The 72,089-nt window shown below is 43.8% G+C and overlaps 1 protein-coding gene across 1 annotated transcript; it reads right to left on the bottom strand.

Annotated features, from left to right (window-relative positions):
- Positions 1 to 26,584: 26,584 nt before the first annotated feature.
- LOC135523886 (transcription factor Sox-9-A-like) lies at positions 26,585 to 30,535 on the bottom strand. Its single transcript, XM_064950889.1, is given in 4 exon segments — positions 26,585 to 28,692; positions 28,695 to 28,910; positions 29,239 to 29,489; positions 29,728 to 30,535. Coding segments are annotated over 4 exon segments (1,473 nt in total). The 5' UTR covers positions 30,168 to 30,535; the 3' UTR covers positions 26,585 to 28,126.
- Positions 30,536 to 72,089: the final 41,554 nt, after the last annotated feature.

The raw sequence follows: 72,089 nt of genomic DNA, 5'->3' as shown, positions 1-72,089 counted from the left end.
ATGTCAGAGCAAATATCCAAGCCATGAGGTCGAAGGAATTGTCCGTAGAGATAACGAGACAGGATTGTGTCGAGGCACCGATCTGGGGAAGGGTACGAAAACATGACTGCAGCATTGAAAGTCCCCAAGGGCGCAGTGGCCTTTATAATTTTTAAATGGAAGAAGTTTGGAACCACCAAGACTCTTCATAGAGTTGGCCGCCCGGCCAAAATGAGCAATAGGGGGAGAAGGGCTTTGATCAGGGAGGTGACCAATAACCTGATGGTCACTCTGACAGAACTCCAGAGTTCCTCTGTAGAGATGGGAGAACCTTCCATAAGGACAACCATCTCTGCAGCACTCCACCAATCAGGCCTTTAGACTGGCCAGATTGAAGCTACTCTTCAGTAAAAGGCACATGACAGCCCGCTTGGAGTTTGCCTAAAGTCATCTAAAGGACTCTCAGACCAAACAAAAAGAACCTAGTTGACAATAGAGCCTCCCACAATGCAGGCGATGACAGCAGGATGAAGATGGTGAAGAGCAACTGCAGAATCTAGTGTTTTTCTAAAGTTCATGCAGTCGACATGAATGTGCAAGTCGGACAATTTTTTATCCCCATGATGCAACACATTTTGAAAGGTGGCGAGCAACGATTGTTACCGACTTGGCAAAAGTGATCTGCTCGAACGCGCCCATCGAGATGAGCAGATGCACACACAGTATCTACACAGGTCCACGGGTGCGCTTCACGCAGCTACAATGCGTTTGCTTTGGTAACAAAACAGCAGAGAAGTTTATCCTTGCGCTTCAACGCTCGTGGTTGTAGGAAATTGACCCACTACTACTGTTTACGTTGTGCATCTTCGTCATCTCGTTGATTTCCCCCCCTCCCCCCTCAGGTGCACATTTAGATTTTTGCCCTAGCACTACACAGCTGATTCAAATCATCAAAGCTTGATGATGAGGTGGTTATTTGAATCAGCTGTGTAGTGCTGGAGGCAACAAACTAAATGTGCACCTGAGGGGGGGGGAACCCTGAGTCCTTCTATTTTCATACAACTTAAACTAAATAAAAACTAGTAAATTGGATCTGAAAATGAACTAAAACTTAACCAAATTTCAAATAAAATCTTAGAACTAATAGAAATAGAAACTAATGTAAAGACTAAACTATAATAACCTTGAAGTGCTCTTTTTGAGGCACAGCGAGTCAGAAAAAGAGTGTGTGAGAGAGAGAGCAAGAAAAGGGGATGGTTCTGAAGTGAGAGCACCCATTGAGAGAGGGCTTTCCTATTTTCAAATCCTTTTCGGACCTTTGCTAGATCTGGAGAGGGTGCGACGGAGGGAGTGCGTGTCACTGTGTTTCCATCGTTACCTCGTTAGCTCAGTGGCAAGCGGGGATTATGGGAAGTCTCACGGTGTCCCTTGGACACAAAAGCATGACTTAATCCAGCAGTAAAAACTGAGCATGCTGCAGAACCTCAGGCCAGGTCCCAGTCAGAGAGAAGCTGCTGCCAAGAGCCCCCAGAGTGGGGAGAAGGACGCAGGGTAAACAATGGTAGCAAGGTGTGTGTGTGTGCGCGCGTCTGGTCGGCTGTGTGTCTGTGCAGGTGTCTAATTGGGCTAGCCTGGGAAAGAAGAGGTCTGGGTGGTCGAAGACTTCCAATAGCTAACACCCACACCCTGTCCTATCTTAATCCCCCATCCCATCCCACCCCACCCTTCCCCTATATGTTCTAACTCCGGTCTGAGGCCTGGCCGGGGGCCTAGTCCATGTGAGAAAGCTGTAGTTTACAGCTAGCGCTTGGCAACATTGTGGTGGGGACCAACAGACCATTACATAGAAATCAACCCAATTATTTTCCGTGGTTAGATCCGGCTTCGGTTAACCCCCTCTGTAAAGCGGATCCATGCAAAACCAGGGCGGCAGCATCCAAAACCATTGAGGTCATGGAAGGAAGCTGACGCACAACAAGAGCAAGGATCACTCCATACTCTTTTAGCTATTAGTGGGGCATGATCCCACATACTGTACAGACTGTATGTGTGACAGCACTCATAATGTTGTGTAAACACACGTGCACACACAGGCAAATCAATTCTACCCCTACTCTTCCTAAATGGTTTACGCAAGACCCGTAAATGTGGACATGCAGCAGCAGTAAGGCTGGCAGACAATAAAAAATGATTGAGAAGATAGGAGCAGCAAAGAGAAACAAACAAATAAAGCTAAACTACCATGAATCCTGACAAGGGAGAAATGTGCAACAGATGTCCTGTTTCTGAGTCCAAATGGCTGTCCAGATGACTTTATCCAATTGTCCCAGAGGGAACAGCTGAAAGCACATGGCTTACAGACTCATCTCTCCTGCCCCTGTCTCTGGGAGACCATTGCTACGTTCTAACAGTGCGTTGAGTTATCGAGCCGAGAACTGCCCAGTGGACAGACATGTGAGCTCACACACACCCATGCTCGCACGCATAGAGTACATGCACATGCTTACACCCCAAGATACGTACGCACACACACGATATACCACACACACTCACATTTTGCACATCGACACAGTCACACACAGTCTACAGTCGTCTTATTAATTCATAGCAGGCAGTGAGAGGAACTCTTCATAACATGTGGGATGGCAGATCCTGGCCTGCTTATGTTATAAAGTTGAGGTGTTTCCATAAAGGGACTTCCCAGGAGCTAGCTTAGTGTTGGAGGTAGGCCCTGTCCTCCCGGCGAACAGCAGGATCAGTATCTAATCATAATACTTACAGTACTGCACAGCACTGGACTCACATTGCTACCACACACCTGAGGGAAAAGTGTAGCGGTTTCTTTTGATGGGTTTCATTTGAAATCGTGGTCAGAGGAATTTGAGTGTGGGTTTGGCGGGTATGTGGTGGACAGCCCCATAAAATGGTCCATGAGAATTCACAAGGTGACAAAACCCATAGAGTGACATAATTTGATGTGGGATTCGGGGAGCTATCCGGATTGGATGGTACTTTGATCCTACCTCATAATCCTGACCTTCCTTTCTCTACCTCACAGTCACTTCATCAGAGCAGTAGAGTTTGTTATAGTAGCTTACTAAATTGAGCCATAAACTCTCCTTAAAAGGACCGGACCCTTCATCTCAATTTCTGCCTAAAATGACCAAATCTAACTGCATGTAGCTCAGGACCTGAAGCATCTCAAGGATATGCATACTATTGATACTATTTGAATGGATACACTTTGAAGTTTGTGGAGATGTGAAATTAATGTAGGAGAATATAACACGTTAGATCTGGTAAAAGATAAAACAAACCATGTAGATTTCTGTGTAAATAGACACACCCAAAAGTAATTGTTTGTCATGAGAGGGCCATAAACAATACCTAGTGATGCTTATACTGTAGTAATGCCGCCAGAAGGATTCAAATGTTGTCTTTCAGGTAAAACAGGTTTTATAAATTACTGTGGTGTAGTTACCTTTGAGGACACAAGCTCAAGTACACAGTGTAAATAAAATGTAAAAAATGTGAAAATATGAACAATCATATATAATTTTTTCATGTTCAACAAAGGCAGGGGAATAGGGCTCGAAATTATTGAAATGCTTTCTAAATATAGTAACAATCAAATTATGAATGACTTACTATGAAATGTCACCTTTCTTGTAACTATCAAATACTTTAAAGACAGTACAAAATTGACACCCGTTTATAGTATAACTGATGACAGAGCATTTTCTGCCAAATGTCCTCTGAGCTACACACAGACGCCAGTCAAGTGCCTGCTGTCACACTACAACATCAGCTTTAATCACAAGGTGATTTCGTCCGCCTGTGACAAAGAGAAAGTGATCTTGTTTCAGTTTGTTTCACAGTGAGACGAGACAGTGTTTGATGAGTCTCCCCTTTTATATGTCGCGAGGTTCACAGCCAAGGAAGTTCAATTCTTTGCCTGGAAAGGCCAGAAAATGTGATGTGTCGCTCCCTATATGCAAATGAGGTGTCAGATTTAACATCCTGCATTCTCAGATGAGGACAGAGAACGGAATGCGAAACGGGACAACCAGAGTTGTCACAAAGTGCAGAGCAATTGATGTTGCACTGTACACAAAATGATTCAGAACAAAATATTTTAAAATGTTTCAGAACCGCTCAATAAGTGATTGAAATTTTTAGCTATTGAATTTTTAAATATTGTCCCATGTACATTGGGTCGTGTGCCAGCTGTGGGGGTGAGGGTAGAAATGAAATATTCCCAACCCAAGAAAAACTGTCATGCTACAGTTAATTCCGTGACATACAATAATCTTGCAAATTTTGGACGAGACTGACTTTATGACCAAAATGATCCTATTTACACTTTGTGGTCCATTAGGACACTAGAAAAAAAAATCGGACTCCTATCGATGTGATTCAGTGTATTTGCATACTGACACACGGATGTATCCGTAAGTTCAGCCTCTTCCTTTATACCTTTCAAAAACACAGTGTTCCACAAGACCAGACAATGGTTTCTAAACAGTGCAATTAGGATTGATAAATCTGTTGGCAAATAAAGAGATTTCCCATAATTAAAATGACTCATTGGCAGTATCAAAGCTCCAACTAAACTGTGTTGGCAAATTGCCTCTCTGAAACCTTATCGTCCATTGGAGCGTGAATCTGCGTATTAACATCCTGTTGGCTGGTCCAGATACTGATCTATCCGGCTGAGACGCTAAAGCTAGCAGCTGGTCAGCTGGAGCAAAGAGTTAAAAGCTTTCAGGGCAAAGGACATGGGCCATACATGGGCCATACCTGGGCCATACATGGGCCATACCTGGGCCATACATGGGCCATACCTGGGGGCCATGGCTAATGTAAGCCTATACGTTGGGGAGTGAAAGCTTATTCTACTCTACTAATTTTCTGTGCCTAAGGTAAACGTTAAACCTTCAGCTTACTTTGGAGTGATTTTTTTTTACCTGATTTTTCTTACTTGACATATTACCTCTTTATAGGGCTAAGTGGCTAACTGGAAATTCCCCTCCTCAAGGCTCTGGGATCTTTCTTTTTTTTTATGGAGTCGACCTGCAGTGATTATTATTAGATTATTACGCACAGGTCTGTTGTAAAAAAAAATATCTTTCCACTGTTCTGTTCTGTTCTGTTCCGTTCTGTTCTGGACAGAGTAGTTCATCCATGTGAGGACCCCTAGTCCCTACCTAGTCCTTCCCAGGCCAGGCAACTCCAGCCTAGCTGACCAGCCCCGGCCAAGACACTTCATGAATGGACGCCTTACGCAAGAGGCCCTGGGGACAGGACATTTTGCATTCCTTCCCTGCTTTAAAAACCCTCAGTCTATAGTATCGGAGAGCAATTCACCCAACACAATTACTGTAAATAGGCCATTTGGCCCACAGCAAGGTCTCACTTACACCTATGTGTGGTGAAACGAGGCACAGGAGAGTCAGGGTGGGGTAGATGGGCGCCGGGCTAGGGGGAAAGACAGAGTCGGAGGAGAGGAGGAGTTAATTCCACAAAACACTGTAATTAGAGAGGTGTATTGCACCGAGGATCATGTGGGATTTGTATTTATTTCCACGCGCTTTCACTTCATAGAGATTTTCGGGGAAAACTTGGAAATGTCCGTTGGCGGGGTGAAGTCCAGTTCCTCTTAAGGAAAGCCCAGAGGGATTCAGTTTACACTTCCACAACACCACCTACGGAATTCTGTTAATCTCAGCATCACTCCTCCTCCCCTCCAACTTGCCGATGGGGGGAGCTGGGAACGAGGCCGGATGGTGTATCCAGTTATCAAAGACTCCACCACTGTCCAGAATCTTTGTTTTTATTGGTCAAGGGGCTTTGGGGCGGAAGTATTTGTTCTAAGCAGTGAGTTGGGAGGGGATGAAGCTGTTGTTTTATTAGCTTTGGGAGTATTCTTGTTTGTCATAAAGAGGGCAGCCCATGGATGTCTGTAATGTTATATGGGGTGGGGATTGGGGATGTAAGGTTTGAGGCAGAGGTGGTGTATAGGATTTATTTAGTTAATATCGACTGTATGAGCCTTATAATCCAGGTGATACAAACCATACACCCTTTAGAGCAGTGTGGCTTGCAATCACATCTCCGTTTAATCTCCCAGGTCGGTTCCTCCCCATCAGAGGAGGGCAGTGCCATTAGCCAACTTAATAGCTGAGTTATGACCAGGCAGTCAAGACCGTGTGTGTGTGTGTGTGTGTGTGTGTGTGTGTGTGTGTGTGTGTGTGTGTGTGTGTGTGTGTGTGCGCGTGTGTGTAGGAGTGTGCAGGAGTGTGTATGTGTATCTAAGGTTAACATGTCTGGAGCGGTGACCAGGGCCCATATGGAAGTGATCAGACGCTGGCTCTGGCAGGGGGCACACTGAGCTGGCGGGAGGGGGTAGGGGGCCACCATCACCCCCTCCCCAAATATTACATCTACAACTGTCAGCATGTCCTCTGAAAGTCAGTGATGCAGACTCAAGTAGATGGAAAGAGAGCCAAGGCTGGGAGAGAGGGAGAGAGGGAGTTGGGTAGTTGGGGGAGAGGGGAGAGGGGAGGAGGGAGTGGGGTAGTCAGTGGAGAGGGTATGGGGATTGTGTAGAGAGGTGATTGCACCAAGGGAGAGGGAAAAGAGGGGGAGGGGAAAGGGGACCAAGGAGAGTTGGGAGTGGGAAAGGGGAGGAAGTGGAGATGGCAGGAGGGAGGGGTTGTGTGCAGTATAGGCCCAGGGTATAGGCTGGCGAGGGCAAAGAGGAAGATAAAGGGGAAGGCGAAGAGAGGGATGAGGGGGAGAAAGAAGACCAGAGAAAGGAAAGAGAGGGAGGGACGATGAGGAAGAGGAAACTGCTCTACCTCGCCACGGTTCACCATGGTTTGTGATCGGGGGTCAGCAGATTGACCGGTAATCAGGTTCTGGGGCTGGATGTGAACCCTCATCATCACGGCTGACTGAGTACACCCTAATTCACCGTCCTGAGGGTCGGTGGACTGCACAATTACAGCCAGCACCACTCACTATAATCAAGTTCTCATCGCTATCAAGACAACATCACCAGTCCACAGCACTGCGCAATCACCATCACCACAATAACGCTGGAACAATCATCTGATGGATAGATGGATGGTTTGGTTGGTTGGTGATGCCATCAGGATGTTATCATGGTGTATGGTAAATGACAGGATGTTTGTAATGATGTAATCACAATGACCTTGGGGCATAGGTCAGAGATCTTGACCCTCAGGATTTCACATGTGTTTGGTGAAAACACAAACACAGGTGTACAGGTCATGTACAAGTTTAAACAGTATGTCTGTGTTGTTTTTGTTTTAGGTAACAGGGCACTGCCCATAGTGGCCTGTGTCAATGGTCTCTTCTCTGATGGAGATTGAATGAAGGTCAACTGTGGGACCTTAGAAACCCCATTTCTTGATGAGAGCTTGCTAGCTATTAAGTGTTTTGTGTGCAGTTCTTTGAGTGTAAGATAATGTATATTTGGGTTATTTCTTGAATGTAAGAACATATTATATGTTTGGAATAGTCCCACATTGTACATGAACTAAGATTACAGCCAGGATGATAGATCGAGAGATGCTGCCCACACAGAGAGAGAATGTCAAACAAGTGATTGAAGGACCAGTGGAGAGTTTAATGGACAGATGAGTGGCTGGGAAAGATGGATAGAGACAGAGAGACAATGAAGGATGGAGAGGATGAACGGAGGAGAGGAAGGAGGTCTGACGTTGATAAATGGCCCTCTCAACATGCCGTAGCGTGCGGATATGCGACTGAAGGCCCTGCCTCCTCCGTGACCCCCAGTGTTCAAACTATGACAAGCTCCCAGGGCTCAGTGGTGGGGCCACCATCGGGCCCCTGGTACCTCTGCTACAAGAAGACCAAGGGACCCAACACATCCATGCAGTATATTCTATTCTATTGTACTGTTTTTTAGTCAATGCAACTCTGAGCAATGTCAAACTAATATTTATATATTTCTTAATTCCATTATTTTACTTTTAGATTGGTGTGTATTTGTTGTGAATCGTTTTTAGATACTTCTGCACTGTTAGATAATAGTGCACTGTTGGAGCTAGGAACACAAGCATTTCGCTACACCTGCAATAACATCTGCTAAATGTGTGTATGTGACCAATACAATTGTGTTTTATTTTATTTTATTTGACATGTACGATTAATGACTCATGCTGAATTTGACAGCTCTGATTGCTTAAAGTTTGATTGATTGTCTGGTTGATTGCGTGACGTATCGCTATATCGGCTCACGTTTCCTTGACACTCTTCAGTGATCCAGTTATAGAAACTGTTACGTGTATTTTGTAGGTGTGTGTATGCCTGTGTATTTGTGTAAGTGTTGCGCGCTACTGGTACAAATAACATTTTTTTTAAAACTTTCAAGTAAACCTAAATCTCTCTCTCTCAAAAAAAAAGACCACCTCACAGACCAGATGCAGTGTGCTGTGCTGTCTGTGTGTGACAGAGACAGATGTGTCTCAGCGTGCTACTGTCTCCCAGCACAGCATCAGACAAGGCTGCAGGCTTGGGCCTTCCACCTGCCAATCAAACTACAGCCAGGAAGCCATCTCTGCCAATAGCCTGGTTAACCTACACTCACTCCAAATTGAATTCCTTAACAGTGTGGACCTGACATGGAAATGATCCCTGAAATAGATCTGCCATGGAAATGTTTCTACTTCTTCAACTCGTTGGTGTCTTCGTGTAAGTGTGTGCTCTGGTTCTCCACAAAAACCTGCACGAGGTTTATCAGGTTCACAATTCACGTATGACTGAAGGCTCGATCAGTCAGTGGCATGTAGCCAATGTGACATGATTTACTTCATTGTGATTAGTTCCAGCTGCTGCCTGTGAGTGTGGGATGGGGTTTTGCGTATATATTCCGTGTTCAGCAGATTATTTTTATTCATGTACAGGTCGGTGTGCTCTGGGAGGACGAGAGTGGGGATGATGTGGAAAAAGTACCCAATTGTCATACTTGAGTAAAAGTAAAGATACCTTAGTAGAAAATGACTCAAGTTAAAGTTAATGTCTCCCAGTAAAATACTACTTGGGTAAAAGTCTAAAAGTCTTCGGTTTTAAATATACCTAAGTATCAAAAGTAAATGTAATTGCTAAAAGATACTTAAATATGAAAAGTATAACTAATTTCACAATCCTTATATAAATTGAAATGGCATAATTATTTTATTTTATTTACTGATAGCCAGGGGCACACTCCAACACACAGACATAATTTACAAACAAAACATTTGTGTTTAGTGAGTCCGCCAGATCAGAGGCAGTAGGGATGACCAGGGATATTATCTTGATGTGTAAATTGGACTGCTTTCCTGTCTTGCATCTGCTAAGCATTCAAAACGGTAAGGGAAAATGTATGAAGTAAAAAGTACATTATTTTCTTTAGTAATGTAGTGGTGTAACAGTAAAAGTTGTCAAAAATATAAGTAGTACAGTACAGATACCACCAAAAAACGACTTAAGTAGTACTTTAAAGTATTTTTACTGAAGTACTGTACACCACTAGGTGTGGCCTAATCCAAATCCCATTAACAAGTTTGTAAGTGTGCTGGACGCGCGAGTGCTCATCTCGCTCCAGATCCGCCCTCCTTCTCCCAGCAGCATGCCATGCTCAGCTGTACGCACTTCGTAAATTATTATTGGAAAGCTGATATTGAATCTCATTGGATAGCTCGTTGTTTGAGTGACAGCACTGAAGATAATGGTTCATATGTGCGGAGCGCTCAGATTATCTGTTGTCGTCGAATGTTTGCGGCGATCTCACGATCACGGCTGCTGCTTGCCTTGCTACAGAGAATCAAATTAAGCACTATGCTCCACAGCTGTTTAGAACTTGTATTTTGTTGTTTTTAGTTGTGTTGATATGTATGTGTTGTTAAACAAGATGGCTTAGCGGCTACAACCTTCTCCCTGTCACACTAATACAGCATGTCTGGCACTCATCTTTTCCCATTGAATGCAATCTATTGACATAAACGTCAATCTAGCGACACTCTTCTTTTACCATTGAATGCAATGTATTAACATAAGTGTAAATTGGTTGATGCTCCTCTTTTCTCCTTGACTGCAATGTATTTACATAAGCTTCAAGTAGCTGACGCTCATCTTTTCCCATTGGCACAGCAAAGCCTGCTGGGAACATGGCTAATTGACAGAAGCTTCAATTGGCTGATGCCTAACTTTTTGAAAAATTGTGACGGAATTACGTTTTCCTATGATATCATGTTGGGATGGTGTGTGTGTTCCTGTGCGTGTGCTTCCCTGTGTGTGTGTTTCTGTGTCTGTTACCGTACGTGTCTGTATCTGACGATTATAAGGGAGCCCCTTAGACTCGTGAAATTGAATCAAGACGTCAGGCCTACAGCTACTGGCCACCCTGTGCACTGGCACCTGTCACTCACAATGACAAATGAGCACTTGATTACATCATTGGCACCATCATTGCCCCCCCCCATGGGAGCATGGAGAGTGATTGGGGGGAGTTAGGTACTCTGAGGGGCTGTGGAGGGGCGTTGGTGGGAGGAGGGGGAGACAGGGGGATCCCACCCCATCATGCAGCGGAGGGGATGAGAGCTTTGATTTCCACTCAAGGGCACCAAAGGTTTCCGGACAGGGGGAGTTGAGGTCTGAATTCCCCTACCCCCTCATCCTACCCCCCATTCCCCATGTCCTTAACACTCTACTCTGTGTTTTGTCCGCTGACCTGTTGCTAGCCATGTACGAGAGGCATTTAATGAGTTAATAAATTAATTGACAAATTGTCTGTATTGGATTCTATATCGGAGTTGTTCTGAGACCTACAGTAAAACAGTCTTTCCTGTAGATTATAAATATCTCCTTGGTCTGTAGAAAGCTAAGTAGTGAGGGAAGTGTTCCTCACACGTTGCAGGAGGAGGGGGTAGAAACAGCAGGATACAGTTAATGACAACGAGATAAGATTGCAACAGTCTGTCTTGTCTTTTTTCCTCCCGGCAGCCCCTCCTTCCACCCCAAGCAGGGATGGGAGATATTATTCCTGTGGGGGACCTCTCCTCTTCCATTCTGTCTCTCACTTTCTCCTCCCTCTCAAACTGTCCTTCTCCCACTCACTCCCAGTGTTTCTCTTTCTGTTCCTACATGTTGTTCTACTTATCTGTCTGCCTGGCCATCTTTCCATCTGGACGTGGTCTGGTAAAGTAACTGTGTGATTGTGACCGTGTCCTCAAACTCTTCTCTCTGCCACCACCGTCATCCATTTCTCTCTGTGCTGGGTGAACTCTACGAGAGGAGAGGAAGGCAGAGAGGAATCTGGTGACCAACTGTTACTGCTGCGGTGCCTGCCTGCCTGCCTGGCGGAGCCGCAATTGTTGAGGTAAAATTACAAACAGTACCAGGAGGGCTGAGGTCAGCAATGTGAGCCTACAGGGGTAGAGGAAGAGGTTAGAGGAGAAGAAGAGGGAGATGGTAGAGGAGAAGGAGAGGGAAAGGGGTAGAGGAGAAGGAGAAAGGGTAGAGGAGTGGAAGAGAGGATAAGGATAGAGACATATTGAGAAAGGGAGAGAGAGGGAGAGAGAATAGACAGAGTGGGAAGATGAGGGGGATAGGTTTGATGCACAGAGGATAGAGTGGATAGAGGGGCAAGGAGGGGAAGAACAAGAGTAAGCAGACAGACAGACATTATTTGGCACCATACAGATGTAGGATTTTAATTTGATACAGTTTGCTACAGCAGAAAATTATCCTGTAGCAATAGGAAATGTGAATTACTATCTGGATTATAACTAATAGACATTTTTCTGTCGGGCCTGATAGTTTGTGACCGACCACCTGGATTTGGTCTTATGTAACATTTGAAATTGTTTTTCAATTGGATAAAAGCAGAGACACAGAGCTACAAAATGGTATATCATACACTGCATTTGAGGAACAATGGAAAAGTAATTCTGCTTTGAAAATGGATAAACTTGTAACCCCACTTTTGAGAAAATGGCCTTTGAATGTTTTGGTACACCTGCTGGAGAGCTCTCCTTTATCTACACCCATTTAGCATTGTTCACACCCTCTTAAGCCAGCCCCACCCATCTCTTTAAGGATTCACATGTGAGGTAATGTGCTAAACAGTGAGCAGTGTGGTAAATATTAAGGCTATAAGTGGGAAAAGTAGTAGCCTACGATAAGGAAAATTTCCAGGAACACAGAAAGTGTCTAGATAAAAATATTAGATGAATATTAGATGACGTTTACCCAGACACACTTGTCTAAATTGATCGGTCATGTGAAATAAATGATATAATGGGAAAGTGAAATGGTTACTTGTACATATACAGTATGTAAGTACAATATCAATAACGATATCAGTGATAGACGAGGTAGTTATATGCATACAATCAGGTGTAAAGTGGCTGAGAAGCAGGATACATTTTTATTATAGTAGCAGCAACATATGGCGTGTGTGTTAGGAGAGAGTCATTTGAATAGAGGCACTGCAGGTAGTGCTGATGACTGGGAACTTGCCCCCAATGATGAACTGGTCCATGCAAACCACGCATGAACAAGGGAATCTATATTTGGAGAGCCTGTTTCTGTCCTTCCCTTGACTTTGGTGCAGGGCATGTGATGTCCATAGGCTCTTCGTCGCACAACTTCCTGATCATCTGAAAAATATATGTTTGTCTAGCTGTGTCCAGTCCAGGTGGTGCTTGTACAAGCAGACCATCTGTGGGAGGAAGGATGTCAGCGTTGCACAGCAGCTGAAACCTGGTCCCGACTGAGTCCGAACACTCCTTGGTGACAACAACACCAGGCTCCAGAGCATTGAAGCTGTAAAACAGGAAATAACAATTAATAGCAATCAATTCAACCTCCCAAGTTTAGATAAGAAGTACGAGTCAGGTGTCCAGGTCTGTCCTGGGCTTAGTGCTTGAGATGTGGGCCCGCAACTTTCCCTACAGATTCCTGAAGAAAGACAGCCCTACGACACATACCTCTGGAAAATGCAGAAATAATGTGAGACCAATAAAAGTGGTGTCAATCATGTTGGAGGTCAATTAAATAATCAAAACGTGTTGTTTATGCTTTACATATGAAGTGTTGCATTGATTCCTTGTAGAGATGCCACACCGCTGATTTTGTCTCATGGGATGGCAGCAGCTTTCAACCAAAGTGTTTGTGTCCTGGGTGGCGTCCTGGTAACACTATTGCATTATCCTCTGCGTAGTTGCTGTTGAAATCCACAACTCACTGCAAGTCCTGATGCTTCAGGGGTAACCTGCCTTGCCTGGGCCAGCTCTCTTTTTGATGAGGGGCACTAGACCAATCTCTCTTTATGAATAGTGGAGGAGAGTCCGGCGTGTTCTACTGATGCTGAAAGACAAATTCAAGATACAAACATTTTGCCATTATTATACAATAGATAGCCGTAATCGCCGTCAGTCACACCTGGCTAACTTGATGGGTCATGTAATCATCTGGCGAAGTGGAGTCTTTTGTTTAGACTTGCTCGCTAAAAAATGAACCATAATCCTAATCCATAGAGTACTAGAAATACAAATCGATTCTCATAGCGAGCTAAAGTTAACCAAATAGGTTCATTTGGCATTTGCATGCGCATTACTACACAGATCATACACGTAATGTTAGCTAGCGAGCCAGCCATCTAAGGTCAGCTAGCTAGCTAACAGTAAGCTTTAACTTGGGGTCTTTCATTTAGACATGTCGCTAGCTAGCAAAACAATGAACCATAATCCCAATCCATAGAGTATTAGCAATACAAACCGATTGTCATAGCTAGCTAAAGTTAACTAAATAGGTTCAATGTTAGCTAGCGAACATTAGGCTATAACTAGCAACTCAAAATGGTATTGTGAGATTACATTACTACACACAGATCATACACGTAATGTAAGCTAGCAAGCTAGCCATCTAGCGTCAGCTCGCTAGCTAACAGTATGCTTTAACTTGCAATGAAAACAATTTTGACAAAATTAGAAACGTATAATATATGAAAATGTAGCTAGACTCTTACCCGTATAGATGGATGAATGCTTCACAGCAGACTGCAACCCCTTTCATAAAATAAGATGCCCTGTGTCATTTCTGTTTTGTTTGTACAGCTTGCTTGGACCATTGTGTCAAGTCACTCTGGTTCACACTGACAGTGTGTAATGCCATAAGAATCATCAGATCTTTCTCCCTCTCTGTCACAGATGCCATGGTTGCCCTTAGTTTGAAGATGTAATACGGTTATATTCATCTCCTTATATCATAGTCTGCTTCTACCAGACATTCCACTGATTTCAAAACTCGGTCAACTTCTTCCGCGGCAACAAATCAAATCAAATGTTATTTGTCACATGCGCCGAATTCAACATTTGTAGACGTTACAGTGAAATGCTTACTTAAAAGCCCTTAGCCAACAATGCATTTAACAGAATATATATATAATAAAAAATAAAAGTAACAAATAATTAAAGAGCAGCAGTAAAATAACAATAGCGAGGCTATATATAGGTGGTACCGGTACAGAGTCCATGTGTGGGGGCACCGGTTAGTCGAGGTAATTGAGGTAATATGTACATTTAGGTAGAGTTATTAAAGTAACTTTGCATAGATAATAACAGAGGGTAGCAGCAGCGAAAAATGGGGGGGAGTCTCATGGCTTGGGGGTAGAAGCTGTTTAGAAGCCTATTGTACCTTGACCTGGCGCTCTGGTACCAATTACCATGTGGTAGCAGAGAGAACAGTCTATGACTAGGGTGGCTGGAGCATTTAACAATTTTATAGGGCCTTCCTCTGACACCGCCTGGTATAGAGATCCTGGACGGTAGGAAGCTTGACCCCAGTGATGTACTGGGCCATACACATAACCCTCTGTAGTGCCTTGTGGTCGGAGGCTGAGCAGTTGCCATACCAGGCAGTGATGAACCCATTCAGGATGCTCTCGATGGTGCAGCTGTAGAACCAACAACCCTGTTAAATGCTGTTTCTTCCCCATCACTGTCATCAGAAGACTCTCTACAATGTCTTCTTCAATTAAAATGTTTTAACCTAACTCAGGGATTTCCTCATTGTCTGATTCATTTTCAGAGTCAGAGAGAGTCAACATGGCACGATTGTCTTCCAGAAAGTGGTCCATTACAGATTTTTCCCAATAACCTTTGTCGATAGCACCTGATATGTTATTGAGAGCAGTAGCATAACATTTGCAGTTCTCTATGTTATAGATTTGGAAAAAACTGCAGTAGAAAGGATGATCTACGCATAATGAGCAGCTCATTTTATAGACAGAAGATGCTACATGGCAGACCAATCAAACTCATCTCTCGGCATGTCCAGCCCACTCATTATCTCAGCCAATCATGGCTAGCAGGAAATGTCCTGTCTTTTTCTGTGGCTAAACCAACGAGGCTTGTAATTTAAAGTTAAATTGTTTCAGAAGGCATTTCTGCCCAAAAATATATTTTGATACATTAAAAAAACAAAACATTCAAAATACTCTCCCGTGAAGTCGTGACTTGTGACATACGCCTAGTTGCTTGAAACAAGTCACATTTTTCGTTAGGGCAAATAAAGTCTGACATTTTAAAGTGGAAATTACAAACTGTAGAAGCCTTTTTTAACCTTGAGTACACTACACATTTGCATTTCCTGCCGTGCAGGAACATTCTCAGAAGCACAGTAGTGATTAAACGAAGGTCCAACATCTGTAGGCTACATTTGTCTAGCTTGCCTGCTCTATCCACACTGGTTCAAATCAAAAATCCAATTTTATTTGTCACATGCGCAGAGTACAACAGTGAAATGCTTACTTACAAGCCTTTAACCAACAATGCAGTTAAGAAAAATAAGTGTTAAAAATAAGAGCAACAATAAAATAACAGTAGCAAGACCATATACAGAGGTTAGTGGTACAGAGTCAATGTACGGGGGCACTGGTTAGTCGAGGTAATTGAGGTAATAATGTACATATACTGTAGGTGGTTTGAAGTCAACCACCGTCCCAGTGGAACCTTAGCACAGGCCTATGCTAAGGTTCAGCACTTTCCCAGGCCCTCAGATTGTTCTAGTGTTTGTAGGCCACTTTCACCTGGTCATTGAGGGCCACCGCCGTATGGTCTCTCCAGTCCTGATGAATTCCAACCATTAACCTTGGCCACACAACCAATACACGGTGGACTTGGCACAGTCTTTACTGGCTGAAGACAGGCAGCATGTAGGACATTCTAATAGTAGAGTTCAGTGGCTTTTTTGCTGGAACATGATGCAATGTTGTGAAAAACTTCCACAGGCCAGTATAAAAAGTATGAGCCAAAAGAAATGAGCTGTTAAACATAACCTGAGGATATGATTGAAATGAAGCCTCCGTCTGTCTGTCTGTCTGTCTGTCTGTCTGTCTGTCTGTCTGTCTGTCTGTCTGTCTGTCTGTCTGTCTGTCTGTCTGTCTGTCTCTCTCTCTCTCTCTCTCTCTTTCTCAGACTCTACTAGAAGTTATTGCTCTTCATTCCTCAATTTAAAAAACAGAGCCGTCCGCTTACCCCACATTGGCAGAACCTAACAAGCACTGTTTCTCACACATCTCTTTTCTATTTTATCCTGCAGTCCCTGGCTCTCTCCGGGCCAAAATGTAGAGCAGTGGGACCGTCTTCTCCACTGTGACAGGTCCCTTTTGTGAGACTGAGACAGTGAAGTCGAACCAGAGGAATGCTCAACTCCCCAGGCATCACATCACTCTAGTAATATCAAGTTTTGAAATAACATCATAAATGTATTTAGGAATCGTTTTTTGGTGCATCATAGCTTTTGTGGCCATTAGAAACTCTCACTTCTCTGAATTGATTTATGCTATATTAGTGCTATTATTCTGTTATTAATCATTGCAGAGTAATATGCTTACACTAAAGTCTGGATTGAACAAGAGAGACATTCCTCTATAATCTCACCATTGGTGCCATTTCCTGAAACTACAGCAAATAACAATCAAATGCACATTTCAAAGATGACAGAGTCCTGCATGCTTTGGCTAATATCTTGTCTACATGGATTGGAGTGAGTCCTGAAGACATGTTGGCCTGCTAACCAGTATTCCAGTCACTCTCTGACATATCCTTACTCACTCAAAACGACCTTAACTAATTACCCGAGAATAACCCTTGCACGATTCAGAGCCCTGGACCGCTGTTGTATGATAGCGATGCCGGTTATACGCTCCTTTGAAGGGATGGCATGTGCTAGTTTGATTGGTGCGGTTGCGGTTTGATCGGTGCGGCTTGATCGATGTGTGAACAACTCATTGGCTAAACGCTACCAGATACCATAGATGCTATAACAAAGTTTAGATACCATCACCAACCCCATCCCCCACCACACGCATACACTTCTCTGATAGGGCCCCCCTGTGCAGTGCAGTACACCAGGTGGTGAGCAGAACCAACAGATGTAGTACTGAACTAGAGGCTACATCTGGCTAACCAGAGCCACACAGACTGGGTTCAACCATAGTGATGTATCGGAGCTGTCAGAGTCCAAACCCCGGCCCATCTATTAGGGCAGCGTCATGGGTTCATGTGGCAACTGAGTTTGTGTGTGACTGTCTGTTAGTGCATGTGTGGATGTGTGTATAAAGGGGGAAGGGTGTTGGAGGATGTTGTAGGTGGGTGGGTGGAGTGTTGGTAGAAGAGAAACAGCTCATGCCATGCAAAAAAAATGTAAGTAAAATAAATAGATTAGGAATGAATAGCAATACGTGTTCAAATTTGGCAAGAGAGAGTGATAGAGAAAAAGAAAGCGACAGCAAGAGAGGGAGCGATAACGCACGTGTGTGTGTGTGTGTGTGTGTGTGTGTGTGTGTGTGTGTGTGTGTGTGTGTGTGTGTGTGTGTGTGTGTGTGTGTGTGTGTGTGTGTGTGTGTGTGTGTGTGTGTGTGTGTGTACCGTTCCTCTTCATAAACCCCAGTCCTAGGAGATGGAGTGCACTGCCAGGTCGCTGCTTTGACTGTCTTCTGGGAAATGCTGGGTCACTGTGAAATAACTCAGGGATATTTACCATTGACCATTTGTCTTAACCCCAAACGCACATAAAAACTCCAGCGCCTGTCATGGTGTTAGACCCTCGCCCAAATATTCAGAGCCCCAGGAGCCCCCCTTCAACCCTCCTCTCACCCTCCTCTCTCGCTGAACCATCGCTCCATAAAGCTATCTTCTGACTAACCTCTGAACTGTCTTTCTGGACGTGGAACTAGGACCAAAGACAGAAGTTGACCGTCAAATCTAAAAAGTGAATTTCTCTCTCAAGTTGTCTGAATGCCATTTATACAGAGAAACAGGGAGGTGGGTTTAGAACTTCCAGGTACAGTTGCTAGCTAACTTCCTGGTACAGTAGCTAGCTAACTTCTTGGTGCAGTAGCCAGGTACCCCCCTCCCTTGCCCCACCAAATACTGCTTACTTAAGCAATGATGGTATACCCCCAATAGAGCTCTCCCCCCAGGTTTGCCACATCCATGGTCCCCTGCATTACTCCAGGGCTCTCTAAACAAGCCTATCCTTGCCCACCACCATGCTAAAGTCTCCCTATGGATCAGTTACAGGGGGGGCTCAGCCATTCTCTATGTCTATTTACTCAGCCAAAGGTGTTATTGCTGCCCATGCAGACCAAATGATAGCATGCATTTAAACATAATCATACTTAGGTGCCTATAATCTGAGGCTGTTTGAGGAGATTGGTGGTAATGGGATATGGAGATGGGAGAAGGTAGCTGGCGGCTGTTGATTGGGCCTGCTGTCAATTTGGGGATGGGCATGCTTGTTTTTACAGAGATGAGAGTGTGGTGTCATTTTAAGCTGTTGGACCACATTCAGACCGTGACCCGACTGCAGTCTACAGGCAATGGGCCTTACTCAGACGAGGCACCAGGTTGGTCCACACTTTTAAAGAGAGATAATATATTAGAGATCACCCTTTACTGGCCCTTTGTGGTGGGTTCCAACAAGGGTGGATGCAGTCCAGGAATTTAAGAACCAATAGAGCACCACTGGCTCTCACCAACCGAGAAGGTGGAAACACAGTTGAGAATGTTGGCTCTGTGGCAAGCAGGGATGTTCAGAGCCACATTGTATGCACCAAAGCCATCCTAAGAAACAAGAGAGAAAAGATGAAGATACTATAAATACTCCCACTTGTGTAAGAGCCCAGACAAACAGGACTAGCACCTGACGGACCTCACAATATCCAGGCTAGGGACCATATAGGCTACTGTTTCTGGCTCGTGTGGGCGTCTGTTGCCAGGGGAGACCAATGTTCCTCTCCATCGGCCTCTGTGTGAAGTGTAGTAAAAAAAGAAAGTCCTGTCTCGCCGGTCCATGCTGATGTACAGTTTCCTCTGTGTCCAGGCACTGCTTTCGGGAGGCTAGGCAGTTTGAAAGGAGAGGAAATGGGGGGGGGGGGGGGCACGAAGGGGTCAAGTCGTCTCGTTTGTGCTGGTCCCTAGGAACAATGACAGTGGGCTGCTGTAGTGAGGGGGCAGTGGGGTGAATGTACCCGAGACAAAGGGGTTCGATGTGAAGATGACCGTGTGTGTGTGTGTGGGGGGGGGCATGGATGTTGCCAGAAGCAGCAAGGAGTTGGAGAATGTGAAGAGAACTGGACGGAATCATACAGTAAGTAATGCAGCCCAAGAGCACCATAAAGTCAATGTGATTTTCATACAGTGGGCTTTGCACAACAACATAAGCAAACAAGTTTGCCCTGGGGGTTGTTACTGAATTAGCAAATGCTACTTACCATTGTTTTTAATGACTCCTGACTTGGGTATGGTATTGTGTTTTTTTATGTTCAAGCAGCAAGGAGGCCATGGAATACTGATTGTTTATTTGATTAGGTCATTTTCTTGTTTAGTAAACTTTCTCACACATAAACACACACTAATACACCTTTCACAGACACACACACTCATGTAAACACACACAATCACTCGCTCTTCAATACATTTACTTTATTAATTCCCCTCCCCCGTTTCGGGTTGGTATTTCTCCCACACAAAACCAAATCACATCTATTTGTGCATTCTAAAGCAGTCCATTGTCCGAGGGTTGGAAGTTGCCAGGTTCTCTTTTGGTGTAGTATTTTACATTTAAAAAGGACCACCCATTGGGCTCGGAGGGGACAAATTCCCATCGAGACTGTCTGTTCAGAATATTAATGGGCTTCTTCTGGGGAAAACTGCCCACTGATTGAGCCACTCCAAATCCAGTGTCCCTGCTTCCGGCCTCTGTGGAGTGTGTGTATATGCCAGGCCTGGGGTCTGGTCCTCACCCAGTCAATTGTGTGCGTCGCACACAGCTAGAGCATAACTCCGACATGTGGTTATTTTAGGACTTCGCACAGTCATATAAAGACAGAGGAGGTTTGTGTGTCCATGTGCCAGTTAAATGCTGCACAAGCCTATTGACACTTAATCGTAATGGATAGCGTTTAAGATGGCATTTTCTCGGTCTCAAAACACTTTTACATTGTATGGGGGTAACTAACCCAATCCATCACCAATAGGTGCATTGGGATGCTTTCAGATCCAGCCAGAGATCCTATAGTGAACAGGAACTGTTTTAGTCCCTCAGTCAACAGTATCAAGGCTATAGGGTGTCTTATGGCAATCAGTAACAGGCCTAAATTTAGACCTGTCCCTCAGAGCAGCTGACAAGACAGACTGCCTATATGATTAGTTCCACTCCACAGTGGGGCAGGGCAAGCTCTAGTGGGGGCCCCAAGTGAGATTTGGTTGGGGCGCCCCCACCTAGCAGCAAAACATTAGTGTGTCAACCCCCTTGACAGTAGAGAGAAATTGAAGTTCATTTCCTGCAATTCTACACATTGCCATGGGGCAGAGAGAAAACATACTTTAAGCCATGTTATTGATATTTGCATGAGAATTACTAACAAAATCTATGGGGACCTTCTCTGGTCAGAAATAAGCGATAGGTCTACACAGACAAGGTAGCTCAATGAAGACAACCCAATAAATATATAAAGTGACATTTGGCAGGCGCTACTTCTGGGTGGCCCTGGGAATGAAACCCACAACCCTGGCGATGCAAGTATCCCACCCGAGCCGAGACTAACATGGCTCACCTACCAGACTACGGCGGTTCCTGTTTAATGAGGTGGAACACCTCAACCAGTACAAGACAGGTTTGTGACACTCAACATATTGATTGGGTCATGAGCAAGACATTGGACCAGGCAACACTTTAAATCAAATACACAATTTTATTAAAATATATATTTTTTACATGTTGTAACTGAAACTATCTGGCCATAGTCTGTTTTAACGTCGCCATTATAAATAACAGGCAGTGATACATACCCAGATGGTGGCTTGCACACTACTCAGACAACTATAATACCTAGGATTACAATCACATTAGCGTCACTTTAAGAGCAATAAATGATCAGATTATTAATAGTTACAAACACCCAGTGAAGCCACCATCACCACGGTGCTCTCCCATATACAGTGCCTTGCGAAAGTATTCGGCCCCCTTGAACTTTGCGACCTTTTGCCACATTTCAGGCTTCAAACATAAAGATATAAAACTGTATTTTTTTGTGAAGAATCAACAACAAGTGGAAGGACATTTATTGGAAATTTCAAACTTTTTTAACAAATCAGAAAACTGAAAAATTGGGCGTGCAAAAGTATTCAGCCCCCTTAAGTTAATACTTTGTAGTGCCACCTTTTGCTGTAAGTCACTTGGGGTATGTCTCTATCAGTTTTGCACATCGAGAGACTGACATTTTTTCCCATTCCTCCTTGCAAAACAGCTCGAGCTCAGTGAGGTTGGATGGAGAGCATTTGTGAACAGCAGTTTTCAGTTCTTTCCACAGATTCTCGATTGGATTCAGGTCTGGACTTTGACTTGGCCATTCTAACACCTGGATATGATAATTTTTGAACCATTCCATTGTAGATTTTGCTTTATGTTTTGGATCATTGTCTTGTTGGAAGACAAATCTCTGTCCCAGTCTCAGGTCTTTTGCAGACTCCATCAGCTTTTCTTCCAGAATGGTCCTTTATTTGGCTCCATCCATCTTCCCATCAATTTTAAACATCTTCCCTGTCCCTGCTGAAGAAAAGCAGGCCCAAACCATGATGCTGCCACCACCATGTTTGACAGTGGGTATGGTGTGTTCAGGGTGATGAGCTGTGTTGCTTTTACGCCAAACATAATGTTTTGCATTGTTGCCAAAAAGTTTATTTTTGGTTTCATCTGACCAGAGCACCTTTTCCACATGTTTGGTGTGTCTCCGAGGTGGCTTGTGGCAAACTTTAAACGACACTTTTTATGGATATCTTTAAGAAATGGCTGTCTTCTTGCCACTCTTCCATAAAGGCCAGATTTGTGCAATGTACAACTGATTGTTGTCCTATGGACAGAGTCTCCCACCTCAGCTGTAGATCTCTGCAGTTCATCCAGAGTGATCATGGGCCTCTTGGCTGCATCTCTGATCAGTCTTCTCCAAGAATGAGCTGAAAGTTTAGAGGGATGGCCAGGTCTTGGTAGATTTGCAGTGGTCTGATACTCCTTCCATTTCAATATTATCGCTTGCACAGTGCTCCTTGGGATGTTTAAAGCTTGGGAAATCTTTTTGTATCCAAATCCGGCTTTAAACTTCTTCACAACAGTATCTCAGACCTGCCTGGTGTGTTCATTGTTCTTCATGATGCTCTCTGCGCTTTAAACGGACCTCTGAGACTATCACAGTGCAGGTGCATTTATATGGAGACTTGATTACACACAGGTGGATTGTATTTATCTTCATTAGTCATTTAGGTCAACATTGGATCATTCAGAGATCCTCACTGAACTTCTGGAGAGAGTTTGCTGCACTGAAAGTAAAGGGGCTGAATAATTTTGCACGCCCAATTTTTCAGTTTTTGATTTGTTAAAAAAGTTTGAAATATCCAATAAATGTCGTTCCACTTCATGATTGTGTCCCACTTGTTGTTGATTCTTCACAAAAAAATACAGTTTTATATCTTTATGTTTGAAGCCTGAAATGTGGAAAAAGGTCGCAAAGTTCAAGGGGGCCGAATACTTTCGCAAGGCACTGTATATAAAAAATAAAATAAAAACCTTGAAAGCAGGGAAAATTGTTTAGAACAGGCACCGCTATAAGCGGGCACCAACCAGACCTCCGCTGCTCAAAACATTTGAAGTCTCGTGCTCCTGGCACACTGCCCTAACAGGTGCTCCACCCCAAACACAAATGCACCACGTGTTATCAACGAGACCAAGGGCGTGAACTGCAGTGAAAGAGAGAGCATAGTTAAGGGATGTTTCCAATCACGGGAGGAGGGTGGTTGAGAAAGCTCATACAATTAAGCACCGCAAACCTCCAAGTCACAGCACACATGCAATCACTGAATGGCAATCAGCAATCGATCAAGGTCAATTATTTATGAGATCATCATGCAAAGATCAGTGAAGATTAAATTCCTATGAGAGCTAAAGTCCACCCTATAACACAAGCGCCACGCTCTACCAACTGAGCCATACAGGACCAAAGATAGGCGGAGGGGTTGAGGATGATGCTTAGCAACATGCCTTGTCATAGGGCGAGAGCGTTCATTTTATTTCAGTGCACTGCTGGGACTGAGCCTACACCCCAGCATGTGACTTGGCCTGGGAGCACACTGGCGGGGGGAAAAATCCATGTGAAACATGTCATCTGTCCACTCCTAAGTACTACCATTTCCCCATTAGAAGAGCAGGGATACTGATGGCTTTTTCAGATGGGTTGGGCTGCTTTTCAACTGAAGTCATCTCTCTCCCTCTCTTTCCCTCCTTATTGCTCATTTTCCCTCTCTTCTCTGCCTCCCCCTCTTTCCTTCCTGTCTAGGAATCGATTCCAAGGTGCCAAACTGATGTCTTCCAATCGGATCACTGGAAACAGGTGCTAGATATCCTCCTCCCACCTTGATCAGCCAATGAACTAGGTGCACAGCCAGATCATATAATATGGTGGAGATGACTGTATGTAATTGTCATTGACACTTAAAGAACAAGGTAATCACATTACATAAGTGGATACTTCACTTCTATAAACAGCTACAGTGATTGTTTTAATTCAGAAAGTTACATCTTTCTCTCACACCTTGATGAATGTTTCTATTATGTCTAAAAGGCTATAATACACCGTCACTGTCACTCTCACTTCTCGGATCAAAAACAATGGCAGACGCCATGTAAAACTATCCGTATAGTGATTCTGATGATGATTTTAAAAACATACTGTACAATAACATAGATAAAATTATATTTTTGACCGACTGGATCGATTCGGTCTTATGCAGCCCACATTTGAAATTGTGTTTTTTACATTGGATAAAAGTAGAGACCTGGAGATAGAAAATTGTATATCATACACTACAGTTGAGGAACAATGGGAAAGTAATTCTGATTTGAAAGTTGATAAAGTTTGTCTATACCCTTTCAGCATTGATCACACCCTCTTAAGCCTAGCCCCACCATATCTTTAAGGATTCACATTAATGACATCGGCAGCCTGGTTGTCCAAACTAGCATAACTGGTGTATTTTAACACCAATAAACCCATCCGTTTAAAAATACATTTTGTTTATGTCAATCTAGCAAACCAGGCAACTAAAAGCAACTTTCTAAATAATGTTTTGGTTTGTTTCTAGCTTGTTAGCATAGCATAGCATAGTTAGCTAACATTAAGTTAAAATAATGACCTCATCATAAAGCTGATAACGGCTTAACTTTAGCTAATTTGTATTAATTATTACAGGAAAATAAACCCACAACAAGGCATGCTAATTACAGAAAGAATCTTGCCAGTTGTGAGTGTGGCGAAATAAAAGCAGGGCATTCATTATATGCTAATTTGACTTTGGTGTAGGTCATGTTGTTCTTCACATGGCCATTTCTGGTAAACACACACAATATCAAATAAAATCTAAGTTTATTTGTCACATGCACAGGATACAGAAGGTGTTATGGTACAGTGAAATGGTACCTTGCATAGTAGAGTATTTTGTTTAGACATGTAGCTTGCTAGCTCATAACATTACTACCTTGCATGAATCTGCAGGTAACTAATCAACTAGATTCAATGTTAGCTAGCTAACATTAGGCTATAACTATCAATGCAAATGGCTCTGAGATACAAATAATATTATTACTCAGATCGTACATGTAACATTAGCTAGCGAGCCAGCCAGCTAACGTTAGCTAGCAGGCTAACAGCACACTTTAACTTGCAATGAAAACAACATTCTAACTAAATTAGAAACGCATAATATCCTTCCTCTATGTCACAGATGCCATGGTTGCCCTTAGTTTGAAGATGTAATCCGGAGACAGGTGTTTTATACAACAGCCTTCTGTGTGTTCTGTTTTTGACTCCCTCCACATTTTTGCAATTAAAAGTCAGAATTTTCTCAATCTCCTTAGCTGTCATATGCTGCTTCCACCAGACATTCCACTGATTTCAAAACTCTGTCCTCCAGAAAGTGGAGAGCAACACTTTTGCAGTTATTTGCGATATCTTTCATATAAGCTGTATTAGAAAGGGTTACCTACACATACTGAGCAGCCCTTTGTTATAGACAGAAGCGTGCTCCATGGCAGACCAATCCAAACTCATCTCTCAGCATGTCCTGTCCATCCATTATCTCAGCCAATCATGGCTAGCGGGAAGGTCTCTGTATTTTTCCAAGGCTAAACCAACTAGGCTCTATTTTACTCGTATTTACAGATGGCATACACGTTTGTTATTAACGAACATGGAAGTTCACATGTTCCAGAAAGCATTTCTGCCATAAAACACACTTTGATCAAAAATAAATGTTTACGTTAGAATGCTTGTGACGCGAGACATACGCTTAGTTTCCTGAAACGGGTCACATTTTATGGTCCTCCTATGCCTTGTGTCCATACTATAAAACTGTGGTTTCAAAAATCACAATAGCTTCCAAAAGGTGTGATTCATAGTAGTAGAGAATAGGAAAATGGCACTTGGTCCCGGGTGTTGTGAAGCTTGTAAATATTTCCTTGAGTTGACCTTTAAATGGTGGCAGCACTGAAAATCTTTAAAGAGAGCTTTGCTAGTAGGGAAGCAAAGTCCCTGCTTTAAAATTGAAAAACATGTACGTTTTTTTTCACGGTTGTAATGTTTTTCTGCAGAGTAGCCTCTCCCAGTAAAGCTCCAGAGCTTTACAACATGCAGACTGGAGGAAGGGGGGACCCCCTGTTGCTCCAGCTGACGGAAGAGAAAGAACGAGAAAATAAATGAGATAAACAAGGCTTCTGAGAGAGCTGTCTTCTCTCAGGCTCTCTCTTTAACTCTTTCCGTCTACCTCTCTGTCTCAATTTGACTAAACAGTAAAATTCTGAGGTTGATATTGGGTTGGTTTAAATGTTATGAATTCCAACGTATGGAGGTGTTATGTAGCATAATGTTTATCCATATAAACTAGAGATTCCTTGTTCCCCCAACCTATTCAATAAGTAGGTCATGATTTGTGCAATAAAATATAAACAGCCATTTTGTTTCTAGAGTATTTTCTCTTTTATTGCAAATACAATACAAAAGTTAAGCTTCTTTTTAAGACAGTACAGTAACATGTTAAGCTAGCTGAAGAAAATGACAATTTGTTCAGATGCATCAGAAAGAAAACATCAGTACTGAGTTAGTACTGTATGTGTCAGGACGTTAAAAAAAAAGTCCTTAGAAAAGACAGGGATGCTGGTACCTCTAATAACACAAACATATTAGCCACAGCGTAAACATAACTAATTGTAAAACTTTGTCATTATGCTCAAAACGTATTTCCAGTTTAGAATCCAAACTTCACAATTAACAATAATCCGTACAGAACTAGATAACAAAAAATGACAAATTAAACATTTAAAATAGAAACATTTACATATGTTAAATAAAGCATGATGATTACAGTTTGTGTCATTTTTTAAGTAACCCCTCGGCTAAAAAGACCGGTTTATATGACATTTAATATCCAGAAGGTAACTTATTTTGAAGACAAATTAATTAATTGTATAAAATATAAAATAAAGAATAAAATGCTAAATAATAATTACTTTGAAAATAAAATTAAGCTAATAAATAAATTAAAGGGTTAAGACTGAGAGGGGGCGGGAGGGGGTGAGAGGTGGATCAGGCAGGGGGCTGTAAAATGACACTGGCGTGATGGTGGACGGCAGGGGACGCCCAAGAGGTCAAAGGGCACTTCCTGTGGCTGTCAAACACATGCTGTCAGACGATAAGTAGAATCTCAGCTGTGGCTTCTCTCTTCTATAGTATGTGCTGTAGCACACACACTCTGACACAGACATCCTATCACCCAACCCCTGATATGCTAGGCACTAACGGTGCAAATGGGTGGAATCTCCTGCACAAAACGATAACGTCCAAACTTCTTCCTTTGCCATTCACAGCATGGCCCTGTTACATCTAAGAACGTGCTATAATCATAATATATCATTGATGGAGAAACCCTAAACTGCACAAATACAAATGTAGTTCATTTTGTTGGATGGCACAGCACATATAAGCACAATGCACTGCAGGAAGACAAACAAAAACAAACACAACCAAAAAAGGACAGAGATTTACTGCCTATAAAAAATTCCACCAGAGAATTGAGGCCATATAATAGATAACTGCACTACTGTGGTTTACTGCTGAACTGGATAGAAATAAAGCTTTTTCTCTACAAATATGTGTTTAAAATCCCCCAGAATAGCAAACTGCCAGAGTAAAAAAACGTAAGAAAACATACACAGTACCTACTAAAAATATCAACAATTTAAACAGTCCTCACAGAGGATTTCTCAATGCTCAAAATATGTTTCATCAATACACAAAAAAAAGGCACGTTGTGAGCCATTCTGGTCTAATTTCAGTTCTCTCAAGTCCAGCTTTCCTTCTTCTTCTTTGTTGTCTTCTCCTCTGTTGTAAATTCAAGTGTCTGTATGCTCGGAGCTAGATGTTGGAATGTTGTGACAAAGTCTCCCTCTGCAAGATGGGCATGTCTATCAGTCTATGTAAGTCTGTGTGTAGATGACTGTGTCCTCAGGGCCGGGAGAGCTGTGTGTACACTGGCTGCTGGTCCCAGTGATGCTGGGGACTGAGGGTCTGTGGCACGGAGGGCACTCCTGCTGTGTCTGCGATGGGGGTGTACATGGGCCTCTGGCTGGGGCTCATGTAGCTGCTGAAGGAGTAGAGCCCTGAGCCCTGGCCCCCAGCTGCGTGGCTGTAGTAGGAGTTGGTGCCGCCCTGGTGGTCAGAAAAGTCATACTGGGCGCGGGTGATGGAGGGGTAGGAGGAAGAGCTGTAGTGTTGCAGGTTGAAGGAGCCGTAGGTGACGTGCTGCGGGGGGGAGGAGTTCTGCTGATCGTTGTAGTGGCTGGGGCTCAGCTGCTCTGTCTTGATGTGTGTGGGGGTCCTCTGGTTCTGGCCCTGCTCCCCTCCACTACCCAGCGTGGTCAGGGAGTGCTGCTGCTGACTCTGGGTCTTGGTCATCCAGCTGTGCCCTGCGGTGCCCCCTGCTGCCTGGCTGACTGCGGAGCTGCTGATGCCATAGGTACCGTTGTAGGAGACCTGGCCAGCGGCAGTGCCAGGAGCGCCTGGGTGACCGTTGGGGGCAGGTACTGGTCAAACTCGTTGACATCGAAGGTATCGATGTGGGAGATTACGTCGCTGCTCAGCTCACCGATGTCCACATCCCGGAAATCAATGTTGAGCTGACGGCCCGTGCCTTCCTGTAAGGGGCGACCCTCACGCTTCAGGTCCACCTTTCCCACTTGGATGTCGGTCTTAGGTGTGGTGGGAGGGGTGGGGGGCCCTTGGGACTGGCCTGAGAGAGAGGGGGTGGGTTACATATAGAATACATATTTCTGTAATACAAATCTCAGAGCAAGAGCAGAGCCATGGATTTAATTGAAAAGGAAAAATAAGGGCTTTACAAGTGGTCATGCATGAGTGGAATAAAGCATTTGTCTAGACATCAAGTTAACCTAACAGAGAACATATCTGATAATATCAGTCATCAGCTTTTCAAACAATCTATTTCAGACAATATTCGTATAAAAAGTCTAGCAGCATAAAAGTGTCAAATATACATTGATGAACACATGTTGAATGAGACCAATGCAATAGGCACTACGCATTTTCTTTCCTCTTACCTGAGTGTTCTCCCGGGGAGTGCACTTCTCCTATGCTAGAGGCTGGAGAGTCAGCTTGCTGGAGCGCCTTGAAGATCGCTCCTGGCGATATGTGCGTCTGCTCGCTGCCGTCCTCAGACTCGCTTTGTCCGTTCTTCATGGACTTCCTTCGCCGGGGCTGGTACTTGTAGTCGGGGTGGTCTTTCTTGTGCTGTACCCTCAAGCGCTCTGCCTCCTCCACGAACGGACGCTTCTCTCCCTCATTGAGAAGCCTGTGCGTGAAAGGCAAATAGATACATGAGTAAATCAAATATTAAATTGACAACCAAATAGTTTACGACGAAGGTTAAATGATCACAGTATCGAGTTCACACGCGAGCGCAAAATGCACGAGTAAAAGTAGAATTGAGTTGCCTATTAAATAAAAACTATTTTCATTAACAAGACCACAAACGCGATGCCACTCGAAATAAACCTTTGGAAGTAATAACAGAGAGGAGTGAGACTCACCTCCATAGTTTCCCCAGAGTTTTGCTCAGCTCCGCGTTATGCAGATGAGGGTACTGATCAGCCAATTTTCTCCGAGCGGCTTGCGCCCAAACCATAAACGCGTTCATTGGTCTCTTGACGTGGGGCTTGTTCTTACTAGATCCGTTCACTCGGACTGGCATTGGCACCAGGGTCCAGTCGTAGCCCTTCAGCACCTGGGACACAGCGTCGCGGATGCACACGGGGAACTTGTCATCGTCGTCCTTCTTGAACTCGACGAGGGGACCGTCCGGACCCATCAGCAGACCGTTCTCCGAAGGTCTGGTGTTCTCGGTGTCTGAGCCAGAGCCGGAAGGGCACGGGGATCCCGCAGAGTCCTCGGACATGCTCGGGCTCGGTGCGTCAGAGAGACATTTGTCTTGTTCGTCTGTCATTTTCAGGAAGGGGTCGAGTAGATTCATACGAAAAATGTTGTCGAACAATTACGCACAAAATATGAAAGTACGGCTCTTGAGGGTGAGATCCCTAGAGATGCTTTACACACGAGGAAAAGTTTGACCAAAGTATTTAAAATGTCCAAAAGTGGATAAAAAGTAACAGTAGACGTTATTTGCTCCTGCAATGAGGCAGTCAACTGCACAAAGCCTTTTGGAGAGAGAATGTGTTTATGCATATGCCTTTCTAAAATATTGTATAATAACCTAGTTTTGTTTGCAGGCGTCTCCACACTCGAGCAACAGCTGATGATTTGCGGCAACTTTTTTTTCAGATAAAAAGAGAAAGTGTTCTAGTCTGTCTCCAAATAGTATCTCCAGAACGTGTGCGTGCTTTGAACTGAAATCCTTTGCAAGCGGACTTTATAAGTGAGTTACTGTACGGCTACAGAATACCCGAGAATACCCAAATGTGATTGGTCGACAGAGCATAACGAACTGAAGGAATTTGATCCCTACGGCCCCCTCCCCTCCACACACACAGCATATGCATCGACAGTTTCACATTTTGTGTATAATATTGTTGTAGGTATAATAATTCAAGTACTGAAATTGATTTTGGTTTACAAATATATTTTTATATTCTTAAATCATAGACTATTTGTGTGTTTCATCCATATACTTATATTTATATATTCTTATTCCATTCCTTTACTTAGATTTGTGTGTACTTGGTATCTGTTGTGGATGGAATTGTTAGATATTATTTGTTAGATATTGCTGCACTGTCGTAAACTAGATGCACAAGCATTTCGCTACACTCGCAATAACATCTGCTAACCATGTGTATGTGACCAATAAAAAATTATTTGATTTGTTTTTATTTTACCCACACCTTCAAAGTTAAACCAGTAACAAAAAGCTAATAGTTGACGAAATAAAACATTGAAATCATGGAAATATGCCTACCAATAATGTTTCCATTATGACTCAATTTGTCTGCATAAGAAATCCCATATCGAAAGTCATACAAAGTCATACCTTCATACAATCGAGGAGGGTCTGTAGTGACCATGCCCTACGGCTATTATGTGAGACACACAAAGGCCACAGCAGATACATTACAAATATATAAAATACTATTTATTCGATGCATACAAAACTAATTATTATTTTACTGGTTCAAAATGGCCATACAGTCTTTACCGTTTGGTTTGCAGAGAGGGATTGGCAAAATGAAATGTTGGTCCATGCATGCCATGATAACATATGCCCATAGGGGGAGACAGCAGCCCAGGAACTTACTTTACAACGTGTTCCTTTTTCTGGAGGACATGAGGAACACAAGAAAAGTTTGAAACATTTGCACTGCCGCAACCGCTGAGGATGATTTTTTTTTCTTCTAATGACAATATAAAAGCAGTGGTCAAAATTATCATTATAAAATCAAACAAGTATTTCCTCACCCAAGCTCACCATGCACCCTCCATTGATAAATAATATTTATATCTCCCTCAAAACACAGAAATATTTATGTCTCACCTAGAGATCACCATAATAAAGTCGGTGTCCACTGGGTCCACTTGGTCATTCACAGTCCTTTCCGTCTGAACCCATGTCGTTTGGTTGTTTATTTGGCTTTGTAAAGTTGTGGAAATTTGATTTAGGTTGTAATGTGTGTGTGCAACATGTGTTTTATTTCTCTCTCTCTCTCTCTCTCTCTCTCTGTTTCTATGCCTATTGCGGGCTGCTTAAGTGGAAGGGGACTCTGGATGTTGTAAAATTGTTTGTTTGCATTATGTCAGCCTGCCGAAATGTAGAATCAGTCAGTAATCCTATCTTCTCCTCAGTGCAATTAGAGCTCTGGTTCCAGATACAGAAACTCCCATGGTGTCTGCACTCTTGCGCAGACATTTATTTACATTGAGCCTGTTTATTGAAGATATTCGCTTTTAACATAAACAGAAGAGAGCATTTGAGACTTTTGTTAATAACCCATGCGCCACTAAATTAGTGTCCTTGTTTGTTTATAGTCCTCAAAGGAATAAAGGCATCACTGAATACATTCACCAACAGAGCTCTGAGGAGGATGATGAGGAGGACGAGGATTTACAATGTTGTTATACAGTTTCAAGTTCAAGGGAGGAAGGCACTGGATAACATTCTGTCATTTGAAGTCAGGTGTTTAATTACAATCAGCAAGCTCGTTCCTTCTTCCAGCCCTGAAGGTCTGAAACCGGCTGGCACAGATACCAAACGGCGGCACACCTACCTGGATCGGGTCATTCCAATTCACTTCTTCAGAAAGGTGACATGATCTTTTTTATATTTTTTTATATATCAGAGTATTTAACTAATAATTGAAAATAATAATAATAATAATTACATTCATAAATTCACCACCAAACGTGCACACAGTCCCTCATCTCAGAATAACATTTATATTATCAAAATGAGAAACTAAGCCCAGGAAGTGCAACACACACTTGCAGGAAATAATGAGCTTGCAAGTAACAGTTCTAAATTGAGTAATATATACTTTTAAAAGTAGCAAAATGCATAATAGCTAGCGAGCCATGTAATGTAAACAAAGTAGGCTCCCGAATCAAGTTTTATCAACCGAGTGCTTGTCTGCAGGGATGGACATTTAACGAGCCTGCTGGCTCGAGGCTAGTAGTTTTCAAACCAGGCTAGTAGAAAACATGCAAACCTAGCCCGCCAGGCCAGTGGAATTTGGTATTTTCATATTTAATGGCACAGATTGAAGTTCCAAGAGTTCTATCCCTGTCAATCTTAATTAATTATTAGTAATTATTAACATGAAAATACATGTTTTTAAAAAGTCTGTAAATTAAACATGATAAAAGTCCGAAAAATACGTATTTTCAACATCCGGAAGAGACGTCTTTTCAACTTGAATTCAGAACCCAAAATGAATCTGATTTCAATGTCTGAAAAATACTTCTTTGTTATTGGCCTAATTAGAAAATGACATTGATCCCAATGTTACAAATACTGGGACAAAAATCTTACAGCGAGCACAATAGCTAACATTTAGGCCTAAACACAGCAACAGGTAGACAATCAAATGGATGAAAGAGTGGGAGAATAAGACCATGATTTAATTAGATGTTTCACACTGTGAAAGGCCGCATCATCACAAATGTATTGAGGGGGGAAAAAGTAGTGGCCTTGGGGTGGATTTACATGAATGAAATACTGTATGTCTAGTGAGACTTACTCTTGAGAGTCAGAATCGGAGAATACACAAGGTGCAATTTTAAAATTTGGTTGTGTTTTTCTCTTGTTGTGTCAGTCACTGACTGTCACTTAATTAGCCAATGTCAGATAAAATGTTTTAGATTAGTAAAGTAGTCTAGCCAGCTATCTAAACTTGTATTAATCATGGTTGAATTGCATTTTTTATTTAACTAGACAAGTAAATGAACAACAAATTCTTATTTACAATGATAGCCTGGCAAGAGGCAATAGGCCTCACGTGTGGATGGGGGGAAAAACACACAAAAAACAAGTACAACAAAATGGCAGAAGACGCTGGCAACAGTACAAATACAACAGCAGACAAATAGTCAATGTGTGTGTGTGTGCATGCAGGTATAAGTGTTGTGTGTGTGAAATAAAACAACATGCTTCCTTACATCAGGCAACTGGTGACATCGGTTAACAACTAGAAACAACTACAGTACGGTGGATTCAGAAAGTATTCAGACCCCTTGACGTTTTCTACATTATGTTACGTTTATAGGCTTATTCTAAAATGTATTAAATACAAAAAAATCTCATCAATCTACACACAATACTCCATAATGACAAAGCGAAAATATGTTTTTGAAATATTTGCTAATTTATAAAAAATGAAAAAGTGTAACGGCTTTCTTCTGTTGAAGGAGGAGAGTCGGACCAAAATGCAGCGTGGTATTTTTGAGACATGTTTAATGAAGAACGAAAAAACACGAACAATACAAAAACAACAAACAGAACGTGAAAACCTAAACAGTCTTATCTGGTGAAGACACAGAGACAGGAACAATCACCCACGAAAACACTCACAGAATATGGCTGCCTAAATATGGTTCCCAATCAGAGACAACGATAATCACCTGACTCTGATTGAGAACCGCCTCAGGCAGCCATAGACTATACTATACGCCCCACAAAAACCCCAAGACAAAAACACACCACAATAACCCATGTCACACCCTGGCCTGACCAAATAAATGAAGATAAATATAATAATTTCGACCAGGGCTTGACAAAAAGAGAAATACCTTATTTACATAAGTATTCAGACCCTTTGCTATGAGACTCGAAATTGAGCTCAGGTGCATCCTGTTTCCATTGATAATCTTTGAGATGACTCCAATCAACAACTTGATTGGAGTCCACCTGTGGTAAATTCGATTGATTGGACATGATTAGGAAAGGCACACACCTGTCTATATAAGTTCCCAAAGTTGACATTAAATGTCAGAGCTAATACCAAGCCATGAGGTCGAAGGAATTGTCCGTAGAGCTCCAAGACAGGATTATGTCGATGCACAGATTCCAAGAACACAGTGACTTCCATCATTCTTAAATGGATGTAGTTTGGAACCACCAAGACTCTTCCTAGTGCTGGCCGCCCGGCCAAACTGAGCAATAGGAGGAGAAGGGCATTGGTCAGGGATGTGACCAAGAACCCGATCGTCACTCTGTTAGAGCTCCAGAGTTCCTCTGTAGAGATGAGAGAACATTCCAGAAGGACAACCATTTCTGCAGCACTCCGCCAATCAGGCCTTTATGGTAGAGTGGCCAGGCAGAAGCCACTCCTCAGTAAAAGGCACATGACGGCCCACTTGGACTTTGCCAAAATCCACATAAAGGACTCTCAGACCATGAGAAACAAGATTGTCTGATCTGATGAAGCCAACGTTGAACACTTTGGCCTGAATGCCAAGCGTCACGCCTGGCACAATCCCTACGGGGAGGCATGGTGGTGGCAGCATCATGCTGTGGGGATGTGTTTCAGTGGCAGGGACTGGGAGACTAGTCAGGATCGAGGGAAAGATGAATGGAGCAAAGTACAGAGAGATCCTTGATGAAAACCTGCTCCAGAGCGCTCAGGACAACAGACAGGGGCGAAGGTTCACGTTCCAACACGACAATGACCCTAAGCACACAACCAAGAAACAACAAGTCTCTGAATATCTTTGAGTGGCCCAGCCAGAGCCCGGACTTGAACCTGATTGAACATCTCTGGAGAGACCTGAAAAACGCTGTGCAGCAACGCTTCCCATCAAACCTGACAGAGCTTGAGAGTATCTGCAGAGAAGAATGGGAGAAACTCCCCAAATACAGGTGTGCCATGCTTGTAGCGTCATACTCAAGAAGACCCAAGGCTTTAATCGCTGCCAAAGGTGCTTCAACAAAGTACTGAGTAAAGTGTCTGAATACTTTTGTAAATGTGATATTTCTGTTTTGATAGTTTAATACATTAGCAAAAATATGTAAAAACCTGTTTTGGGTTTGTCATTATGGGCTATTGTTTGTAAATTGATGAGGAAAAACAACAATTTAATACATTTTGGAATAAGGCCTAACAAAATGTGGAAAATTTCAATGGGTCTGAATACTTTCCGAATGCACTGTACATGTCTCAACAACCTGTTCATCTATTTTTTGAACTCCTCCAGGGACACCAGGTCCTGGAGTTTTAGGCTTGGATAGCCCAGCCCAAAAACCCTGGATGAACAGAGATATCAGTACCATGCTGAGGGCTCGTAATGCAGTATTACATGTCAGCAGAATGAACCCCTATGACAAGGCATGCAGGTATGAGCTCCGCAAATCCATTAGGGATACAAAAAAACAATACATACTTCAACTTGAACTGAACGCATGTGGCAAGGACTTACAGACTACAAAGGAAAATCCAACTGTGTGGTGCCCACCGAAGCCTCCCTCCCAGATGAGCTTAACACATTTTATGCTCGCTTCACGGCAGACAATACCGAGCCATCTAGGAAGACTCTACCTGCTCAGGACAACTAGGTGCTTTCGCTCTCCAAGCTTGATGTGAGGAATACTCACAAATGAGATGGACCATCAACACCACCACTCTTGTCAAGAGGGCACAACAGAGTCTCTGTTCCTAAGGCGACTGAAGAAATTCGGCATGCCATGCTGGGTCCTCTCCAAATACTGCCGCTACACCATCGTGAGTGTCCTGGCCAGTTATTACGGCCTGGTACGGGAATTGCTACGTCCACGACCTCAAGGCCATCCAGCGGATGGTGAAGACGTTCCAGTGTATCACTGGGACCCGTGCTCCCACCCATTCAGGACATCTACTTGAAATGGTGTCTGAGGAAGGAAGGCAGCATCATCAAGGACACCACATACCCCAGCCACGAGCTGTTCACTGCCTTACTGTTGAGCATGAGGTCTGATACCAACAGGCTCAGATACAGTTTCTATCTACAAGCCATCAGACTGCTATACACTTGAACTGGACTGACCACCTGCTTTGATGCTCCACACCTTAGCACACATGTACTCACTCACCCACTCACTCACCCACTCACTCACTCAGGTAGCCTAGTGGTTAGAGCGTTGGACTTGTAACCGAAAGGTTGCATGATTAAATCCCTGAGCTGACAAGGTAAAACATCAGTCATTATACCCCTGAACAAGGCATTTTACCCACTGTTCCTAGGCTGTCATTGAAAATTAGTATTTGTTCTTAACTGACTTGCCTAGTAAAATAAACTCACCCATGCTGCTACTAGACTCTTACTACGTGTAAATATTGGACTATAAATTCAGCCTTCCTGTATTATAGTTAAGGTAAAATGTTTATTCTATTCTACATTTACTTAGTTCGTATTCTTATCTTTTATTCTTTCTTATTGTTGTTGCATTGTAGAGAAGGAACCTGCAAGTAAGCATTTCATTGGTACACATGGTGAAAGTATCTTTTTCCATGCTCTGTTCCAACTCCTGGTTTCAACATGCTCGGTTTCAACTTCTCATCCATCCAAACTCCCAGATATTTGTACGTTTTGACTTGTTCTATAGAATGTCCTTCCAAAGTAGCAATTAATTACACCGTTTCTAGTGTTTAGTTTTGGAAAATACCATGCATTTTATTTTAAAAGAATTCAGACCAAGCTTAAAATTGTACAGATTCTATTGAATGATGTGAAATGCTTTTTAAGCTTTTTCAAAAGCAAAAGTCAAACTGTTGCCACTTGAATAGAGAACAGTGTCATCCACATTAAAATATGTCTCCCAATGTTGTCGATCTAGATAATAAACAACAATGGACCTAAAATTGATCCTTGGGGCACACCCAAGCATAACAGGCGTCTGACCTGCAATTTCTGCCTTAACACACTGGGTTCAATTTGACAGGTAGTTCACAAACCACTCCAGAGCATGACCAGTAATAACAATGAACTTCAGTCTCTGCACCAAGACAGTATGGTCCACAGTGTCAAATGCCTTTGACAAGTCTATGAATACAGATACACAATGCAGCTTCTTACCCAGGGCACTATTAATATCACTCAAAACCCTCTAAGTTGCTGTGACAATGCTGTTTCTAGACCTGAAACCTGATTACATACTACTCAAAATATTGGTTTCCTGGAGGTAGGCCTTAAGCTGCCTTTTGACTAGGGACTCCAATACCTTTGCCAGAACAGACAATTCAGCGTCTGACCTGTAATTTCTGACGGGTGGGCCCTCATTGACTATGTTTGTTACTCTCACTCAGACATCATATTAAAAACTGAAAACATTTCTCTCTACCCTATTGTAAAATGTGTGGAATTGCAGAAAATTAGCTGTACAACATTAAATGTCCTTCTCTGCCCCATGGCAAAATTTGTAAAATTGCTGGGAAAATATTTAGCTTGCAAGGTGGGGAGATATTAAAGTTACCTTCAAACAAACCAGGCTTAATTTGATCAATATCATGAAAGTCATGATATGAGGTAAAAAGCAAATTGCGACTGAACATTTTTATAATTCCCTGGTGAGTTTAGAAAAATGTCAAATGTCCGTAGATTTCAGCTGTTAAATTGCTCTGCTATTACAACTTTTACTGTAAGAGTGTTGGCGTAACGAGACAATTCTCTTTACACTGCCCTGCTTAGAGGGGGGTAACTGTCGGGCGAGTGTCACAAAATGAGCAGCTGAGGGTATTTTTGCAAAAAGTCTAGTCAGTGTCAAGGCCCTCTACCTCCGGAGGTAGTGTAGAAGACATCTCTTAAAGAGAGATGTTAATCTATGTAGGTCCGTTTCTTTACAATACACAAGAATCTCTCCTCGACCTAGTTTGTGTCATCAAAGTAATGTGGTGTATAGAGGCCCAACTGTCAAAACTAGTAAAGATGGAAAGATGTGACTCACCCGTAACCCCTCCTCTCTCTCTCTGTTTGCCTGTAGTTCCAGCCACCTGCTCAGCACCAAGATAGCAGACAAGGCCAACACACCTGAATCCCAGGGGTACATTCACTAGGAACCAAACGGAACCAACTAGGGAGGGATCGACGCCAAATTTTTCCAATAGAAACTCTCTTTTTTTGTTTTCGTTTGGAGTAAACGGCTGCCGTTGCAAAACATTTTGGACTAACGATGACACACCTTGTTACCATTCCACCACGTGGATCACCCTTCCTCCGAGTGCGTACAGAAGAGCTACTGCTACGGTAGGCCTACACCCACGCGACATCCTGTCAAAGATAACAAAGTCTACAGAATTGGCACAAGACAAACTAACAAAACAAATGGTCTAATGTACTTACACTCAGCCATACTCCCCCACATATCACACACTCTGTCAACTTTATATCTCTATTCAATGTGAAAGTCTGACAACTTTTCAACGGTGGAATGCAATTAAAACACTACGTACTGCGCAGATATCATACTATCATACTTTGACTTCTCTCGACTGTAAGATATCGGCTGGGATGCAATAGCCTACGCCTTATCCTATTTGTTGTACAATGTCGAACATAGTCTATCCTTTGAACGGTAGGACGAGACAATGATAAGACTCACTGAGCCGCAGGCCTAGAACGAGTTAGACTTGGAAACCTTTATTTAAGTTTCACTCCACAATGATACAATAATAGCAAATATAGACATATATTGTTTTAACCACATTGTGGCCAACTCAAATTGAGTTTTGAGACACTAAAAACAATCATGGTCAAACATGGTACAGGCTGCATCTAGGATACATTGGGAACTTAAAAAGACAATTAGGCACTTAAAAAGAAACGTATCCGTTGGAGGATAAGAGGGCAGGCTTTGGTGCAGGCATTTATATTATTGTTACCTAGGTAAGATTTCACATAGTTCATTATTTTCATCAAGACCATGAACATTTTCGTTATGGCTGAACAGCTGACCTAGGCCGATGTATTTGGATGAAATATGACATTGTTTTCATTCCAAACATGCTGGATTGTTCTAAACCACATGTGCCTTGGAGTTTGCATTTTCTTTTCCTTTTTTACACACAGTAAGTGCTGCATCGGGACATCCACGTTATGCAGTGTCTGAATTCCTTACACTCCACTATGTAACACACCATAACGACTCCAGTCCATGAGTGATGAGTGTCGGTCAAACATAAGGCATTGCCTTGGCCCTGGGTTGGACAGAGATGGGTATGGCTGAGACACCTTGGGAAACTTCTCATCTTGACTTCGAGTTGCAGCGTCAAAATTCTGGGCAAACAGTGGGAGTCAATCGCTAAACCGTGTCTGCCTTTTCCTGAGAATCTCACTGGGCTGTCTGAGGGGAGATCTGGGAGTTCTCTCCTGGGCTGTCTGAGGGGAAATCTGGGAGTTCTCTCCTGGGCTTAGCGCTCTCTCTTTCCATTCCGGTTGTGGTTTAACAGTCCTAAAGGATGTCCTAGCTGGGACACATCTAGATGCAGTGATTCGACATTGAGTCCAGAGTGTGCATGTATATTTTGTAACTACTATGCAGGCAAATTACTACACATGGCATTACTACTGTACATGTACCTATTTTATATATATATATACAAATGAAGTCGGAAGTTTACATACACTTAGGTTGGAGTCATTAAAACTTGTTTTTCAACCACTCCACAAACGTCTTGTTAACAAACTATAGTTTTGGCAAGTCGGTTAGGACATCTACTTTGTGCATGACACAAATAATTCTTCCAACAATTGTTTACAGACAGATTATTGCACTTATAATTCACTGTATCACAATTCCAGTGGGTCAGAAGTTTACATACATTAAGTTGACTGTGCCTTCACACAGCTTGGAAAAATCTAGAAAATTATGTCATGGCTTTAGAAGCTTCTGATAGGCTAATTGACATCATTTGAGTCAATTGGAGGTATACCCGTGGATGTATTTCAAGGCCTACCTTTAAACTCAGTGCCTCTTTGCTTAACATCATGAGAAAATTCAAATAAATCAGAAAAAAGATTGTAGACATCCAAAAGTCTGGTTCATCCTTGGGAACAATTTTCAAACACCTGAAGGTACCACGTTCATCTGTACAAACAATAGTATGCAAGTATAAACACCATGGGACCTCGCAGCCGTTATATCACTCAGGAAGGAGACGCCTTCTGTTTTATTTTAATTTTAATTTTATTTCACCTTTATTAAACCAGGTAGGCTAGTTGAGAACAAGTTCTCATTTGCAACTGTGACCTGGCCAAGATAAAGCTTAGCAGTGTGAACAGACAACACAGAGTTACACATGGAGTAAACAATTAACAAGTCAATAACACAGTACAAAAAAAGTCGAGTCTATATACATTGTGTGCAAAAGGCATGAGGAGGTAGGCGAATAATTACAATTTTGCAGATTAGCACTGGAGTGATAAATGATCAGATGGTCATGTACAGGTAGAGATACTGGTGTGCAAAAGAGCAGAAAAGTAAATAAATAAAAACAGTGTGGGGATGAGGTAGGTGAAAATGGGTGGGCTATTTACCAATAGACTATGTACAGCTGCAGCGATCGGTTAGCTGCTCAGATAGCACATGTTTGAAGTTGGTGAGGGAGATAAAAGTCTCCAACTTCATTGATTTTTGCAATTTGTTCCAGTCACAGGCAGCAGAGTACTGGAACGAAAGGCGGCCAAATGAGGTGTTGGCTTTAGGGATGATCAGTGAGATACACCTGCTGGAGCGCGTGCTACGGATGGGTGTTGCCATCGTGACCAGTGAACTGAGATAAGGCGGACCAGTGAACTAGAGATGAACATACTTTGGTGTGAAAAGTGCAAATCAACAACAGCAAAGGACCTTGTGAAGATGCTGGAGGAAACAGGTACAAAAGTATCTATATCCACAGTTAAACGTGTCCTATATCGATATAACCTGAAAGGCTGCTCAGCAAGGAAGAAGCCACTGCTCCAAAACCGCCATAAAAAAGGCAGACTACAGTTTGCAACTCCACATGGAGACAGAGATCGTACTTTTTGGAGAAATATCCTCTGGTCTGATGAAACAAAAATAGAACTGTTTTGCCATAATGACCATCGTTATGTTTGGAGGAATAAGGGGAGGCTTGCAAGCCGAAGAACACCATCCCAACCGTGAAGCACGGGGGTGGCAGCATCATGTTGTGGGAGTGCTTTGCTGCAGGAGGGACTGGTGCACTTCACAAAATAGATGGCATCAAGAGGAGGGGAAATTATGTGGATATATTGAAGCAACATCTCAAGACATCAGTCAGGAAGTTAAAGCTTGGTCGCAAATGGGTCTTCCAAATGGATAATGATCCCAAGCATACTTCCAAAGTTGTGGCAAAATGGCTTAAGGACAACAAAGTCAAGGTATTGGAGTGGCCATCACAAAGCCCTGACCTCAATCCTATAGAAAATGTGTGGGCAGAACTGAAAAAGTGTGTGCGAGCAAGGAGGCCTACAAACCTGACTCAGATACACCAGCTCTGTCAGGAGGAATAGGCCAAAATTCACCCAAATTATTGTGGGAAGCTTGTGGAAGGCTACCCAAAATGTTTGACCCAAGTTAAACAATTTAAAGGCAATGCTACCAAATACTAATTGAGTGTATGTAAACTTCTGACCCACTGGGAATGTGATGAAAGAAATATAGGCTGAAATAAATCATAAATAAATCATTCTCTCTACTATTATGCTGACATTTCACATTCATAAAATAAAGTGGTGATCCTAACTGACCTAAGACAGGGAATCTTTACTAAGATTAAATGTCAGGAATTGTGAAAAACTGAGTTTAAATGTATTTGGCATACATATATATGTATACCAACGATAATCAACACACCGTGTCATAGATCCTTGCCTCACCCGCCATCGTACCCAGTAAGCCCTTGTATATTCTTTGAATACCAGGCCTTCAATTCAGTCGATCACTTCAACTTGTTGTGACATGGTGTTTGATATGTGGAAGTGTGTTCAGAATTGGAAGTTCTGGATGTGATATCCTTCATATGGTGCGGTGGAGACGAGGAGACGAGAGGGATGGTTTAGCTTGTATGCGTGTGCCAGGGCTACTGCCTGCGTGGGTCAAAGGTGTCACTCACTGCTCGTTGTCGAGTGTCTGTGATTTATAGTTCCTGTAGGGCTGTGTGCCTGCATGCTAGCAGCTCAACTCACATCACAGAGACCTGAGTACCAAGCGTCTGTTGACATACGTCATTCTGTTCCAGTGAATGTTTAAACAGGACTTATCAGGCCCCTGACACCTCCAAACTGAGGCAGAGCTTCTTTCCCTCGCATTTCCTCCCCCTCTCCCCTTATACCTCTCCCCTGCTGTCTCTTTTTCTCAATCTCTTTCTCTCCTACTCCATGCTCTCCTTCTCTTGCTCCATCCTCTTGCTCCATCCTTCTCTCTCGCTCTCTCGCTCTCTCGCTCTCTCGCTCTCACTCCCCTGCTAGACACCAACCAAACCACCACTAATATTCATCTCTGTTGTTTGGACAGAATGTCTCCAGCACCGATCCAGTGTGATCTTCCATTGAATCACTCTGAGGCCTTCAGATGTCAGGTTTCCAGGGAATTCAAAAACCCTGTTTAAAAAAAACATGTGAATCAGGTGACCGGTGTAGGAGCAAGCCAGGGGAAACTGGATCCACTCAGACAGGGGATTGCGAAAAGCCGCAGAAATACTGGTTCTCTCCAAAGATACGGCTTGTGCAAATACCTCTCTCTACAATAACAATGGTGTCCTCTGCCAGGGCTAGTTAACTAATGACAGATACACACCTTAATAATGCTGCGCAGTTGTTAGGTTTCAACAGTGGGGAGAGGATAATGGCTTGTCAGCGGGAGGCCCATGCCAGTGGATAGCTCTGTCTGTGGATGGAGAGAGGGAGAGAGCACCCAAGGTGAAGAGCAAGAATGCTTGAAAACTCCTGACACAGCAAAATGCTAGTCTGACTGGAAGGGGCTCCAACCATAACGCTGCACATTTTTTTATAGCTTATTGAATTGTGCAGTGCAGACAGAGGTGCTAGATGCTTTTCTAAAATGATTTGTCCTCATAGCCTAGCGCTTTGTAACCTACAGTTACCCGTGGTTCTGCTCAATTACATTTCAGGGGCTGATTTTGATGTCTTAATGGCTGGGGTTTATGGTAATTGCTGCCATGCAGTGGGCTTGCCATTTACACATGTTTGTTTCCCACTAACCGATGTGGTTCATTATGCCATTATTTGGTGTCAGTTAGGGCAAAACCGCAATGCAGATGTATTTTTACACAGGTCCAATTTACACAAGTCCCGAGCACGAATGCGTTTGTGTGTCTGTGTGTATCTTGGACTGTTCTGTTTCAGTGGCTCACTTTGTACTGACCAAGCTCAGTGGTCCAGCACCAGACTCTCAGAGCTATCGACGTTTAACGGGATATGATGTCATTGCCTGCTCCTGGCTGGTACACAGCTGAGCACCGGTGGTAGGTGCTGTTGAGTGGATCCTCATCCAAACCCTCTTCCCTCCCTCCTTGTTTCTGTTCTCTGTAACCACAGCAAGGTGCCTAAATATAGTTAGCACTCTAACACTGACGTAGGCACTTCATGGTCAATGACCTGCCAGAGCTACGGTTATGAGTACCGTTCGACCTTTAAAACCGCTCACGGTCTTGTGGTTGAACCACTTTGTCATTGTTGACTCATAGACAGTGCTACCTCAGCATCGCTATGCAGCTATGCACGATGTGTTATAGGATGTTGTTTGGCAATTTGGTCAACCCATTCCTGCTTCCTCACGGCTTCCCTCTCCCTCCCCCTCCTCTCTGTGGCCGTCAGGGTTCGTCAGCCTAATGAAAAGCCCTATTCTTTCTGCACAGTCACTCACTCTTATACTACCTGGGAAAGGCTGCTCGCCAAATGAAAGAGTGATGATATCGGATCGCTTTGGCCGGGTGCAGCATCTCTCCTTCTTTCCTTTCGTCCCACTCCTGCCCTCCCAAAACCCGCACGAAAGGGACCCTCTCCAAAAGGAAGGGACATTATGTAAAAGTAAGAGCTTGTATGTACAGTAATTCAAGAAAACAACATGCTATAGCGATGTCAAAATGATTTAAGGGATGTCGTTAAGACAAATATTTGAATGAAGGAGGGAGGATAAAAGTCAGCTATTCAAACCAGTCTCTTCCGCAATGTACCACTCTGCACCCCAAACCACGGCCTGAAAGGCCTCGAATCAGAAGTGGACATGCTGAGACAGCACATTATTAACAGAAAGAATAACCCAATTTCTTTTTCTCCTATTGAGAGTGGTAATTGTTCGGGGGAAATGAAGCCGTCTGTGTACTCCTGGGTCATATCCTATATATGTTATTGTTGTGTTTTTTTCTTCTCTGGTATTAAACTGACCTATGAGAGTCTGCGCCCCTCTTCCTCCCTCTCCCCATATCGTCCATCACTTTATTCCCTCTCCATCCCTCACTCCATCCACCTCTGCCCTTTTTTCCCTTTACTCCTAACTCTCACCCTATTTCCCCCCTTTCACCCCCCCCCACCCCACCCACCCCACCCCTCCATCCTGTCTGAAGATCACTTTGCTAAGTGGTGGAGGCAGTGTGAATAAGAGTGTGTGCTGTTGAGTACAGTATCCCAGGCATCCCCTGGCATCCAACAGCCAGCCACGTCCGGCCCTCAGCTTCTCTTAGCTCCATAACCCTGCCTCTGCTCAGCACGACAGGACCAGACCAGGCCCAAGACTGGAGACAGCAGCATGGGGTCAGTGTAATCAGATTGTCCCAGTAGCTAGTAGCTACAGTATCATACCGCTCTAACCTGCCACTCCCCTCTGCCCCTCTGCTTCAACACGCTAGCATTACTTACCGCAAGAGGAAATTGTCCTGCCTGATTTCCTGACATCTATAGTTCATGAGTAGTGTGAGTATTGCAGTAGAACTGGATCTGTAGAGAGAGAGAGAGAGACAGAGAGAGACAGAGAGAGAGAGACAGAGAGACAGAGAGAGAGAGACAGAGAGAGAGAGAGACAGAGAGAGAGAGAAGGACGGAGAGAGGTCATCGAGATTAGCGTCTGTGCAGTGTGCTGCGATGACAGTCCTTTAGTAAGTGAGGCAGGGTACATCTGTGGATGATTCTGAGGCGATGGAACGTCAAGCTGCGGTTCCTATATCTCAGAACAGATAGAGATCTAAGAATGAAAGTTCGACAGGCTATGCTGATATCTTGCCAGAAGTCCTGCTGCTTCGCTCAGAAGCATCCTGGCCGTGGAGGTATGAGCTGACCTGCTTATCGCACCACTGAGGCCTGTAATTAAAAAGGTAGAGTTACCCTGTCTTTACCTCCGCTGACCCCTGCCTCGTGGCTTAATAACAGCCAGGGTTAGTGAAGCAGCTCTGGGGAGACTGGGAGAGGAACTTGGCCTCCTGGTCGATGGAAGGAACTTAGCCTTCTTACCTGGTGGATGCTACGACTCTTTAAGGGGGTGAAAGGGTGGGCGGATGTTGGGCACGTATACCCGCTGTACCAGGGGTTGCCAGGTAAACACCTGGCATGGACGATGACAGCGCAGTGCCTAGACTGTGCCAAGCTACCGGGGCCACTTCTACCCTGTGAGCACTGTCCTAGAGCCGGGAGGCAATGAATGCTGCTGGCAGTGTGTGCTTGTCTGCCCGCATACATGTGTGTGTCCCTGCGTGCGTACTTGCGCATGTGTTTGTGCATGCAAGGATGCGTTTGGATGATGTTTCCATGTGTGTGTGTGTGTGCATGTGTGAATAATATGTGTGGAGAGAGGCCTTCGTGGTATCATGGGTCCCATTCTCTGGGGCCATTATTAAAGCAGTATTCTAGACTCTGGGCGGAATGCGGGAATGTTCCGAGGCTCTCTCTCTCCATGGTTAAATATTACTGATGAGTTAGAGGGGAAAGAACGAGGGATGTGTCAGGAAGGAAAAGAGCAGTCCACCGGGACGGGTTCACCTACAAATATTGTGGCTTGGTGCAAATAAAAACGAGAAGAGAGTGATGTCGAGAAGAGGGAAGCTCAGTAGGATTTAACGAGGAGATCGATCGACTCACACGCTGTAATCATTTTGCCAATTCCATCTAAATCCCAATCAGTTCTGGAGTTCTATTCCTGTGGATACATTCCATATCCAATGCAGCTGGATAGGAATTGAACTAAAATGGCCACCCGGTCTTCAAACTCCCGTATTAACCCCTTCCCGTGTCTCAACTCTGAAGTGAGCCAAGGCTTAAGCGGGGGACTTTCCTTCTAACATGATACCCCTGTCATCGGTAAGCCCTCCATCGTTAGGCGTCGTGTGAGAGGGAAAGAGATGTATATGCTGCCTCTGTGTGTGTCTGAGGCTCATTCCACTGTGCGGTTTGGCAGGTTCGGTCAGCGCTGTAGGTGGCAACGAGAGAGGGGCACAGCACAGTGGTCGGCCACAGGGCCACAGAGGCTATGGACAAAGGACCAATGTTTTATGGGCTGATGGTGAGGGGCTGAGGTAGCTACTGTATGTGTGTATACATAATATGTCCATATTTCTGTTTGTGTGCACATAAGTGCATAAGTGTGTGCGTGTTTGTGTGCGTGCGTGTGTGTGTGTGTGTGTGCATTCTCCTGTTAACCCTGTTAACCCTCAACCTGGGCCGGTACGCAGCGTTGTGCGGCCTATTAGACTTGTCACGCAACTATGTTTGAATTTCTAATTTAAGAAATCCAGGCATGAGTTTTTCAAAACAGGTTCCTTCTGCGAGCCACCTGGTATCAACTGACTGGACAAATAAACGCTGATGAATGTCAGTCTATTCTAGAACAGCGCCAATGCTGTCTAGTACCAGAAACACACACTCACATTTCAATGTTGCAATCCCGAAACTGAGACCTAACTGTAAAATAAATGACCCCAAGAAGGGTTCTCTGAAAGTGTGCCTGGAATTCACATATCACAAACATTTCACATCAAAGTATGGACGGCGGCCCCTTTATGACTAATTATTGATGTTTGCCTGGAATTAGAGATTTTTAATAAAGTTATTTTGTACTGTACACAGTGTTAATGCACATGTTAAACATCGCTAAGAACTTTTGACGTCGGACTGGCTAATGGGGCTTTTATGGAGCTTAGCAACCCTTCCGTAACATAATATAGAACCACACAAGGCTTCCTCACACACAGACATTGAGTAGGTTCTCTGTGCGCACCACTCAAACCAAAGAATAATCTTGACAAAATAGGTCATATCTTCTGAGAAAATACAGCAGCAAAGAAATAGAGAAATAGAGAAATGTCTTTGTATATTTTCGATTATTCGCCCCCCCCCCCCTGTTTATTTTTCATATACACCCACTTCTCCTTAAAAAAAAGAGTACAAATATTTTAAAAAGTGGTAGTGTAGAAGTAGAGACCTTATACAGTATTCCTGGTCCGATGTGTGGCTTGTTCTCGTCTTGCCTATGTACACTGATGCAGTGCCAGAGAGCAGTGATGCCGACTCCTCTCTAGGTGCCAACTGATTTTATCGCTCGGAAAACAGTCTCCTTCCCATCTGAGCCCTCTCCGGAGCATATGAATATATTTTACACTCACACGAAGGAAAACAGGTAACTCTATATCAATATGAGGGCAGAGAACTGTGTGCCTCAGGTATACATATGAAAGAGGTGGATCTGCATATTGCAACTGCTTTATATTTAATATTTTGTGAGAAATATTTTTGACTTTGCTGCAATTTTACAATTGTGTTTTGACAAATCTGCCAAAAAAAAGCTGGTTGAATTCGACAGATGGAGGGTTTCTGCATTCTAAATGCATACGGTTTTCAATGGACACAAAACAAGAACTTAGACAGACACATTCAAATGTTCCTGATGGAGTTTTTCTTCGCAGGAAACCTTTTCATGAACGTGGAAACCTGAGGTCTCAGACTTTCACATCAATCCAAATCCACAAAAGATCCATACAAAACGTGCACAAGTCTTGGCGAGGTGTGTCAAAACGCAATTGTCTCTCCACCAACCCTGTTTGTTTTATTTCATTGATTTGATTTTTTCCCCTCCCTCTTTTAGGAGTGCCGAATGCTCAGCTGTTGATTTTAGATTTGAAGAAAAAAAAAAACCCTGCAAAATGAAAATAAAGGTAGTGTCACATTCGTAATATTTGGAGTGGCAACCCCTTTATTTTTCTTTTATTAACTGCTGATTAATATTCAGTGGTGGTGGAGGTAAATAAGCTGTCCTATTCCCCTGTATCCTGCACAAAGCGTCGTTTTCTCCCTGACACAGACTTCAGCCACAGCCACAAAATGTGCAGATTTCTGGTTTAAATTACTGAATCATCTCCATTTCATCCACATTCTTTCTTCTTCTTCATTTTTTTTTTAGAGGAACTTGTAATTGTTCAAATTAGGTGTCTTTCACGCTCAGTGTAAATGGGGATGTCAGAAAGCGTAGGCCTCATTACTTTGGTCAAATTTCCTCTCGGGGTAGATTCCTCCACGGTCGCTAGCTGGAAGGTTGCTAGCGGAGCTGTTTAATTAGAAGTGTGGATGTAGATGTGGAGAAGTGATGGGGAAGTGTTAGTGCAGCCAGACATTACACTAACAGCTAGCTGCTAACTGACTGCCTCAAATGCCAAAGGGAACTACCTGAATTAGCATTTGTGAATATTCCTTTAGATAATGTTGGTTTGCCAGTGAAGATATGAGGATTTCCATGTACTGCTAGCTCAAACATCAGTCTATTGGAGTGTTCTTTACTCTGATCCCAAAAATTCTGCAACCTGTTGTGGTTGAATATGGCCCAGGACCACAGTGTCAGTACTGTGTCTGTCACCAGTGTTGGTGTTGTGTGGCTAAAAGACATACATTACCAGTCAAAATTTTTGACAAACCTACTCATTCAAGGGTTTTTCTTTATTTTTACTATTTTATACATTGTACAATAATAGTGAAGACATCAAAACTATGAAATAACACATATAGAATCATGTATTAAGCAAAAGTGTTAAGCAAATCAAAATATATTTTATATTTCAGATTCTTCAAAGTAGCCAACCTTTGCCTTGATGACAGCTTTGCACACACTTGGCATTCTCCCAACCAGCTTCACGAGGAATACTTTTCCAACAGCCTTGAAGGAGTTCCCACATATGCTGAGCACTTGTTGGCTGCTTTTCTTTCCCTCTGCGGTCCAACTCATCCCAAGCCATCTCAAATGTCTAATGTCCATTGCTAGTGTTTCTTGGCCCAAGCAAGTCTCTTCTTATTATCGGTGTCCTTTAGTAGTGGTTTCTTTGCAGCAATTCGACCATGAAGGCCTGATTCACACAGTCTCCTCTGAACAGTTGATGTTGAGATGTGTCTGTTACTTGAACTCTGTGAAGCCTTTATTTGGGCTGCAATTTCTGAGGCTGGTAACTCTAATGAACTTATCCTCTGCAACAGAGGTAAATCTGGGTCTTCCTTTCCATTTTTGTGACTGCACTTGAAGAAAAGTTATTGACATTTTCCGCAATGCCTGACCTTTATGTCTTAAAGCAATGATGGATTGTCATTTGTCTTTGCTTATTTGAACTGTTCTTGCCATAATATGGACGCCTTTTACCGAATAAGGCTGTCTTCTGTATACCACCCCTACCTTGTCACAACACAACTGATTGGCTCAAACGCATAAGAAGGAAATGAGTTCCACAAATGAACTTTAAACCTGTTAATTGAAATGCATTCCATTTGACTACCTCATGGAGCTGGTTGAGAGAACGCCAAAAGTGTGCAAAGCTGTCATCAAGGTAAGGCGTGGCTACTTTGAGGAATCTCAAATATAAAACATATTTGGATTTTTTTAACACTTTTTTTGATTACTACATGATTCCATATGTGTTATTTCATAGTTTTGATGTCTTCACTATTATTATAGAAAAACCCTGGAATGAGTAGGTGTGTCCAAACTTTTGACTGGTACCGTACATAGGAAAAAATCCTGTAACTGAGCTTTCACCTCATCCCAAAAGACACCACTGCCTCAGCCTGGGAAAATATTTAGACATCACCTTCTGTGGGAGCAGTACACATGGGGAACACCTTGGGATGTGGCCTTTGAGGTAACTATGACTCAATGCCGTGGGCAAGTCACTAACATGAAGGGTGTCCTGGAACAACTCGGTAACCCAAGTCCTGTATTTTGACAGGCTTTCTGAGATGCCTCTCATTTCCTGGTGGAAAATGTGATAAATCACAACTTTCATCACCCTTGAGGTGTAAAGATTTGAACTGTTTCGAGGACACTTGGTTTGTCACATGGGGTTATTCCTCAGGTTTCTGTACTAGGGATAGAGAGAGTTGTATTTGGTGCAATCATCTTTGAAAGAGTGCACAAGGTATGTGCCTATTCTCCTCCTTTCTCATTCCCTCTTTTCTTCAACTCCTCCCTTCATCAAAACTTAAACAAGGCTACATAAATCACCAGCTTATGTACATTTCGGTGCATCAAGGTATTTTCTGATGTATGGGGGAGTCCCCAAACCACAATCCCCCACCTGACATTCAAACTGCACATTACCCCACCGGTTCTTGATTTTCTGCCTTTTCCCGAGATCTCATTTTTTTCATGCGGGGCCCATCACAAGCGTTTAGGCTGAACGGAGACCAGATCCCAATAGCTAATTCCCTGCCTTTTTTGCCTCAGCAGCTACTTAACTCCAATTTGTCCAGACATGGACACTGCAGCGTGTGGATTTTTCAGAGGGGGTCGTATTTACTGTGTATGTCTGAGGGTGGTTGGGAGAAGGGGACTGTGTATGCTTTTTGCCTTAATTATAAATAGGGGTCAAAGTTGAGCGTAGCAGCTTAACCTACTACTACATTCGGTGGTAGAAGTGGGATTCCAGTGATGGTAATAGTGTGTGTGTGTTCAGTCTCTTGGTTCTCCAATAGTCACCAGGTCCAAAGGTCAAACTTACAGTTGAGCCCCAGAGTCACCGGGCCAAATATAAAGGGCAGTCTACTGTACTCTCTAGGCATCCAGTCTCTCGTTAAGTAACCACGTCCTGTAAAAAAAACGCCCCCAAAACACTCGAATGCATACCCATTACAGTTTTACGTGTTAGTGAACTTTTATTTTACGAGCTTTGAATAAGTTCCCCAAGAGCTGCCATTATTGTGTGGTTTATTTTCACACCCCAAAAAATGTATTATTAAATATGGACCTCTCTCTCTTTCTCCTTTCCCTTTCCCTCCATCTCCATCACTTCTCTGACATTTTGTGAGCCATTTTGACTGTAAAGGACGTTTCTTCTAAGCCGCAGAATCACTCTCCAGTTCCCATAACTCCCTTTTCACCTCTTAATCTGCCTAATGTTTATCCAGGTTTGATTGACACTTCTGTGTGGTGATAAAGGGGCGGGACATAGACCCACAGTAGAGCAGCGAAATTAGACCATAGCTGCCACACCACAAGTAGTAGCCACTGAATTCATTATATCTTTCCGCTGCATTTTAGTTCTGCAGACTAACATGCGGTTGGTCGTCAAACACAGTTTTTGGGGGAAGCGCCATGTCCTGGGAAGCAAATACAACCTCTATGTCTGGCTGTTTTCGCAGCGAGCCTGAAAGATTGCTCAAATCTCATCCATATGTTGGAGCAGCATAAACGTCAGGAAGACAAAGGAGAGTGGCGGAGAGCCACAAGGTGTAACATCTCAGTGCTTCAGTAGGACCTCACCCTCCCTGGATCCAAAAGAGCCCTTTTAACATGCTAATTCCCCATGACAATGCTGTCACATAACTCCAGTAATTCCAGGAAAAGCACAGTCCAACCTCTCCCTCCTACACACAGTCCATCTACCATTGTAATATTTTTTACATTTATTTAAACTAGGCAAGTCAGTTAAGAACAAATTCTTATTTTCAATGAAGGCCTAGGAACAGTGGGTTAAACTGCCTGTTCAGGGGCAGAACGACAGATTTGTACCTTGTCAGCTCGGGATTTGAACTTACAACCTTTCGGTTACTCGTCCAACGCTCTAACCACTAGGCCGTCCTTCTCTGGGTTGCTTAAAAAACATATTTCATTTTATTCTAAACAGACACCAATCATTTTTTTTACTGCTTCTTCTTCATAATTGTGTCCCTTCATTTAACATACTATATCCGCATTCACCAGCAGTTTACTATTCATTGGGGCTTCATATACAAGGTAGAACTAGGAGAGCATTTAGCTCATGTCGGACCCCAGTAGGACTAGCTGTCGCCATTGGCGTCGAATAATGGGCATCCTAATAACGCAATAACTCTTATAGCCCCGTCTTCCAGAGTACATCCAATCATTTGAAAGTGATAACTGTGAGTCAGTTCAACAGAAAATCACTCAGCGTCCAACAGTCAAAGCGGCAGGGGAGTGGTGGGAAGGCAGGCTGAACACCGCCCTCTGCTGAGCATCCTGGCGATGGCGCATCCTCCCGCTGCCAATCGGATGTCTCTCATTCGGGGCCGGGGATACTCAGAGTCAATCAGAGCCCCTTCATTTCCTCTCTGGCTTCTGTGGGCAAGGTGACAGGGCAGTGGGTGGTGAGGGGCAGCAGGGATAGTTGGATGGCTAGGACACTGATTCAAGGTCAGTTTTGTGTTGTTACACTTATTGTTAAGGTTAGGAGTAAAGGAGGCTATGCTGATCCTAGATCTGTGGCGAATGGCTTCTTCTATCTAGAGCAGCATGGTCTATGATCGCCAAGGTGCAGTATACTTGAGAGGCTGTGCAGTATAAGAAGGTAGGTATTGACTCACATGTACAGTGTATGTTATAGGTCATACAAATATATGCAATAACATACATATTTGGTGAAATCATCAGGGCCCCCCAAAAATCTATAAATCATGATGAATTGTATTACTGCATGCTGAGCAATCCTGTTGTGCTTTCAGCTGAATCTTTCAGCTTTCAAATGTTTATGATAAACGATAGCCATATGGTCAAGTATTGATACATTTCTACTGAGCTGTCCCCATAGAACAGTTAAGATGGCACGGGTCCAGCCAGACATGAGAGCGCTGTGTCCTGGTGGCTAGGTCCTGCAGAGAGACTGGAGCTTAAAGCACGCTCCCTCCTTTTTTAATTCTGTCTCGCTCCCCCTGTTTCTATCTCTTGCTCAGTTAGTCTCCTCCCTGTGAGTGCACTCCAGACACACACATAAGGACTCGTGCACACACGAACATGCTCACACACACACGTGTGCTCGGGCGCTTGCGCGCACACACATACCCCCCCCACACACACACACACACACACACACACACACACACACACACACACACACACACACACACGCGCACACACACAGTTCCAATCCTGGCTGCAGCAGATTTGCCAAATCCAGTCTTGCCAAGTAGTAATTGTTTCCATATTGTACAATATATTACATTGCTTTTTTCCCCTCCCTCTCTGTTTTTTTTCTGCCCTGAATAGATTGTCGTACCACCCCTGTGCCAGATGTCCACCCCACTCCCTTTTTTGGCAACACTTAGTAAACGTCTTACTATTATTTAGATAATATGTAGGTGTGAAATTTAAAATATATTATTTGCAGTAGTCGTAAGCCACTCACACACCCGGGCTTGGCAGTGGGACCTGTAGTGGCGGGTTTGTGCCTCTCATTATATGACACAGACTACAGTGCATTCCCCTTCGGAACGCTAATCTGTCAATAATAACCATTTTACTGTGCATTAGAGCACATTTAGAGTGCTCATACATCAGACCGTATGGTTATTGCATACAGTGGGTTTTCTTTCCGTGGGAGCACATGGCTGGTTGGCTGTGCATTGGTACTGTAAAACCAGCCGGTATTATAACAAACCCAAATGGGCGCTCCGTTTGGTTCACGGAGCAGCTGGCTTGGCTGCTGAGTTCTTGCCCAGGTTCTGGGCTCTGGCCCGGGATCTCTGGTTCTGGGGTCTGGCTTCTGGGCAGGTTCCAATGGTTCATTATGGGATCTTAGGATACAGTTGTGGCCGAGTTCGAGATGTCGAGAGCGGTTTCCAAAAGGATCCTGACACGCCCACTGCCAATGGAGAGAGAGAGGGATGGGAACGGCGGGATGGAGGGAGGGAGGGATGGATGGGAACGGCTAGATGGAGGGAGGGATGGATGGGAACGGCGGGATGGAGGGAGGGAGGGATGGATGGGAACGGCGGGATGGAGGGAGGGAGGGATGGGAACGGCTAGATGGAGGGAGGGAGGGAGGGATGGGAACGGCTAGATGGAGGGAGGGAGGGATGGATGGGAACGGCGGGATGGAGGGAGGGAGGGATGGATGGGAACGGCTAGATGGAGGGAGGGATGGATGGGAACGACGGGATGGAGGGAGGGAGGGATGGATGGGAACGGCGGGATGGAGGGAGGGAGGGATGGGAACGGCTAGATGGAGGGAGGGAGGGATGGATGGGAACGGCGGGATGGAGGGAGGGAGGGAGGGATGGATGGGAACGGCGGGATGGAGGGAGGGAGGGATGGATGGGAACGACGGGATGGAGGGAGGGAGGGATGGATGGGAACGGCTAGATGGAGGAGGGAGGGATGGATGGGAACGACGGGATGGAGGGAGGGATGGATGGGAACGGCGGGATGGAGGGAGGGAGGGATGGATGGGAACGGCGGAATGGAGGGAGGGATGGATGGGAACGGCTAGATGGAGGGAGGGAGGGATGGATGGGAACGGCGGGATGGAGGGAGGGAGGGATGGATGGGAACGGCGGGATGGAGGGAGGGATGGATGGGAACGACGGGATGGAGGGAGGGAGGGAGGGATGGATGGGAACGGCGGGATGGATGGGGAGGGAGGGATGGATGGGAACGGCTAGATGGAGGGAGGGAGGGATGGATGGGAACGACGGGATGGAGGGAGGGAGGGATGGATTGGAACGGCGGGATGGAGGGAGGGAGGGATGGATGGGAACGGATAGATGGAGGGATGGGGAGGGATGGATGGGAACGGCGGGATGGAGGGAGGGAGGGATGGATGGGAACGGCGGGATGGAGGGAGGGAGGGATGGATGGGAACGGCGGGATGGAGGGAGGGAGGGATGGATGGGAACGGCGGGATGGAGGGAGGGAGGGATGGATGGGAACGGCGGGATGGAGGAAGGGAGGGATGGATGGGAACGGCTAGATGGAGGGAGGGAGGGATGAAAGGAGGAGGGAGGTGAGTCAGAAATAGGATAAGGGAGAAAAGGAGGACGGTGGTGGCCGTGTAAGTGTGAGGGTGCGCCTGGATGGATGGGTGTCAATGGAGGCTGAGAGGGGTAGGGGGGGAAGGGGGAACCCGAAGACATCTATTTTGGGGTATATTAGTGAGCCTTAGGGTGACCCTCTCAGACCTCCATACATATCTCTGAGGCTGTTTACTGTCAGTCAGCTCATAAGCCTTTTTTTCCCAAAATGAAGATGCCTTTCCTCCCGACACTGCATTGTGTTGCCTCTCAGTCTCTCTCACTCTGGTTCTCTCTCATTCTGCCTCTCCCACAGAATGTTCTATGTTTTTATCCTCAGAATGTCTTGTGATTGCGTGTTATAGGGTAGTCTATATGGGAAGAGTTACAGAAGGTCAGCGATTTAGCACTTAGTGTTAAATAATTGAACCCTTTTGCTTATATTGTGTCAAACCCATATGTTTTTGAGGTGAAAGAACACAGTAACCAGAAATACATTGTCTCCAACAAGCTTTTACAGTCCTACTGCAGAATTAGACATTTATCCACATTTCTCCCAAAAGTCAAATTTAGAAGTTGCTCCAAACGTCATATTTAGAAGGTTAATGGTTAAGGTTTTGTATAGGGTTAAAACGTGATTTTTAATCACTCATTCCAAATGATTATGGTAAAGGTTAAGGTTTGGAATTAATTTGAAAAAAATCAAATCCACCGCCGGGATCGAACACGCAACCTTCTGATGCAGAGTCATGGGATTATGCCCATCTACCATCTCCAATGCCCTAGCAAAATCCAAGCCTACTTGAGGGTATCACTCACTAATTCTCATAATGGCCGCTTTTGAAGACCTTTCCCGACGTCCTCAGGACATGGATAGACGTCCAATTTCGAAGACACTCTTGAGCAATCTGCCTGATTAGTTCTTCATTCCACCATGTTGTTTGGCGAGAACCCAGGTAGCTGTGTGTACATCTCAATGCTGTGCTTACACCAGATAGGTCCCTCCAAACAGACTGCAGCTCTCCCACTGAGGCCAATGGGTTCTCTGCATTGCACCTCCTGTGTTGTCACTCTACCGTTATGTGTTCCTGAGAGTTTTTAGATGTCACCGATCAGTGGCGATTTGATTTCAGCATGTAAATCTTGGTGGGGCAAGCCAGCAAAACTACTACACAACACAACACTAAACAATACATTAATTGCACTATAATGGTGACAAACAGTGCTCATAAACTGTTAGGGCCCACATAAAGCTGTCCCAACAGCAGTCCCAACATCTTACCACTGCTACACCTGGCTACACCTACACCTGGCAGAGAAACAGTTAATTCACCCTTATTTCCTTACTGTCTTTAAAAAAAACATAGATACGGCTGACTTGCTTAAGCAAATATGGTTTCTACGGACAATTGAGATGTACAAACTGTGGCCTAAGGGGACCATGAGCGGATAAGAGTCAATCCGTAATTTCAATTAAGACATTAATGAGCGAGCTAGGACGGACGTAGTCAATGTACAGTAAATATTAAGTCAGCACTTTTGAAATGCACAGCGACAGAATTCAGAAAATGGGCCATTCATACAGTATTCTCTCTGTACAGTGCCTTGCAAAATTATTCACCCCTTTGGCATTTTTCCTATTGTGTTGCCTTACCACCTGGAATTTGGGGTTTGTATCATTTGATTTACACAACATGCCTACCACTTTGAAGATGCAAAATATTTTTTGAGTGAAACAAACAAGGAATAAGACAAAACAAGTCAATACTATGTAGAGACACCTTTTGCAGCAATTACAGCTCTCTTGGGGTAAGTCTCTATAAACTTGGCACATCTAGCCACTGGGATTTCTGCCCATTCTTCAAGGCAAAACTGCTCCAGCTCCTTCAAGTTGGATGGGTTCCTGCTGGTGTACAGCAATGTTTAAGTCATACCACAGATTTTCAATTAGATTGAAGTCTGGGCTTTGACTAGGCCATTCCAAGACATTTAAATGTTTCCCCTTAAACCACTCAAGTGTTGCTTTAGCAGAATGCTTAGGGTCATTGTCTTGCTGGAAGGTGAACCTCCATCCCAGTCTCAAATCTGTGAAAGAATTTCCCTGTATTTAGCGTCATCAATTATTCCTTCAATTCTGACCAGTTTCCCAATCCCAGCTGACGAAAAACATCCCCACATCATGATGCTGCCACCATCATGCTTCACTGTGGGGATGGTATTCTTGGTGTGATGAGAGGTGTTGGGTTTGTGCCAGACATAGCGTTTTCCTTGATGACCAAAAAGCTACATTTTAGTCTCAATTGACCAGTGTACCTTCTTCCATATGTTTGGGGAGTCTCCCACATGCCTGGTGAACACAAAACATGTTTGCTTATTTTTTTCTTCAAGCAATGGCTTTTTTTCTGGACACTTCCATAAAGCCCAGCTCTATTGAGTGTACGGCTTAAAGTGGTCCTATGGACAGATACTCCAATCTCCGCTGTGGAGCTTTGCAGCTCCTTCAGTGTTATCTTTGGTCTCTTTGTTGCCTCTCTGATTAATACCCTCCTTGCCTGGTCCGTGAGTTTTGGTGGGCGGCCCTCTCTTGGCAGGTTTGTTGTGGTGCCATATTCTTTCCATTTTTTAAATAATAGATTTAATGGTGCTCTGTGGAATGTTCAAGTTTCGGATATTTTTTAAAAACCCAACCCTGATCTGTAGTTCCACAACTTTGTACCTGACCTGTTTGGAGAGCTCCTTGGTCTTCATGGTGCTGCTTGCTTGGTGGTGCCCCTTAGTGGTGTTGCAGACTCTGGGGCCTTTCAGAACAGGTGTATATATACTGAGATCATGTGACAGATCATGTGACACTTAGATTGCAGACAGGTGGACTATTTAATTAATTGTGTGACCTCTGAAGGTAATTGGTTGCACCAGATCTTTTTTAGGGGCTTCATAGCAAAGGGGGAGAATACATATGCAAGGCACTGTACACCAACTCAGAACCATAGGATAAATAAAGGGGGCATATAAGCAGACAATGAAAGCTCTTACAATGTTCAATGATTACATTTCTCTAAAACAAACTATAGGCGACATGTGCACCACCAAGGTGAAATGATGAGAGGAAAAGTGACCAAATGATTAGGGTGAGGCAAATGTATTACTTTCTTAGCTACAGACAGTATACATATGTCCCTGGCATGTTACATAATTCATGCAGCAGCATACAGTGCATTCAGAAAATATTCAGACCCCTTGACTTGTTCTACAATTTGTTGTATTACAGCCTTATTCTAAAATGGATTCAATAATTCCCCCCCCCCCCTTGTCAATCTACACACAATACCCCATAATGACATAGCAAAAACAGGTTTTTAGAAGTGAAAGGTCAGAAATACCTTATTTACAGAAGTACTCAGACCCTTTTCTATGAGAATCTAAATTTAGCTCAGGTGCCCTCTGTTGCTATTGATCATCCTTGGGATGTCTCTACAACATGATTGGAGTCCACCTGTAGTAAATTCAATTGATTGGACATGATTTGGAGAGGCACACACCTGTCTATATAAGGTCCCACAGTTGGCAGTGCATGTCAGAGCAAAATCCAAGCCATGAGGTCGAGACAGGATTGTGTAGAGGCACAGATCTGGGGTAGGGTACCAAAAAATGTCTTCAGCATTGAAGGTCCCCAAGAACACAGTGGCCTCCATCATTCTTAAATGGAAGAAGTTTGGAACAACCAAGACTCTTCCTAGAGCTGGCCACTCGGCCAAACTGAGCAATCGGGGAAGAAGGGGCTTGGTCAGGGAGGTGACCAAAAACCTGATGGCAGAGCTCCATAGTTTCTCTGTGGAGATGGGAGAAACTTCCAGAAGGACAACTATCTCTGCAGCACTCCACCAATCAGGCCTTTATGGTAGAGTGGCACATGACAGCCTGCTTGGAGTTTTCCAATAGGCACACCTAATTTGGGGAGTTTCTCCCATCCTTCTCTACAGATCCTCTCAAGCTCTGTCAGGTTGGATGGAGAGCGTCGCTACACAGCTACTTTTAGGTCTCTTTAGAGATGTTTAATTGGGTTCAAGTGCGGCCTCTGGCGGAGCCAATCAATGACATTCAGAGACTTGTCCTGAAGCCACTCCTGCGTTGTCATGGCTGTGTGCATAGGGTCGTTGTCCTGTTGGAAGTTGAACCTTTGTGTGTAGATTAATTTGGGAAAAAAACATTTTTAATCCATTTTCAAATAAGGCTGTAAGGTAACAACATGTGGAAAATGTCAAGGGGTCTGAATACCTTCCGAATGCACTATACAATACATTTTTTTGACTCACCTTGTTGTGCTGTGCTCACTTGAACAGGAAGGTGGTGCAGCGGTCCTTCGTGGGTCAATTTTGTCATCAAACTCTGTCATCAAAGTCTGTCATTCTCTGGATTTATTGTGCTTTCAAGACAACTGGGAGCTCTGAAAAAAAAACATTGTCGAAACTTGATAACATCAGTGATCTTCAAGTCGGAGCTCTAGAAAGATTCCCAAGTTCCCGACTTGCAATTCAGAGTTGGATGATCGTTAAAAGCGCTTTTACCCAGTTGTAGCTAATTTCTTTCCAAGTTCCCAGTTGCTTACTGAAGTCAGATTTCCAGGTTCGGAGTTCACAGTTGTTTTGAGTGCGGCAGAAGTTATGCTGGATTGACAGCATAGCCAATGTTGAAAGTTTATCCTTTTAAGCTTGGAAAAGAGACCATTGAACTCAGACTTGGGACCACACACCCACTCCACTGAATAGCAGGCTAGTGATTGCTTTGCCATTCTTGAAGTTAACCACGGATTCCTTCCAAACCACTCATTGTTGAATTTGCGATTTCCAACTTGTTGTGTAATGTTTATGTCCAATGGCAGATGAGCACCAATGTGTTTTATCTATAATTTCTCTATTTAATTTTTTTAATACAGTATTTCTCTTCATTTGACAAGGATTTTAAAGGATTTGCCAGTAGATTGTCATCTTGATTCATGATGATGACTGCTTGTCTAGCTTGCTAGCTAAGATTTTGAAAGTATGATGTTGACATGATCAGTCCAATCAAAGCTACAGTAGATATAACGAGATTTGACGTCAATTTATCTGTGGTCAACGGCCTTGAGCCTGGATGGGCACTTCTAATGTAAATCTATGGCAGCACCCAAGGGGCTTGAATTTTCTACCTCTACTCTACTTGAATTTTGTGGTGACTTAGTGTCCCCACGAGTGACAGAACACTGAGATAAACTTTAATGAATTTATTTGGAAATTATGGTGGAAAATAAGTATTTAGTCAATAACAAAAGTTTATCTCAATACTTTGTTATATACCCTTTGTTGGCAATGACAGAGGTCAAACGTTTTCTGTAAGTCTTCACAAGGTTTTCACACACTGTTGCTGGTATTTTGGCCCATTCCTCCATGCAGATCTCCTCTAGAGCAGTGATGTGTTGGGGCTGTTGCTGGGCAACATGGACTTTCAACTCCCTCCAAAGATTTTCTAGATCTGGAGACTGGCTAGGCCACTCCAGGACCTTGAAATGCTTCTTACGAAGCCACTCCTACATTGCCTGGGCGGTGTGTTTGGGATCATTGTCATGCTGAAAGACCCAGCCACGTTTCATCTTCAATGCCCTTGCTGATGGAAGGAGGTTTTCACTCAAAATCTCACGATACATGGCCCCATTCATTCTTTCCTTTACACGGATCAGTCGTCCTGGTCCCTTTGCAGAAAAACAGCCCCAAAGCATGATGTTTACACCCCCATGCTTCACAGTAGGTATGGTGTTCTTTGGATGCAACTCGGTGTTCTTTGGATGCAACTCAGCATTCTTTGTCCTCCAAACACGACGAGTTGAGTTTTTACCAAAAAGTTATATTTTGGTTTCATCTGACCATATGACATTCTCCCAATCTTCTTCAGGATCATCCAAATGCTCTCTAGCAAACTTCAGACGGGCCAGGACATGTACTGGCTTAAGCAGGGGGACACGTCTGGCACTGCAGGATTTGAGTCCCTGGCGGCGTAGTGTGTTACTGATGGTAGGCTTTGTTACTTTGGTCCCAGCTCTCTGCAGGTCATTCACTAGGTCCCCCCGTGTGGTTCTGGGATTTTTGCTCACCGTTCTTATGATCATTTTGACCCCACGGGGTGAGATCTTGCATGGAGCCCCAGGTCGAGGGAGATCAGTGGTCTTGTATGTCTTCCATTTCCGAATAATTGCTCCCACAGTTGATTTCTTCAAACCAAGCTGCTTACCTATTACAGATTCAGTCTTCCCAGCCTGGTGCAGGTCTACAATTTTGTTTCTGGTGTCCTTTGACAGCTCTTTGGTCTTAGCCATAGTGGAGTTTGGAGTGTGACTGCTTGAGGTTGTGGACAGGTGTCTTTTATACTGATAACATGTTCAAACAGGTGCCATTAACAGGTAACGAGTGGAGGACAAAGGAGCCTCTTAAAGAAGAAGTTACAGGTCTGTGAGAGACAGAAATCTTGCTTGTTGTAGGTGACGAAATACTTATTTTCCACCATAATTTGCAAGTAAAATCATTAAAAGTCCTACAATGTGATTTTCTGGATTTTTTTTCTAATTTTGTCTGTCATAGTTGAAGTGTACCTATGATGAAAATGACAGGCCTCTCTCATCTTTTTAAGTGGGAGAACTTGCACAATTGGTGGCTGGCTCAATACCTTTTTGCCTCACTGTATACAGCGTTGTACAAGATCTTCAGTTTGTTGGCAATTTCTCGCATGGAATAGCCTTCATTTCTCAGAACAAGAATAGACTGACGAGTTTCAGAAGAAAGTTCTTTGTTTTTTGTTTCAATTTGAGCCTGTAATCGAACCCACGAATGCTGACGCTCCAGATGCTCAACTAGTCTAAAGAAGGCCAGTTTTATTGCTTCTTAATCAAGATAGTTTCCAGCTGTGCTAACATAATTGCAAAAGGGTTTTCTAATGATCAATTAGCCTTTTAAAATGATAAACTTGGATTATCTAACACGACGTGCCATTGGAACACAGGAGTGATGCTTGCTGATAATGGGCCTCTGTACGCCTATGTAGATATTCCTGTTACGTCCATCGTTAGAATGAGACCAAGGTGCAGCGTGGTAGATATCAATTTTTTCTTTATTCAAAATGAACCCGAAAAACAACAAAATAAGAAAACGAACATTAAGCTACATGCAGTGCAGAAAGCAACTACACACAAACAAGATCCCACAACTGAAGGTGGGAAAAAGGGCTGCCTAAGTATGATCCCCAATCAGAGACAATGATAGACAGCTGCCTCGGATTGGGAACCATACCCGGCCAACAAAGAAATAGACAAACTAGAATGCCCACAAAAATCACACCCTGACCTCAACAAATAGAGAAATAAAAATGCTCTCTAAGGTCAGGGCGTGGCATTAGCCCCCCCCCAAGGTGCAGACTCTGGCCGCAAAACCTGACTCTATAGGGGATGGTCCGGGTGGGCATCTATCCTCGGTGGCGGCTCCAGTTCGGGACGTAGCCCCCACTCTGCACGCTGATCCCTACGCTCCGTGGAACCGGACCGTGGATCGTCGCTGGGGGCTTTGTGCCATGGATCATCACTGGAGGCTCCGGGCCATGGATCATCACTAGAGGCTTCGGACCATGGATCATCACTGGAGGCTTCTGGCCATGGATCATCACTGGAGGCTTCGGTTCATAGATCATCACTGGAGGCTTCGTGCCATGGATTATCACTGGAGGCTTCTGGCCATGGATCATCACTGGAGGCTTCGGTTCATAGATCATCACTGGAGGCTTCGTGCCATGGATCATCACTGGAGGCTCCGGACCATGGATCATCACTGGAGGCTTCGTGCCATGGATCATCACTGGAGGCTTCGTGCCATTGATCATCACTGGAGGCTCCGGACCATGGATCATCATTGGAGGCTTCGTGCCATGGATCATCACTGGAGGCTTCGTGCCATGGATCATCACTGGAGGCTCCGGACCATGGATCATCACTAGAGGCTTCGTGCGTGGAGCAGGCACAGAACGCATCGGGCTGTGGATGCACACTGGAGACACATTGAGTATCTCCACAAAACATGTTGCCTGAACGGTCACACGCTCCTTAAAGCGAGTGTGGGGAGTTGGCTCTTGTCTGAAACCTGGCTCCACCAACCCCCCCGTGTGCCCTCCCCCCAAAATGTTTTGGGGCTGCCTCTTGTGCTTGCGACTTGGTTGCGAACCCCGGTCTCGTCGTTGGTCCTCCATTGCTGCCTCCATCTGCTCCCAAGGAAGGCGATTCTTTCCAGCCAGGATCTCCACCCATGTCCAGGGTCTCCTCCCATGTCCAGGATGTCTGCTCCTCCTGGCCACGCGGCTTGGTCTGTTTGTGGTGGGATCTGTTACGTCCGTCATTAGAATGAAAACAAGGTGCAGCGTGGTAGGTGAACATTTTTTCTTTATTAAAAATGACACCGAAAAACAACAAAATATGAAAACGAACGTAAAGCTATATGCAGTGCAGAAAGCAACTACACACTAACAAGATCCCACAAAAAAAGGTGGGAAAAAGGGCTGCCTAAGTATGATCCCCAATCAGAGACAACGATAGACAGCTGCCTCTGATTGGGAATCATACCCGTCCAACAAAGAAAAAGACAAACTAGAATGCCCACCCAAATCCCACCCTGACCTAAACAAATAGAGAAATAAAAAGGCTCTCTAAGGTCAGGGCATGACAATTCCATAACAAAATCAGCTGTTTCCAGCCACAATAGTCATTTACAACATTAACAATGTCTACACTGTATTCCTGATCAATTTGATGTTATTTTAATGGACCAAAAATGTGCTTTTCTTTCCAAAAACAAGGGCATTTCTATGTGACCCCAAACATTTGAACGGTAGTGTACACATACACACTGGAAAAGAATGCGCCTGTATTGAAGTACTTTAAAAAAAATCACTCGCCATGTGTTACACTGATTCCCTCCACCAGCATAACCAATGGTTTAATGTAGATTGATGAATAAGAGCAAGGCTCGGTTTGAACTACATCTGTTGTACAAAGTAATGATATTTTTAACCTGCTCATTCTTAACTATTATTACAACATTTCTGCCTGTGTGCTTCTCACTGTGATAGCTGTAACCCTATATCCCCTCGGCTCGTGACCACCCATTTTCATTGGCTAGCCAGAAGATGACGGCTTAATTAAAAAGTCTCCTGCCCCTCATCGTAAAACAATACCCGAGAGGGCAGACTGACAGGGCTGCAGCCGTAATCAGTGGATGGTCTGGTGGCTAACTGGCCAACCGAGCTGAGCCAAGAGGCTTTGAAGGGGATAAGAAGGGTTACAGGTTCATGAGGTGCCTGTGTATGATTGTAGTGTGACAGTGCTATAGTTAGCCTCTTTGTGGCCTGGCGGTATGTGTGTGTTCGTGTGAGTGAGTGTGTGTTTTTTATCAATGTGGTTTCCACGTGACCTGTGGCTGTTCCAGGTGACTATAGAGGAATATATGGCTGGACCATTTTTTAGAAAGAGACTAAATGTAATCACTCTATCCTGAAGATTAGAAAATGCAACCAATCAGTGAGGTCTCTGGATGATTATATGTGATATAAGTACCTGTTCTCCAACCGCCTGATATAATATATATATATATATATATGATAATTTGGACTACTCAGATTTGATGAAAACGATATAATCTCTGTGCTTTTTTGGGACCCCCTGTTTTTCATTGTTTCTGATGCTGCAGCACATTCTTGCAGCATCAATGCTTTCGTAAGCCTTCATTATTTTTTTATATTTTTTTACAGTATCACGTTTCACATTCTTGAGTGTAAAAGAACCTGTTGCCACTCCAGATACAGGATAATATTAGCTATGTTTTCACTGGGCTACAAACTGAAAAATGCCTTCCAACACTTGGGTTCAAGCAATGTATAACAGCAGGTTATGGCTGAAATAACGTGATAGGGTTGTCATTTGTCAAATGGAAAAATATGATTTGACTCTGGCTTGAGACTGGGAGGGCTGCGGTCTGCCCTGTAGAATATGACAAATTATCCTACTACACCTCTGTGACAGGAATGGGGCCTACTGTGTTTAACCAAGAGCACCCCTGCACCAGTGACAAATGACAGGTGATGGAGGAGGTAGAGGAGGGGGGGGGGCGTGAATAGCTAGATCTGAAACAGAGCAAGGAGGGAAGTGGGCGGTTATGGGTGCTGCCGGGTCGTCTGTTTCATCTCGGTGTCGACTTGGTGACACCGCTTTCCGGCCCAGGTTTGTAATGGCGTCCGCCCACATGGTGGTAGGTGGCGGTGGCATTGACTGTGGTCCCGGGTGGACCACACAGGGAGAAACTTATACAGCTGCCTGTCTATGCCGAGCCGTGACAGGGACATGTTGCGGCTATGACTCCCTCCCGCGTGGCTGTTGTGATGGGATAGGAGTCAGCAAACTGTGGTCAGTGCTGGGGGACATTATGTTATGGAGCAGGAGAGATGATTATGGGGTTGGTTGTAGAGTTGCTGTGATGGTGAATTTAAACATATCCTTGTTATCTCCGAGGCGGACTCTGAGACCAGATGCAGACCGACCGGGTCATATCATTATTTGTTTATTATGTGTGCATATACACTGGCTGTAGAAAACATTAAGGACACCTGCTCTTCCCGTGACATAGACTGACCAGGTGAATCGAGGTGAAAGCTATGATCCCTTATTGATGTCACTTGTTAAATCCACTTCGATCAGTGTAGATGAAAAGGAGGAGATGGGTTAAAGAAGGATTTTAAAGCCGTGAGACAATTGAGACATGGATTGTGTGTGTGTGCTATTTAGAGGGTGAATGGGCAGGACAAAACCTTTAAGTGTCTTTGAACGGGGTTGGGTAGTAGGTGCCAGGCGCATCGGTTTGTGACAAGCATTGCAACACTGCTGGGTTTTTCCACGCTCAACAGTTTCCTGTGTGTATCAAGAATGGTCCACCACCCAAAGGACATCCGGCCAACTTAACACAACTGTGGGAGGCATTGGGGTCAACATGGGCCAGCATCACTGTGGAGCGCTTTCGACGCCTTGTCGAGTCCATGCCCCATTGAATGTAGGCTGTTCTGAGAGCAGAGGGCGGAGCAACTCAATATTAGTAAGGTGTCCCTAATGTTTGTATACTCAGTGTATGTAACGTCCTACATTTTTGACTTACAACCCATGCCATTTACATTGATATAAAGCATTTTATGGAACCAAATGAATTCTTGCCCTGAGTTTAGTCTCCCAGTGCCAGCACCTTGGTGGGCTATAATCCCACATTATAATCTGCCATTAATCCCAGATTGGGAGATCAGGCCGCTGACTGGGTTTATGTTATGCACGTGCATGTGAGTGGCTGGTCTTAGTGTGTTTATCCAGAGGCGGTTGGAGAACAGGTACTGTAGGTGTGGATCATGTCATACAGCCTAATCTCGGCTTGGGTAATCAAGAGCGGGGCAATGTGATCCTGCAACTGTGGGCCGAAGTTAGTCCTGCTGCCTCTTTTTCATGCACGCACGCACGCACACACACACACACACACACACACGCATATGTACAGGCACACAGTCACACACCACCACCACCACCACTAAAACTTGTCCAAGCACATCTCTATGGTGGGGGAAGAAGTACCGTTAGCTACAGGACCACCATGGATGTGTTTCCAGAGGTGTGACCTAATTGCTGAAGTTTTAAAGGATCTTTAATTATCCAGTGTTGGTTTATGGTAATGTGGGTGACAGGGTTCATCACGACGGTAAAGATCGAAAGGCTGTAGTCTATTCCAGCTGTGTCCTGACTCCTTGCCAAGTCCAAGCCTAGTCCAAGGAGAGCTCACACCATCACGTGACACTGGCCAGAGCTAACCAGTTAATATTAGATCACCATCTGGGTTATTTTGGTGAGGGGTAGGTACAGAGGTGTGTTTGTGTAGAGTACTGGTCAACTGGTCTCGCTTTACCTCAGTGGTCGAGGTGAAAATGCTTCATCTGGTTATCCCACTCTTATAGACAACATCACAAACACTTTTTAAGTCAAATGTACATTTTAAGAGGTTTTTAGAGACAACCTTTTGAGGAGAAATTGGTTGTTAACATAGTTTTTTTGCTATTTCCAGAGAAGGGTTTATTTCTATGCGATGAAATTGAGTACTGTATAGATGGGTTAACTCACAATGTCACAAAAGCGATGTGTGTGCTTCCATGGGGCAGAAGTCAATGATTCTGGATGGCCAGATTGCTAGCAAGGATGACAAGAAGCTGCTATGTGGGGAATCGTATGTGTCTCGTATCAGCTCATTTAATCTTGTTCTTGATACCATGTCTTGTTTTGAGGTGTTTTGACTGATTTCATGTATGGCTAATATGTCTAAAGTTCGCTAGCTAGCTAAACAACAACTGTAACAATGTATTTGAGAGACAACAAGTGCTCATTGTGCAAATGTATTTATGTTTTCAATAAACATTGGAGACAAAATATACAGTGCCTTGCGAAAGTATTCGGCCCCCTTGAACTTTGAAACCTTTTGCCACATTTCAGGCTTCAAACATAAGCCCCCTTAAGTTAATACTTTGTAGCGCCACCTTTTGCTGCGATTACAGCTGTAAGTCGCTTGGGGTATGTTTCTATCAGTTTTGCACATCGCGAGACTGAAATTATCCCCATTCCTCCTTGCAAAACAGCTCGAGCTCAGTGAGGTTGGATGAAGAGCATTTGTGAACAGCAGTTTTCAGTTCTTTCCACAGATTCTCGATTGGATTCAGGTCTGGACTTTGACTTGGCCATTCTAACACCTGGATATGTTTATTTTTGAACCATTCCATTGTAGATTTTGCTTTATGTTTTGGATCATTGTCTTGTTGGAAGACAAATCTCCGTCCCAGTCTCAGGTCTTTTGCAGACTCCATCAGGTTTTCTCCAGAATGGTCCTGTATTTGGCTCCATCCATCTTCCCATAAATTTTAACCATCTTCCCTGTCCCTGCTGAAGAAAAGCAGGCCCAAACCATGATGCTGCCACCACCATGTTTAACAGTGGGGATGGAGTGTTCAGTGTGATGAGCTGTGTTGCTTTTACGCCAAACATAACATTTTGCATTGTTGCCAAAAAGTTCAATTTTGGTTTCATCTGACCAGAGCACCTTCTTCCACATGTTTGGTGTGTCTCCCAGGTGGCTTGTGGCAAACTTTAAACGACACTTTTTATGGATATCTTTAAGAAATGGCTTTCTTCTTGCCACTCTTCCATAAAGGCCAGATTTGTGTAATATACAACTGATTGTTGTCCTATGGACAGAGTCTCCCACCTCAGCTGTAGATCTCTGCAGTTCATCCAGAGTGATCATGGGCCTCTTGGCTGCATCTCTGATCAGTCTTCTCCTTGTAAGAGCTGAAGGTTTAGAGGGACGGCCAGGTCTTGGTAGATTTGCAGTGGTCTGATACTCCTTCCATTTCAATATTATCGCTTGCACAGTGCTCCTTGGGATGTTTAAAGCTTGGAAAATCTTTTTGTATCCAAATCCGGCTTTAAACTTCTTCACACCTGCCTGGTGTGTTCCTTGTTCTTCATGATGCTCTCTGCGCTTTTAACGGACCTCTGAGACTATCACAGTGCAGGTGCATTTATACGGAGACTTGATTACACACAGGTGGATTGTATTTATCACCGTTAGTCATTTAGGTCAACATTGGATCATTCAGAGATCCTCACTGAACTTCTGGAGAGAGTTTGCTGCACTGAAAGTAAAGGGGCTGAATAATTTTGCACGCCCAATTTTTCAGTTTTTGATTTGTTAAAAAAGTTTGAAATATCCAATAAATGTCATTCCACTTCATGATTGTGTCCCACTTGTTGTTGATTCTTCACAAAAAAATACAGTTTTATATCTTTATGTTTGAAGCCTGAAATGTGGCAAAATGTCGCAAAGTTCAAGGGGGCCGAATACTTTCGCAAGGCACTGTATCTTACATGTTGTCAACAATCTAAGCCAACCCAATCTGTTTTACCCCATACAGTAGTTGCGCACGTGTCCGTTTTGTTGCTAAGCAACCAACCCGTCCATGAGAGGAGAAACACACGTTGACTCATGCAATAATTGACAGCAGTAGTTGAGTTTCAAAACCATAACACACATATCACAGGTTAAAAGCCACAAGCTACAATTATAGCCCTTCATGACAGACAGGCCCTGTAGAATCAATAATTCCCCCCTGATCTTTCAACTGGCCCTTAATACTCAGCATCAGCACCTCAATATGGTTAACCATCCGCTTGCTATACTCTTGTATTAATGTCTACCCCTTCCTATTCATTTGGTCGGTTGGCTGGCTCCATTCCATTTCCCCTGGCATTGCACAGGGGATGAGGAGGGGATCCAAGACTGTTTCAGGGATGGTTGCCTATTATTCGTCAGTAGTACTTTAGCGAACCCAAAGGAGCCCTCGCTGCCATGAATCTCTTTCTCTTCATGTTGTGGTTGTAACTGATTTCCCAATGGAGATGCCAGCCTAGCTCTGTGGTTTAGGGTTTAGAGGTACCAAGTCTAGCGGATCACCCCCCTCTAAGGTGATGGGTTCATGGGAAGGCCTGGCATGGGCATCCCTTCTTGGCCAAGATGATATTAAAGGTTGATGAATCACATTTGGCTTCCCAAAAGCAGCCGGACAGCCCCCTTGCAATGTCAGCATTTTGGTCAAGTATGTATTTGTGCTTGTATGTGTTTGTGTGTTTGTGTGTGTTTATGTGTTTGTGTGTGTTTATATGTGTGTGTGTGTGTGTGTGTGTGTGTGTGTGTGTGTGTGTGTGTGTGTGTGTGTGTGTGTGTGTGTGTGTGTGTGTGTGTGTGTGTGTGTGTGCGTGTGTGCGTGCGTGCGTGTGTGCGTGTGTGTGTGTGTATGTGTGCGTTCATACCTGTGTATGTTGGAGAGAAAGGTCCTGCTTTAAATCAGAGGATATGACAAAGGAGCTGACAAAAGGCCTCCCTTAATGGTTAGTTAGCTGTGGGAGGGCTGAGTATTTAGTATTTGAATAGAGGAAATGAATAGAGGAAATGCTCAGGGCTGTGGGAGAGCTGACTGGGCCTGGACAACAGCACAGCAAACACATCAATTATTGACCTGACGTTCCAATGCATCTGGACTATCTGATCTGCTCTATCATGTTCAATCGCACCTGTTACTGTCCGGTCATGTCAATTCAGGCTGTTACTGCCCTAGGAGTGGGCACAGTAAGAATGGCTGAAAAGAATGGGACAAAAGAGACCGGAGGAAATGCTTGGTGTACGGCATGATTTTACATGAACTCTAAGTGATAGCAGATTTTCTGAATACAAACATTATAAATATAGCTAGGGACAAAATGTTCAACATCAAAAAAAGTGTTGCTTATCACCGAGGTGGGTGTACCTGTAGCATGGGTTATCAGACACTGTCAACATGATGTCAACACATCAATATATAAAAAAAACCTTTCTCTCCTGCTGGGTGCTTTCATCGACAAGTTCAGCTGGAGTCACGTGACCCCATGTGTTGACAGAGAAAAAGGCATCATTAGGGACATCGTTACATATCTGAGAGATCAAAGGTCAGAAAGAAATCAGGGCCTTGATGTGCCATGTGACATAAACCTCCTTTAATGATTGGGTGGGTGGAGTTTGGTGACTGGATGGCATCTCTGGAGAGCCACAGTAATATCGTAGAAATTTGCCATAATTAACTTTCTAATTACTTGGTAATTGGTCTGTAATGAACATGTGCATGTTGTCCAACATGTCTCTGGACCCACTCACTGTCACAGTCATACGCTGGACCTAGTTTTGTCCCATGGAATAAATGTTGTGGATCTTAATGTTTTTCCTCATAATCCAGGACTATCGGACCACCATTTTATTACGTTTGCAATTGCAACAAATAATCTGCTCAGACCCCAACCAAGGAACATCAAAAATTCCCTCTGTCTACCCAATGACACCAGAGGACAAAAATCAGTTAACCACCTAACTGAGGAACTCAATTTAACCTTGCGCAATACCCTAGATGCAGTTGCACCCCTAAAAACTAAAAACATTTCTCATAAGAAACTAGCTCCCTGGTACACAGAAAATACCCGAGCTCTGAAGCAAGCTTCCAGAAAATTGGAACGGAAATGGCGCCACACCAAACTGGAAGTCTTCCGTCTAGCTTGGAAAGACAGTACCGTGTACCGAAGAGCCCTTACTGCTGCTCG

This window comes from Oncorhynchus masou, chromosome 31 (assembly GCF_036934945.1).
Source record: "Oncorhynchus masou masou isolate Uvic2021 chromosome 31, UVic_Omas_1.1, whole genome shotgun sequence".
Classification (NCBI taxonomy): domain Eukaryota; kingdom Metazoa; phylum Chordata; class Actinopteri; order Salmoniformes; family Salmonidae; genus Oncorhynchus; species Oncorhynchus masou.
This window is presented reverse-complemented; position numbering and strand designations above follow the sequence as displayed.